At 38.3% G+C, this 53210-nt stretch overlaps 3 protein-coding genes across 3 annotated transcripts; 1 reads left to right on the plus strand and 2 right to left on the minus strand.

The window, feature by feature from the left end:
• Nucleotides 1-2003: 2003 nt before the first annotated feature.
• Nucleotides 2004-34481, plus strand: LOC140223825 (uncharacterized; the record flags this gene model as incomplete). The annotated part of the gene is given in 10 exon segments (XM_072306000.1): nt 2004-2255; nt 3280-3471; nt 5491-5650; nt 9879-9928; nt 15525-15645; nt 16757-16908; nt 19097-19354; nt 20174-20359; nt 32490-32658; nt 33676-34481. Coding segments are annotated over 10 exon segments (1736 nt in total), but the record flags the coding sequence as incomplete, so codon positions are not given.
• Nucleotides 34482-35877: 1396 nt separating this feature from the next.
• LOC140225950 (maltase A3-like) lies at nt 35878-48208 on the minus strand. Its single transcript, XM_072305998.1, has 10 exons — nt 47837-48208; nt 47117-47296; nt 46451-46605; nt 45932-46057; nt 45586-45821; nt 44895-45093; nt 43087-43342; nt 41403-41601; nt 38372-38515; nt 35878-37402 (listed from the first exon to the last, which is right to left on the minus strand). The coding sequence occupies exons 1-10, from the start codon at nt 48021-48023 to the stop codon at nt 37225-37227; spliced, it is 1860 nt and encodes a 619-aa protein (XP_072162099.1). The 5' UTR covers nt 48024-48208; the 3' UTR covers nt 35878-37224.
• Nucleotides 48209-49000: 792 nt separating this feature from the next.
• On the minus strand, nt 49001-52951 carry LOC140225951 (gonadotropin-releasing hormone II receptor-like). Its single transcript, XM_072305999.1, has 4 exons — nt 52592-52951; nt 51757-51947; nt 51217-51344; nt 49001-49671 (listed from the first exon to the last, which is right to left on the minus strand). Exons 1-4 carry the CDS (start codon nt 52791-52793, stop codon nt 49578-49580), a joined length of 615 nt encoding a protein of 204 aa, XP_072162100.1. The 5' UTR covers nt 52794-52951; the 3' UTR covers nt 49001-49577.
• Nucleotides 52952-53210: the final 259 nt, after the last annotated feature.

Consider the following 53210-nt stretch of genomic DNA (forward strand, 5'->3'; position numbering starts at 1 on the left):
TAAAGACGTTAATAGCCTGAGTCGCTGAATGTCTCAAAATTATAATAACTAACTAACTAACTAAATGCTTCGTATGCTACTTTATGGTAAACACATAAATTTTAATCCCAGTGTTTTCTTTCAATTACCTAGTGCTTCTTTAATAAGAACACAAGGATCCTAGGAATATTTTTTTTTACTATGCTTAATAAGGTAATGAAATAGGAATAATTTGAAAGAAAGTGACATCATTTAGTTTTGTACATGTTGATTTAGCATCGGTTTTTAAGTAAGTTCAGGTTTCTAACAGGGCCGGATTTACCTACTTGCCACCCCCTTCTCGTTCGTTTTGAAAGATCAATAAAAACCATCAAGTGAACGTACCGGAGGGGGAGGGGTGCATAAGACGCGTTTACCTACTCGTGTTGGATACATTTTTTGCGAAAGTCCTGTCAACACTACTAGCAAAATTTCACGGAACTTTGCGCGAAAGTTAAGTTCCGTAAACCTATCTCTAAGTGGACAAGGTCCTCCATTTAAAAGAAATGAACCAAAAAATTATGAAAGAACAAACATAAATGTGGTTTAATAATTTTAACTTCCGCCGCTGCGCCGCGCTGGTCGCACTGTGATTGGCGCAATGCGTGAAGTATTCCTGCAGTCTTGTAGGCGCTATACGTTTCACGCCAACCGCTCCCGACCGCACTGTGTTTGGCACAATGGGTGAAGTATTCATGCAGTCTTGTAGGCGTAATATGTGCTACATGCTGATCGCCGCGCCGAGCGTTTGTCTTTTTCATCTCAAGTTCTCGTTATCATTCATCTCTGCGTTGAGCTCCAGGCCAAATTGTGTGTTTAGTTCCTCTCTTCACTCTACTAATTAAACATGCTATTTCTTGTATCAGCGGAAAACGACAAAATTAGAAATTACTATACTCTCAGGAAAGAGAGATTTCGTCCCCTTTTTCGAATCCGTTTTTTTTATACCTACATTTAAAAAAATTGCAAAATTTGCCGCCCACTAAATTTGCCGCCGTGGGCCGCGGCCCATGTGGCCATCCCCTTAACCCGGCCCTGGTTTCTAATAACCGCATGCTTATAGTTTTTGTTACGGAGAATATGAGTAATGAAAATGAGTGCTCCTTCAATTTATTTAGATATGCAATTTCAGTTGCTCTGGAGTTGAAATAATTGTATCACAAAACTAGATCACTCAGAGCAGATTTTACCATAGGATGAACGCAGTGTGCAGCGGCAGACTGTATTTACCATCATAAAGAGAATTAATGATAGTAAATTCGTCAACCCAACTTGCTGTTTAGCATCAATATAATGCTCTGAGTAGGAAAGTGCCATTTTCCCCTTTTTTTATTGGACCTTTTGCGGCTAAAAATCTTGTTTCAATCTTGTTTGAGAACCCTGTTTTTTTACACACATTTTCTTTTTCAAAATTGATTAGCTTCTACTTAATTAAGATAACAGATGATATTTTGTCTGTCGCGGTTTTGACGCAAAGGGTGAAAGGGTGAATTGACTTGGCAAATGGACTGGCCACACATTTCAGCTTGGGATCACAGCATTGGAAATCCTGTAAACGGAATAGCTTTTCTAGAACGCATGCAATAAATTTATGCAATAGAGGAACTTTAAGTATTTTCAGGGCGGAATTATCTCGAATCTATACAGATAAGTAGTTCAAACGTTCTATATTTGAAGTTCAAATATATCAAAATCCTAATATGACCAATAAAACTCAGAAAAAAAGCTAGGAAAAACAAACTGTAATTCGAGGAAAACTATACCAGAGAGATTCGCATTGCCTTTTAGTATACATGTAGTTTTAAACGAGTTCCAAATAATGGATGGTTTATTATTGAATATGCAAGTACTAACATTTGTTATACGTTATTTTTGGTATTTGCCAAACCAAGCATTCAATTCAAAGTGAGTGAATGTAGGGATCCAACATCTAAAAAATCTTCACACCATCATATAATATATTAATATTGTTTGTTTCCTGGTAGCTTTCTTGGCCAAGGGTGACTACAACGTGTTCCAAGTTGATTGGGGCGAGCTATCAGCCGTACCCTGGTACTTTTCGGCAAAACGAGCTACGGTTCCTGTCGGTCAGCACACAGCCTCTCTCATCGATTACCTTTCGATGACGAAAAGAGGCCGAGCGGGCGATTTTCATCTCGTCGGATTCAGTTTGGGTGCGCACGCTGCTGGAATAGCTGCGCAAAATGTCCAGACGGGCAATGTCTATAGAATTACCGGTAAAAATTTAACAACACTTGGAGTGGGGAATTAGATTCTTGCATTATGAATGCATCTCGGAATCGGGTTCAGCGTACAGTTTTATACATCGAGACAAGTAAATTGGAAATATTTTTATCAAACAGAACTATGTGCAGGTGAGAAATATGGGTGTGCTCTAGAAAGCTGCATAAGAAACAATGTAAAAGTGGGCGTGATTCCTTTTGAAGAATTGGGAAAGCGGGATTTTAAATTCAGGAAAGAGAACTATATGCCAACTGAATGCGGGATTCATGAGACGCGGGCATGGCACGAGAGCGTTGTGGACAGAGCTCATGAGTTGAAGAGCTCCGACCCAACATCTCCTCCTCGTGTCTCGGATCTATCATTGCCGCTGACGTCACTGGCGTTTTATTATCCTCATTCACTCTTACGGCCAGAGAGCTAACGAGCACACCCCATATATCTCACCTCCACATGAATCTATTTGATAGAAATACGTCTAATTGAGAGTCATAAACTCTCTCCAAAGTCTTACACGAAATTTTTGATTGATCGAATTATGTATACGCCCGAAAAATATTTTGTATGAAAGGGCTATATTCGATCCAATATAGTTTTTTACTTACTTAGCTCTTCAATGTTGATGTCTGATTGAAAAATAATCGCAAACGTAGTTTTTAAATAGAGCCGTTCTTAAAATCCTGAAAACATTCCCAGGGTCCAATTTTTGGCAGCTTTCGTAGACCAAAATAATGCAGAAAACTTCACGGAAATTCCCACCGTTCCCCAACTATATTGACAACTGATTCCTCCAAAATTATAGTTTTATTTAGTGCCTAGATCTTTACATTCTGATGGTTGTAAGTTGGAATTTCTCAGTCAACGTGCGTTAAAAATCAGCTTAAAGCTGAAAGTCTCAATGAGATTTATTGAATTGAGATTTTAAGCTTTATTCTGATTTTTGGCTAAAAATTCCAACTTACCGTCTATATGACTCGTGCGTCTACACAGCAATCAGTTACTAATGATCGTGTCCACCAGGTTTGGATCCTGCTCAAGTGATGTACGGGAGCACGGGAGTGGAGGAGAGGCTTGACCAACAAGATGCTCGAATAGTTGAGATCGTCCACACCTCGGGGGGCTACCTTGGGTACCAGGACCCTCTCGGCACTCGCGATTTTTACCCCAACGGAGGCAGCTGGCCCCAGCCTGGGTGCACTTACGACTTTGCATGTACGTGAAACTCTAATTGTAAAACTGTCTCGATCAGAAACTCACAATTCATACGCTTTCCTAAGTAGGGGCAGAGAGATTAACCCTCTATGGCATGAATTAATTTTGGATCTCAGATTCTCGGGGATTTTAATCTACTTTGTATCTTGCATGAAAAAGTAGAGTACCGAATTTGTTTTCAAAATTTTAAAGTTAAGGGAATCAAAGTTTCAAATAAAGAAAAAACTAATGAAGTTCTGCGAAATCAGGGGAAAAATTCAATTTTTAAAAACCCTGAAAATACGTCGTTACGAATTCGTAACGCTATGCCATGAAGGGTTAAATTAGCTTCGCATCAATAGTCCAAGTACCAGAGAAATGCAAATACGTGCGGAGGGAACGTCTTGAGAACAGTCGCCGACTGTTCACTGCCTACAACACAATGGTGCACTGAGAGGCAAAATCGTCATCCGGCTGACTCTGCGTACAGATTTTATACAGCACGTCATTTTTTTCCCCTTTTCGTTAAATGTGCCGCTATGCAGGATAGGAAGTATGTACCTAGAATACATATTGCAAAAAGGAGCTTATATCTATAATATCTATATCTACAGTGTCATCCTTAAAAAATCTAGCTGCATAGAGAAACAATTGGCACATAAATTACGTCTAAAATGAGCCAGAAATAGTGACTCCTCATTGCAACTGTTGTTCAGGTCCGAGACAAGCACAAGCCCCTTGTTAGAGAATGGGCTGCATTTTGCAGTAGGGAGCTATTTTTTTGACTCATAGAGAGAATCTGGAAAGGGGAACTGAAGTCACACATGTTGTCTCTAAAATGAGCCAGAAATATATGTTCTTCATTGCCAAATATTGGCCATATGTTAAGAGTGACTCCCTTCAATACACATAGTGATTGGTCGAAAGAGCCCCTGCATCCGTCGAGGACGCAATAATCTATACACAGGTAGAATCGAGTGTTCTACCGCGTGTAAGGCGTCAACAATAATGTGAGGTTTTATCTAAGCTCTGCAAACATTTTGCTTTTTTCATTTTTTTTTTTTTTTTAGTTTTAATTTCCTTAGTATAGGTTTAAAAGTCTCCGATGCTCATTATACTCGTGTAGCAAAAACAAAACAAAATAAATTGAATGAGCACATAGAGAAGTAAAAAAAATCTGCACTAAAAACCGTGTAATTTTCCGCATACTGTATCGTGGATTAATGCAGCCGGCCTATTTACATTTAACGCAATTTAAACTGTCGCATTCTTACCAAGATTTGATTCCTTAGTTCACGAATACAGTTGAATTTTTCAAGTGTTGCGGCCAATATGGAAAACTGCATTTACGGTTCACGAGACTTAGTTTTTTTTTGTGGTAACCAAAGCTAAAATCTGATTCTGAATTATAGCAAAGTTTCTAGGTGGCTTAATGACAGCAAAATTATCATAAATATCACAAGAATCAAATTCGAAATTCAAGAAATCTCTACGTTCATTACTTCAAAATCATTACCCAATGACCTAAATCAAATCCTCGCACTTTAGCAAAGGATTCCTCATTCCATCCAATGTTGACAGAACAGAATACATATTACTAAATTAATGGAACTCTAGACGACATATGAATTAGAGCACACCACTGCGAGTATTCTTTTAAAAATATCACGTGGAAAACGAATCCTACGACGGGAAGTCTGAAAAACAACTCCTTAACAAGATATAGGTGTTTTCAAATAACATCGGATACCTAAATGTCAAACATACAAATGACGCCATTTGTATAATCTAACTTCCATTTGATCTGTGTTTAAAAAGACCTGTTAATATTTCATTCAGGAGTTCATTTCCGAACTTCCCGTTATGTGAATCGTTTTCTATGTAAAATTTTGAAGAGATTTCTTTTACCCGAACCTTGTCTAGTGGCCCTTTGCAGGCAAATCACTTAAAATCAATATTTTTGCTGCTACGTAATTTATAAATTCACCAACCTCCGTCATAAGGAACTGACGTTTTGCGGAATCCCCTCTTATTTTACAGCCGTATGTAGTCACCGAAGAGCTTATTATTACTTTGGAGAGGCAGTCAAGGACGAGCGAGGCTTCACAGCTGTCCCATGCCCCAACTACGATGAGTTCGAAGCAGGACATTGTCCCAACTCTTCTGCAGTCGTCATTCTCGGGGAAAATCCCTCTCCAGAGTAAGTTCACACACGCACTTTTTCATGTCGTGAATTTATTTTGATAAGTCTGCTGCCCGAAGGAATAGGCAACTAATTAGTAATTTGATAGGTAAAATTGCACAAAAATCACATCAGAAGTGTTTAAAATAGTTCGACGCACGCTCTTCGCATTCCGTATCGCGCATTTTTAAATTGACTGCATTGCGTGGGATTTTTTTCTTGGTTGTTGGCGATCGAGCTCATTCAGAGAGAAATGGACCACATTCAGCAGAAAGGAACCAAGCCAGATCAGTTATTGCCTTTAACTGGGCAGTTTTAATTTTTTACAAGAGAACATTTGCGCGGATTCCTTTGAAAATTTTAAAGCATTTAGCTTCGTACTGTACAGTAGACTTTGGACTATCCGGATTAATTGGTGCCGGGCCCGATCCGGATGAAAAAGAAATCCGGATAATAATTGTAAACAAAAACACCACCAACCAACACCACAGTATTCTTATTATGTATACATAACACGAATTTAAAAGATTAACGCCAAACTGAACGACTCAATGGTGATTGTGAATGGTAGCCAACAACGATAAATTACAATACAACGATTAAAGCGCGAAATGCGTGAAGTATTCATGCAGTCTTGTAGCCGCTAATGTGCGTTTTAGGCTAACTAACAAACTGCACTGCGTTTGGCGTAATGCGAGAAGTATTTATGCAATCTAGTAGGCGCTAATGCGTTCCACGCCAACCTCACTGTTTGGCGCTAATGCGTTCCACGACGACCTCACTGTTTGGCGCAATGCGTGCAGTATTCCTTCAGCCTTGCGGGCGCCAATATGCCTTGCGATCGCTTCTCCGCGGATCCGCTCACTTATCGGAATGCGTACGTAGTTACATGGTTGCAAAATCGATCCGGATAATCCAGAGTCCGGATAATACGAAGCCGGATAATCCAGAGTCTACTGTATGTAGAAAATCCTCTGTTTGCAAAAAAATCATTACAACCCTTTTCATGTAAAAAATTAAGTTATCCAATTGCATTTTGCAATAGCTGATGTGGTTTGGTTCCTTTCTGCTTAACGTGGTCCAGATTTGCTCGTGAAGCAACTACAAACCAAGAGAGACCTTTTCATTGGTATCATGGCAATAATGGAAATTTTTACTTTCCAAATACTAACTTTCAAGTGCTGATCTGCCTTATTGTTTTAAGTAATTCGCACAGAAAACAAGCCGGTCCGATGAACTTATTTGGTGCACTGCATCATCCGTAGCTCATCTGTCATGGATGAGGGTATCAACTGTCGACAAGAGAGGCTGCTGCTCTGCTGCTGTCTTATACTTGTCCATAAGGACTTTTTGATTTCCTGAATGCAAAAGTCTCAACTCTCGTGGAGAAATTGCTAAAAAACCGCTCTCAGTCTCTGAGAAAAAAAAAAAAAAAAAAAAAAAAAAAAAAAAAAAAAAAAAAAAAAAAAAACTTATCTAGATTAACAAGTTACATTTCTCTCATACTGGTTTTAAACCTGCCTTGCGTATGACATCTAAAACTTTTGATTTTGCCTTTTTATCTGAAAATTGAGAAAAAAATGCCATTAAACGACAAAAATCTTACATTGGTAAGATCGTATCATGATAAAATTTGGAGAGGTTTGAGAGTTTGTCTGTTTATTTATATTAGGTTTTCTGCTAGCAGGGCCTTCCGGTGGTAAAAAGAGATCAGATAAAATTTTAAGCTAAAGGTTAGACTTGTTTCCTATCTGAAAGAATATATATGCAGAAATATTGATACATGACAACTGATATACGCGGTTTTGAAGTTGGATAAGTACATAAACAGTCTGTCTTGGATACCTTTCCCGAACATCGACGTTTCTTAACATCATGCCATTGTGAGACTAGGGATAACAGTAATCGATTCAAATCATTTCAACTCAAGGCGTTCCAAAATTTCCTCATTTACCTATCAATTTATTTGTTAAGAAGCTATTATTAGATATTTTGAAAAAAGCTCTCGTGCAATTTTTTAATAACTAACGATCAAAGTAGTGATGTAATTGAAAAAAACTCTATTTGTTTTTGAGTTTTTAAAATTTTGACCAGGTCCTGCAAGTTTTAAAGGAAGAGTGAAGGCATTTGATTTTTTTAAAATTATATTTTTTCACTCTCAAGAGGTCAAACTCGGTCAAAATTCTCACCTGAAAGGTAATCCAGTTTGAACGGATTTTTCAATTATTCACTGCTCGATATGAGCCTTACAAGGAACATTTTAGACACTTGCACTGAGAAGTTCTATAGGGGTTCTTTTTTTTCAACATTCTGACTGAACAGAAAATGAATTACCTACATTTCCTTTCTTACTAACTCGGCGAGTGTGAAAGCGGAAACAATACCGAAGGAAGATAGGCAGGTAAATACCATTATCAGAAAGCAGTGTCGATCACATTGTCACTGACTAATGCGAATTTTATGCTAATTTTATTCAAAGATACGCTACATACCTAAAGCGTTTATATCTAAGTAATTCCCGATTATTTTTCTTTTTTAGCTACTTCGGCACTTTCTTCTTAGATACGAACCCCGAGCCACCGTTTGGGAGAGTGCAAAGCCTACCTCGAAAAAAGAAGAAGAATGAAACGGAGGAAATTTGAAACCCGGCGTGAAGAGAGCTTACCTAACTCAGGAAGAAGACATATTTATTCGAGTTTAATTTTAATCAGTTATTTGGGTCACCATGAAAAAATGCCGGAAATTAACTAACAATACAATTTTTTCAGACAAAACAAGAGCGTGTTTTAATTCTGAAACCTTAATTTTCTCTCGACGTTCAACACTCCCATGACAATTTACAAATATGTTGATGTTTTTGGTCACAGCATGAGTGTGATTGTAAAAACTAGTAGAATATATTTAATTATTATTAAGTAGCAAAAGTATGTGCCATGATATTTTTTGTTTATTTATAACCACAAAAGTATAATGCGAAGCACAATCACAATTTTTTTCATTTTTTTAAAAACAAGTTCGCTCTTCTCTCTTAAATGCTGAAATAGCCAAATCAATTAAGAAGGAGAAACCAACTTCATGATGAGGTCATAGAGTTTTCCCCAGCAATCTCATGAGCACACACCAAACAACTAAACTCAGTTGCCAAAAAACTTAGTACTTTTCTGTTAGGCTCGATCCTAAAGTATTGCAGTTAATTAAAATAAAAACATGTCGGCAAAATATTTTCTTTATGAGAAAAAAAGAAACTATACTACAAGCAGATCCCTTTCCCTAAGAAACGTGGTTCCTTGTTGCTTATTGCGCGATTCTAGCACGAATCTCTAAAATTACAGTAATTGCCTCTTACAAATTAATTAGGTATACATGTTGCAATCGGAAACTACTTTTTTTGGCTCATATTAGAAACAACATAAGTGCCTTCAGTTTTCCAATGCAGATAGGTGCCTTTATGGATTTACTACAATTATTACCTCTTTATTGCAAAATACAGTCCTTTAATATATGAATTGCTGCATCTGGGATTACCTATGTTTGGTGTATCAATAACGGAGGCAGAATGCAATGGAGGCTTTCATTTTCACGCTAGCAGACGAGTTTCAAACAGCTTTTCCCTCATTATTACCTGTTGTGTCATAAAACGTTACTGGAGGATTCGACCGGAACCAAAAGTCAGCACGGAAAAAACCATTACAATTGCAAAAAGCCACCATGAGTGAGCATATAAATCAATTATAGACGATAATGACGTAAAAAAGATGAAAAAGTATACCGAAACACGCATATTGTTGAATAAGGTTTAATCGCTTGGATGCATTTCTGGCTCAGCCCATCTTCAGCAAGCACTTAAAACGAAACACAGAAACAAGTTTATCACAGTAAAGAATTGTCACAATGCATGATGGAGAAAAATATCGAGAGGCAAAGCGAACTAAGAACTTGGGAACTGGTCAAAAATGAAAAAATGTTAAAAAATGTTAAAAATGTTTAAAAAGCAGTGGAAATAACTGATAGAATTAGCAGAAAAATATAGTAAACAAAATTAAGTAAAGAGTGAAAGACGCTAATTATAAATAGGGCATGGCTACCTACCGCAGCTAGGCAACCAGTAATACAGAGAAGACCAGACAAGCTTTAGTGACAAGCTGAAGATGGGCTGAGCCCGAAATGCATCCAAGCCATTAAACCTTATTCAACAATATGCGTGTTTCGCTATACTTTTTCATCTTCTTCATGTTTATCATAACAGCACGCGAGATGCGCTTTTCCAGATAATGACGTACTGTATGAGCATCCGACGTAAGTAATGACGAAAATTTAAAGTTTGTTTTCCAATCGCGTGTTTCAAAACTGTTATTAGCCATGTGCTTGCCCGAAAAATAATTCAATTACGGAAGACTTTGCAGAGTTGCCATATCCTCCGAGCGAGAAAACTTCTTCAATGTCAGGAGAAATGGGGAAAAGTGAAGTTTTTCACAAATTTATAGCACTAGTGCGTCACCAGTGGTAATTTGAATGCTCACACAGATGGCCGATGATCGGCAATTAACTCAACGCTCAGGCTGTACGGATTTATGTTTACGGGACAACAAAATAAGAGTAAAAACAATTTATAAGATCGAACCATTGTATCGCAATTTTTCAGATGTCTTAATAATATTTTATATAATAAAAATGCCACTAAAAAAAGGAAAGTTAAGTCTAATATTCTCAGCACGACTGAGGCTCGCAAAAATATGTCAGATTGAAATTTAAAAATATATCACGATCGACCGCATGATTGTATTTTTCAAAATAACAGGACTATTTAAAAAACTTTTTTCAAACACATAAAAAGTAAAACAAAGGGACGCCCTTTGACCGTTACGTGGCCTAATTCTTGAAGATCGCCTCGCATTTTAAGGGCTTTCTTGGGTCATATTAAACAAATTTCTGAAAATATTTTCTGAAAATAAATGCAAAAGTCCTTAAAATCAACCCTGCATATATTTGAAACAAACTGTAAATAAAAATTATAGATATAATACAATTCGGAAAGTCGGGAAGATTATAAATGTAAGTATATAAGTATATAAGTATGAATCGTTATGCTATCTTCGTCGTAGAATCTACATATATTTCAGGTGAACCTCAGCATATTAACGGGGAAGCGGTGAGATAAAGGATTAATTGGACTGCATTTTACAATTTGGAGCTACAAATTCTGGCTCATCTCAAAAAAACACTTATGTGCATAGGGAATGGCACATACGTTGTTTTTATACCGGGATAGAATTTATAGTTCCTAATTGCAAAATGTAGTCCAATTTTAGTATATGTCTCACGCCTTTGAAGCAAACACCAGGTAAGACTGGGTTCATGAGGTAGATTTAGGGGATTCGTTTCCCAATGATTTACTTTTTCATGTTTTAAATTGTACTTAAAGAAATCGAAGACAATTTTGGAGTGATCCAAACTGATACTTTCAATAAAAGAACTAAATGATATAAAAATCGGTAAGAATTTTGTTAACAACTCAGATGCAACAATATACAAATAAGATCTCCTCGGTAACTTATAAAATACTGATGGGAAGAGGAATGATTAGACGGAGAAGTAAGTGAAAAGCCCTGAAAAATTGTCCTGAATGCTTCAAAGTATTCAATGTTGACCAATCAATGGGATCCCAAGTCATGTGAACGCCAGATAAAGTTGTGAAGAAAGTGCCTGGCTCTGCTGCTATAAGTGTATAAATGCGTAAATTATTTGAAAAGAACATGACCAAGACAGGTCTTTGTCCTCTCATTTCCTTGGTTTAGAAGCATTTAGATACAACCACCGTTATTGTATTTACAGGAAAATAATTTAGAAAATGAATGGCATAGCATTTGGTTTTATTATAATATAAAAATAAAAAAATACTGACATATATTTACGAGGGTGAATATCCTTTCAAAATGTGTCTACATCCTTCCTATCATACATTACCCTTTCTTTTATCATTGTAACTCTTCGTCATTCCTTTTTATGTATTCCTTTTAATTGGAGCTTTAAAAGCTAGGAATTTCGTCTATTCACCACCGTGCCATCAATATTTATATGGAAATTCTTCATTTATGTATATCTGAATCGGTTGTTTTCAAAAGGGAACAAAGCCGTCTTTGCATGAGCCTTGGCTTTGCATGAAAGGACTGCTGTCTGCGACTCATCGAGATTTGGACCTGTTCTCTTTGGAAAACAACTGATTCATATTGGTTCGTGTGGCATAGCCAGTTTTTCATGGGAGCGATCGCGGTCTTGGTTACAAATTTCCCGGGGGAGGGGGGTCATAGGTTAACATGTTTTAAAAATTACGGAAATTGATGTTCCCTAGAGGAATTTTGTGGTCATGGGGGGGGGGGGGGGTTCAAACACCCTAAGTCACTCTCTCCTCCCCCGGCCACGCAACTGCTGGTTTCAACTTCCGTCTGCTCACCGATGGTCGATATAACTCGAATGCTCGTTCACTGTGCGACGTCAGATTTGCGTGAACGATAGCTTGGAAGGTGGCAAACCGGGCGTTAAGTGGACACATATTTCTCGCGCGGCCAGCTGCGCAGCCAGAGCTTTGAAAATGTCGCGCGCTGATCACGGTACATAACCTCCGGTTTTTCACATTTCGCTTTCCGTTCTCTTTGATTCTCATTCCCGGCTCGTCCCTCATTCTTCGGCGGTGAGCTAATCTTTGATCCTCGCGGATGTGATAGTGCGGATTTAGTTTTCCCCCCGTTACTTTTGGTTCTTTTACTTTTCAAAGCTCGCCGCTTGCCACTCAACCTGAACCGCCGGACTACTTAAAGCTATTAATGGCCCTACCGTTGTTTAAAATAATCATTGGTAAGTTATTAAAGAAAAAGGCAGTGTGAATTTTCATTGCAAGAGCATGCTAAAGTTTCTTTACGGTGTTCGTAAATTAGTGTTCCAAAATCGGAGGGATGACCTGAAAAAGAAAGAAAGAAAGAAAAAAAACCCCTTAAAACTTAGGGGACTATTTCTTGTAGAAATATGTCGTCAAATTTGGAGTAAAATTGAATTTTTGACGAAAAAAATTCTACACATAGTGATTGAAAGAGTACTAATTGCTATCGCTTTAGTTCATTACTGGACATGTATGTAAAGCTGCTTCAAAATGCAACAATATTCAGCTTCAAGTCAAACATAGAGTAGTTTTATTACTTAAAATTCCGTTTCTTCAACTGCAATTCCTAACCCTGTAAGAACAGGCTTAGAGGGGCATTTCATCAAGGGAGTCATGGGTGCTCCCCCTGCACCCAAAGGAAAAGCAGAGGAGCCTCGCCGGAAAAATTTTGAAAATTGAAATATCAATGAGACGCACTTCTGAAAAGTTTTTACCAAAATATTTTGATGGTAATTTGTCTCGGACTGTGCTCCATGAACACTTATCAAATACTCCAATCCCCTTTCTTATTAGCAATTTCTAGAGGAGAGTGCGTTGCTTTGTATCGATATATATAATTTTAAGCTTTTAAAATACAACAATTTTACGTGTTTTATTCAAATCATAAAAATATGCGTAAGAACCATCTCACCTGTTATTTTCCTCTAAAGGCCGAGATATTTTTCCTCTTCGCCTTTAACTGGTTGAATTTTTACGAAGCTGGCATACTTTTTAGCCGTGCAAAAATGAAGTAAATTAAGAATTACTTGAACGAAATAGGTACTGCTAAGAATATTTTAGACCGCCAAAACGTCTGTTGTCTACACTATTCATGAGTGTTTGGGGAGATATTATGTAAAAAAGTATGCCGACGCACTATATCGCAAATGGTAGAAAGTTGTTAATCCCTTATTGTTGATATTTGAGAGGTGTAGTATTTACATTAGCCTCGCTTCTTGCCGCGCTCTGTTATGACTCCAATCTCGTTTTGTATTTCTGTTCTTGTCTCTTTTCCATTCTACCTCCTTCCTGCAGTGCATCTCATACCACTAATTTTCCATTTCAAGTCGCCTTTCAGAACTTAATGTCCGATAAATGAAAAGAAAAATAAGAAAAAGTCTCAAAATTGGCTTAAGGCAAATCAGTATCCCAAACCACACCGAGAAAAAAGATAGGTAGCATTTACCATTCCTTCCCGCTGTATTTTACACAGCGTGAATTCAAAGTCGATTCTGCCAGAGGAATGGTTACCTGTACCAGTATGTAGTATGTTTACCTTTCCTCTGGCAGCATTGACTCTGAATTGACGCTGTGTAAAATACAGCGTGACGGAATGGTAAATTCTACAAATCTTTTTTCTCGGTGCATGGTTGACGAAAAAAGTATTTGCCCACTGAAATTGAGAATTCAATAACCTCTGCTTGCACTGAGAAAAAATACTTGAATTTGTCATCAAGAAAATTAATTACTTTTTGAATCGCCAATTTAGAATCACTCAAATCCGGCAGATGGTTGCTTGGTATAAACGCCTTTTGTATTGATATTGCCGTTTCCCTCACGAAAGAACGTGACACTTTAAACTATCGACCAACTTCTGCCTCGAAAACGACAGGGCTTTTGCCAGCATCAACAACTCCAATGTTGCCGAATTTCTCCTCGCAAATTACATATTATCTAGGAGAATCTTGAGCATTCCTCACTGAAAATTTCACTGACTTTGCCTCAGATTTCATGCCGAAATCAGAAAAATGTTTGATTAAAATTGTTTAGGTACAACTTTGTAAAATAAATTAATTATTTGAGCTAATTTGGCAACTTTGGGATAGAGTTACGTTCCCTCGTGGGGAGACGACGATATGAGCATCTTTCCTGCTTGAATCAAAATTAATTTCCTCTCAACGACAAAGTCTCGAATATTTTTATAAGACCCAAAGTCACTTTTTTTCTAGTGAGGATCAAGGCAATGAAAAAGTTTATTTGCGCCTTTTTTGCATCGGTTTAACACATTTTGCAGCGATACTATTCGACATTTCTTCAGTTTTTGCAGTGCCTTGACCTTCCCAAACGGTGAATATATAAAAACTTCAGGTTGTATTCGCATAAGGATATTTAAACATTCTTAACTTCCCCAGTGAGAAAAAGAGGCTAGCCTCGGGAAACGACGCGAAGACAAATTGAATCGTCGACAGACCTGGACGATATCGTTCCATGTCAAGCACCGCAACGTTGAAGGAGTAATTATTATTAATTAACTACACGCGTGTTTATCTTGTTCGGAGACATTGTTTGATGGAGCGGTGAAGTGAGCCCAACTTGCGGCAAAAAAAGAAAATCTTTCGAAAAAAACGGTATCCACCGCCTCTGTGGGAAAGTCAACGATAGTCAAAATACCAGTTTTTGCACGATAAAGGATGAGAGGGCTTCCAAGCTGTTACATTAATATGTGTGTTATTCTTGAAAAATAGTGGAGAAAGATGAAAGTCTTTTGGCAGCGATAAGATTTAATTTATTTTAGGTTGGAGAGGAGGGGGGACTGATCTCAAAAAATCTCGAAAATGTTCCTATAACTTACAAAAATTGCCCGCCCAAAAAGGTCAAATTGTAATTGTGGATACGGGCAACATCCCCTTAATTGCCCTCTTCAAAGAAAGTAGGTATATACAAATCAAAACAAACGATGCTATGCATTTTTTAAGGTGTTGAGATATTCAAAGTCCAATTAAAACATTTCAAATTGTCCATTAAAATACTTAGCGCATGAATATAACATTGGATAGACAAAATTTTTGAATCAATGTTATTGCATGCTTAAGTAATCCTCCAGCTGAATATTAAAAGACCAGCTGATTGCAACTTTTTTTCAGTCCGTGTATTTTGAACTAGGAACAAAATGCTGGTACTGCAGCACTATGAAAGCATCAGCTCAACAAGATACAGTGAATTGTGTCTGATTTTGAAATATTTTTCTCACTGTTTCAGGATGCACAATTATTCTGAGTGATTATGTGTTCAGTATAGGTGTATTAGAGAGGTCATCAAACTGTCCCAAACCACCAGAAGAATGTCCGAATGTAAATATTACCTTCCATCTTTACAACAGGTTTGTGCTGAGCCAGAGGCTTCTTTATATGTGTTCTTAATAAACTCAGTCGTACATTCATTGATTTTAGAGAGCGTTTAGGTACATATTATTAATGACCATTTGGGAGTATAAAATAATAATTTCGGCAACATTTTATTACATTGAAGGGACGTACAAAAATGATTTTTTTTAAAACGAGACAGTAAAACAAAAAGAAGAAGTTCGTTGTAATTTAGTGGACCCTAATTTCACTGCCAAGAATTTCAAAATGAAATCCGGAAATAATTTTCATACCAGTGCCTCCCTACCAAGCAGAGTGGTATGAATGTGAAGTAGAATCTATACTCTTTTTTTGTGTTAATACCTTTATTACAGATCATAATCATCATTCAGGTGTTTAGAAGTAATGCAACTTTAAGGAAAGTCGTTTAAAAAATGTGTTTTATCTCCATACCGTAGTGGCGAGGCATACACTGGTATCGCGTGGATTTAAAAACCCCTTCAATTACAGGCGCATACAACTTATCATACATGAAATTCGTTGAAGCGGTCTACGCTGCGAAATGAAGGCGATCTGAATGAAACGAAACTTTTAAACTGCAATAATCTTATTGCATGATATAGGAGGACGTCGTTCTCTTAACAAGGCGAAATGAAGTGACAAAAGAGCCGTCGGACTTGAAAGATATTAGATCCAATCTCAATAATATCACTCCTAATATTTACAGAATATGATGAGAGCTACATTATATTAAACAACCTTCAAAACACAGCGAGTCAGTGAAAAATAGCATTGTAATAGGAATAGAATCACATTCAACGCGTGGCACGAGGTGCACAAGAATAGCCGAATTTCAGCTCTGATTTGAAACGTATTGGTCCTATAGTGATACACAATTTCATGTGATTAATTGCCTGTAAGGGAACTCAATTCTCTCACTAGAGAGGAGAAAGTCAGTGGATACGTATTCACTTCATTAAGTGCCAATTTAGGCAACTCTGAAGAGGTTGGATTACTATTGGACTCTTGTATTCACTTTTTGACTGGATAAATATAGTTATTTAAGAAAAGCGAAGACTGTAGCACAATATACTAATAATTTGGAATAATGACTGTATCGTTTTTCAGGCGGATAAAAAATTACAATGGCTACCAGTTGAAAGAAAATGATACAACAACGTTACAGAATGCACCTTTCATCAAAAATAAACAAGTCATTGTTTCCAGTCACGGGTACACTGGGCATCTGCATTATGCTCCCAACCCAGAGCTTATTGACGGTAAGTTATACTTTCAAAAGTTTAAATTAATACTTTAATACTTTAAACGAGTGGCTAAATGAGTCACAAAGAGAGGATTGAAATTAGACTCCAATAAGATGTGATTCCTTATGAAAATTTTACCCAAACTTGTTAAACGCACAAAAAACTCCTGAAGTAACTCAACAGTAAAAAATGAATGTTTTCAATTTATAATACATTTACATCAAAGTATCAATCAAGAACTCAGCAGGGGCGCAACTTTACTTTAACTTTTCGCAAATTTTTCGATGATATAAGCTACCTAAAAGTACCATGGAGGTGCGGTGATAATACGTGGAATTGAGAATCGAACAATGAGTATCTATGCTCCTTATGCCTTCTTCACACGCTGAAATTGATAAGAGTCAACAGGAGAGTAGAAGTTATCTTGGTAACATGTTTGTCTAACTTTTTGATAAGTTTGGAACATATTTTCATGAAAAGGTCAAATTCACGAAATAAAGACTGATCGGCGACCAATGACTTCCGTCTTCAGCAGGTGAACTTGACATCGACCCAGTCTGACCGCAAAACTACGACCAGATTAACCCACCAGACCAGTCTTGCATAGAATCAATGGTTTTAACAAAGAAACAGAATCAAACCTATATACGTGAAAAGTTTTGAGCTAGATAAGCGCATGCAATCAAGGGCCTTGGTGGACAAGGCGCATAAGTGTAGTTTTTGCTGCTTCGAGACATGCATGTTTGAAGTTTCGAAATTACATGGATCCTCGTGGCGCGGATAGAGAGTTCAAACTGACGTTTTGAGACTTGAAAATTGGAATTTCGGAGCGAATTAAGACAAGTTTTACTTAAAACCATAGGTATACATAACCTCTAATTATGCATATGAGTGTATTTCTTGTGATAACCATAGAAAAAATGGTGAGAAGTGAGGCAACATCTGCATACTTGAAGCCTCTTCTCATTGGTCACACCCGTAACGTGTCACACCCGTTACGCTTTTTGGCCCATCAATTGTTGAAATAAAAATTTGGAAAAAATACTCCAAAGCTGTACTTGACTTGAAGACGTACGGAAAAAATTGGCATCTCAAAATGACATGAATTAAAATAGTTACATTAAAAAACCTATGTTTAGCGTAACGGGTGTGACAGTCAGTACACTAAGTTTTAAAAGTTACATATAATATACAGTAATTACTTTTAAAAATTGAAACTTTGCAGGAGCACATTGAATCAGTTTCTTGACAACTGCAAGCATAACCTGAAACTTGGTTTTGGCGGGAACACCAGAAAACATTGCTACTAAACTGTCACTCTTTTTACAGTAGGATAAAGCTAAGCAACGGGGTTACAAAACACGTAAAAATTGCGAGAAAAAAAAACAAAACGGAGGTAAACCACATATATTTCCAAAAACTAGGAGTATTAAGGAGTCCAAAAATAAATATCGTTGGGTCATTTGGAGGGGGAAAAAAAATTACCCCTCGGACTACCTAGGCGTGGAATGACCCTAATACCTTTCCAAAACTACACATATAATGCGTCCTGTCCTCCGAGCCCCTCAAATCGTCGCCCCTCTGACGTAAGAGCTTATCTCGATTTAAGAATGAGCCCCAGAAAGCATGAAATCATGCGTGAAACAGGGCTCCTGTGGAAATTGAGACACGCCCTTACGTTAGAGGGGTGACAAAATGTTCTGTCAAATAAGGAAAAAACGATGTTACATCAAGCTACAAGCAAGCAAAAAAAAAAGAAAAGAAAAGAAAAGGCATTTCAATGTGTTGTTTCATTCTGACTCGTCGTCAAAGAAATGAGGGAGGGATGCGGATCTTTACGACCCATACGTCGTGCGGAACCCCACCGTACGTGTGCGGAAGGGTGCAAACACGGAGAAGAAAACCTCGTGTGTGGGACCCAAAGTTTAGGTCACATGGATCTCTGAAGTTTTCAGATTGAGCATCTGAACACTTTAGGTCTAGCTGTCGAGGTTCGGATCACACATCTGAGACTTCGGTTCTCACATCTGAAGTAATTCCAGAGATCCATATGACCTAACCTTTGGGTCCCACGCACGAAGTGTTTTTCTCCGTGCAGAGCATGCCATCGCTGGAACTGCCATTTCCGACGGATGACAAGGGAATAGTTTTTTGAAAGACTGCCGTGGTTCTAGGGACTAATATTGGGTGTCTGTGGGCGCAGCTTACAACAGGATGCCGGACCCGGTGAACATCATCGTCATCAACTGGGGGCGCCTGTGTCCGCAGCCGTGTTACACCCAGTCGGCCCGCAACGTCGCCCTCGTCGGAAACTGCTCGGCCCTCTTCATCGAGGCCCTTCTCCAGCACCAGACCTGGTTCACACTCAAGGACATCCATTTCATCGGCTTCAGCCTCGGGGCCCAGGTCATGAGTCAGATCTCCCATAAACTTACCATCGGCAAACCATATTGGATCACGGGTTAGTATATCGAAATCACATATCGACGGTGAAACTCCCAAACCACGTATCTCGTTTGCGGTGTTTAAAAATCTCCGCTCCTATTATTAATTTTTTTCTGGAAGTGAATCAACATCTTTCCGTGTGGTTTTCACAGAATTTTCTTTGCACAGAGCAGAAAAATCACAGATATTTTAGGGAATGTACGTTGAGTAGTTTTTCTTTCAAAAAATAAAGTATGACAGTAAGTCTGCAACGTTGCAAACCGAGATACGTGGTTTGGGAGTTTCACCGTCGATATCCGTCGCAGACTCATAGTCGAATTAGGTGTATTTTTGCCGAACGGGACCAGGTGGTAAAGAAGAGGTGTGCTAGTTAGTCGAAGGCCGTAAGAATGAATGGGAATTGTAAAGCACCAGTGACGTCAGTGCGACGACGGAGACAAGAAAATTCAGGTTGACGTCATTTAACTCATGAGTCCTGTCCACAACGCTCATGTCACGGCTCATGAGTCCCGCATACAGCTCGCACATGGTTTCGTTCGGTGAATTTAAAATCCCACTTTCCCATCTCACCAAAAAGAATCACGCATACTTTTACATTAATGCGCTAGCTTGAAACATGCGCCAGATTAAGAAAATCGACAGAAATTGGCCGATGCTGTGAAACATTTACATTTTAAACCACAATAAACAGCATCGAAGATTTTCAAATTTTAAAACCCGAACTCGAACTCTCAAAATCAGTTTTCCCGTCTGGAAATCAAGAGTCTAAATTACAATGACCTACATCTTGATCGAAAATTCCTTTATGTACTCAATTTCCTTCTTTATTTTTCAGCGTTGGATCCAGCGTGGCCTTTGTTCGACACAATGACGACATACGCAGAGGAACGACTGGACATCACCGACGCGGACTTTTTGGACGTTTATCACACAAATGCCGGCTACAAAGGACAACTCACGAGTATCGGCCACGTTGACTTCTACGCCAATCATGCTCTACTACAGCCTGGATGTGGCACGAGTAAGAACATCGTTAGCTGTTCAAACACGCACACGGAAAAAAATTAAATGTTGATTTAGCATTTATACTGTTAAAAAGATGTCCGACAAGTTTCAAATGCTGATTTTACATTATAAAAATGCTAACATAACATTTTAATTAGTTCGTTTTGCAGCGGGCGTAGTTACGTTAGCATTTGTTAAAATGTAAAATCAGCATTTGAAACTTGTCGGACATCTTTTTAACAGTATGAATGCTAAATCAACATTTAATTTTTTTCCTTGCAAAGGATTCGTCATGGCGGCCGAGTTTATTAGAAAGGAACCAACCCACATCTTCGCAATAACTAATTTAAGATTGTTTTTGAGTTCCACTAGCCGTATATTTTCTCCTGCCAAAAAATGAAAGTAAAAAAAAACAGAAATTAGTTTGCAAAAGAGAGGTTAAAGTTTATTTCCCACAATGAGCCCAATGCAGGAATAAAACTTCAAACCTCTTTTTCTCAAATTCAACTTAACGCGGGTTGGTTCTTTACTGCACAGTTAAAAAAAAATACACAAGCTTAAGTTTATACGGGAACTGGGTCAAATGATTTCACAAGCCTTGTGTCAGCGTAAAAACTCGCACACATCCCCGAGTATATACTTGAACAGATTTGTGTTAAAATAGTCCATACTTTGATATTCATACACATCATTGTAAATGTTTTTTAAACAATTTTTTCCACAATTTTTACTCGTGTTCCAGAAAAAAAAACCCAACCCTGTGAATAAACACACAAAAACACCGAAGTTTATTCCTAGTATTGTGTTTTTAGAAATAGTCATTGAGTTTGAATAAACTCGGAAGTTGTCGATTTATTCCTAAACTCAAGAGAAAAAAAATACAAAATTTGAGTATAAACGCTGATCATTTGTGTAAATTCAAGCGAGTTTTTTTTTCAGAAATATGCAAGGCTTGTGTAAATATTTGACCCAGTTCCCATATAAACTTAAACTTTAGTTTTTTTTTTCACATCGTTGTGCAAATTCCACTGAGCACAATGGAAGAAGTTAGTGTCCCTCCAACAGTTATCAAAGAATTTCAAACATCACAAATTCGTATCATACTCATAAAAAAATCAAACAAGTTAGACTATAGAAACAAATCTTTGGATAGAAGATAGCACTACAATAGTAAAGGCGTTCTATATCTATCGAATGTTCAAGTGTTCAGGAAGCAATTAAATAAATATTCACCATAATCTTGAGATTTATTTATTCAACAGTGCATACATAGATGCCGCCAAATGACGGCTATGATGCATGTCAAAAAGCAGGCTGTGTTAAAAGATTAAGAAGAACAATCACCTATAAGAACTCTTTTGAATCTTATGCATTTCCTACTAAACAGAACGTTTTCAATTGATAGAAAATTGCTACTAAGTTACCTTCACGAGGTAGATCCTTAAAATCATTAGGAAGAGAATTATACATCTGTACACAGATAAAACGTGTCCGAAAAATTTCTAGGTTCCGTCCGGATGTACGCTTCTCCAAACTCGACAGTGTTGCCATGTGGCTACACTGTTAGAAATTTTAGAAGATTCCGGGGTGAGAATCACTCTTACTTCGCCTCTATTTTGCCCATGGAAAAATCGAGTGAAAATACGAACGAGTGACCGACGGCGCGGAGGGAACAACACTCCTGAACTCGGCGTGTAATGCACCCCGACCACAGGGTGCTAATCACCACACAAAGGAGTGATTTCAGGAGAGGTGAGGGGAGGCTCGAGGAAGGGGCAATATGCTGCTACAAGAATTCACGCGACGCTACCGCGCAGGGTTTCAAAATTTCACGAAATCACGCCGATAGCGCTATCTGTCAATTAATGACTGAACTACTTTCTACGACATACTCAGCGCACGCTGTCAAATAGACATGGAAGTTCTTGCCATGAACATTAGTTACGGGTTTCTACAAGTTTATCACAATTGAAATTCGGATTACCTTACTAATGACAACATTAACCATTTACCTTAGATCCTGCGACGATTTGTAGCGTAAAATTCCGAGCGCTCCCGTGTGGATTTGGACCCGAGCCGCGTTGGTGATAGTCCAGTGCTCTGCCACTGAGCCTCGAGGGTCGGATGGTTGATAAGGCTGAAATCACGCCTCTTATTCTCATGGGTCGCGTTTGTGCAGTAGTGCGCGCAATGGCGCACTCTCTGCTCGGGGTGAAAATCACTCCAGGTAAAAGTGGGGAGTTAACAACTGATTCGCTGCAGCGACATTGTCTCGCTATCGCGGCAATTCACTTTCATGGAGAGTTCCGAACTCCTCGACGGAGTGATTTTCACTGCGATCTCAGGTCACTCCGCATTTCACTCCGGGTTTCCCGAAAGATTTTTAACAGTGTATGCTAGTTGTTCATTCGTCTTTCCATTCGTAATCACTATAAATCACTAAGTATAAGGCAGCGGAGCCTTTTCGTAACGATGCTATCGTTCAAACACAATAAGTATATCACGCAATGGAATGCTTAATACGTTAAAAATATACAACGGAAGAACACTCGACCTGGGTTGCACAATTCACTTGGACATGGGTCTCGCGGATCGCGCACGCTCTAACTGAGGATCATGGGTATCTGCGTTGCGAGACGGGGACTTACTGCGCATGCGTGAACCAAAATATATACACAACCACTGTGTTTTTACACACGAACAATGAGCATTAACACACAGAGCTGTTAATTTGTGCACAAACTCGTGCACTTTCATATATTTGTAGTGTGTTTCTTTACATCATTTCAGAACTTAATCATACTAGTAGAGTATTTTTTCTCCCAATTGGTTAATTTATTTTAACACACAGAGTTTCTGGTGCCCAACCGTTTTGAGTTTTTTTCTCGAGATTGCCTGTGTTTTATTTCTCTTTGCACCATGATGTTTTAGTCTACGAGTGTGCAAAACAACACCGACGTAAGAATATTTTCTTAGGACCGTAAAAAACATTCTCTCTCGTTAATGAAAAGAAACACCGAGTCGTGATATTATTGTGCATCTTTTCTTAAGAGCTCAGAATATGTTGCAAGTGTTGTGTTTTTATTTTGAAAACACAAAGTTCTACGATTTCACTCAGTCAGAAGAGCCCTTGAGTAATTTTTGTAAGCATTTTTTTGTTATTTGTGTTTATTCATCGAGATTGTGCACTTTTTCTCCACCTCGAGTATTTTTACTCCAAGATTTTCAGAAGAAGTACACTGAAATTTCTAAAAACAACTACACAATAATACACAAGTCCATTTTTTTTTAACTGTGTGATGGACTCGGTTTCTTTCCCGTGTCCGCGTAGAGAAAAAAAATTGATTTTGCTTGCTTTAATCATTTATAGATTATGAAATTACTATTGAAGAAAAAAGACTAGAGAAACGTCTATCAATGAACAGTTACTATCTCTCGCATACACTTTCATGTCGATGAGGATCGCCCGTTTCCCTATAATTTTCGAAATTATAATTTTCAATGAATGTTCACGGATTCGATTTAATGGGACTTTAATAAAAAAATAAATGTTTGACTTTAATTACTTTAATAATTTAATGACTATGAAAATACTAATGAGCGACAACAGATTAGAGAAAGTTTAAATGAGAGAAACAATCTCTATCTGTTACACTCAAAAAAAGCTCCGGCCGTGGAGGCCATAAGCAGCGGACCTGGAGCACGGACTGGATGGGCTATATGGCACTACCGTTCGCCTACGCGCCTGACGGCCGGATTGCTACGTGCGGGGACGATGCGGAGTCCTACGGACATGAAAACCGTAAGTCGCGGCCTCGAGCGGCATAGGCAGCTTGCGCTCTAGGCGCTACTTACGGGCTGGACGGCCGGAGCTCTGCGCGCCGCCGCTGTCCGCGACGTGGTGGATTTTTTCGGAACTACAGCTGAAAATTCACCATTAAAGTACATACTTAGAAAAGAAAAACTTTCCAGCAAAGTTTTAAACATTGAGTGAATTATCTTGTGTCAATTTCTGAACAAGATTTTTTTTCTTTCCTTCTTTTTAAAATAGGTATATATTTCTTTGTTGATAGTTCATAACAATTTAGTTTCAGGAAAGTGATGGATAATTCAATGTCTAAGAAAGAAAAAGAGCATATGAACGTTAGCTTGTTGATCATGTTTCAGATATCAAGAGAGATTTGAACTCCTAGGCTGATAGTTCAGCAAGTCAATTTGAGAAAAGAGATGAATCTTAGAGAAGAGATGATGCTTATTGAGAAAGAAAATCAGCATATGAATGTTAGCTTATTCATCGTGTAGAGATATCAAGAGAAATTTTCAAAAACCTAACTTTAATGTTGCAAGCCTTCGTAGAAATAAATAAAGCACTGGGGAAGCACTGGAAGGAACAAATGTAGATAGATCAAAAATTCATGCTACCTATTTTAAATGTAGAACAGACTGTCCAAGGTATGATAAATTGCTAAAACTCATTGCAGCGAAAAATGTAAATTGAAAAATCATTTTTATCACTTGGCAGCCCGTTCTCAATAAATGTAATTACTTTCACTCAATGAGAATTCAGCATTTGTCAAAAACAAAACCTGGTTCATCCCTCAATAAAAAATACGAATGCAAAGTAGGAAATCACCCAAATGATTAACAAAGGAAAAGCACAGGCGTAGGTCTAGGTACTTACAGATTTTTACTCCTTACGACTAGAAAAGCTTCAGAATCTTGAAAATGAGGTTGAGAATATTTCAAAGTGTAAATTCAGAAGTAAAAGTTGACAAAACTTCAAGATATAACTCTCCGCAATAACTACCGGATACAATTTCCACAAAATATTAGCGAAGAAATATACCACCGAAAATTGTCACACTTGTTAAAATTGTAGATCTTCCCTTCAGCAAACTGAAGCGCGATTCACACAAAATTTTACCACTATTACAGTACACTGAGCTCCCTAGAATTGGGATATGGAATCAGAGAGATATTCACAGCAACAATGTTTGCACTGGCTCTTATCGGATAATCAACGCAGGCAAGATTGGCTTATAGCTTCCGCTGGCGGACAGCTATTTTGGCAACAGAGAAGGGAGGTGTTGGATGTCGGAGAGTGAAATACTACCTACTCTCAATTGAAAACATTTAAGTATAAGCCAGAGATTAGATTGAAATGGAATAAAAAATCAACCCAATCTTATGAGCAAGCAAAGGTGGCACAATGAAGTTGCAATCGGTAAATAGACATTCTTGTGACTACATTATCAGTATTTTAGTGTGGCGGTAATTTACTCTGTGGGAAGATGCGTGGCAGGTAATTGATTGCTTTTCTTGGATTTAAGTTCTTTCCCTTAGTAGGGGGAAAATAAGTGAATTGCAAACGAACTTACAGGAGGAGAGGATATGAGCTCAGTGTGTAGGTAAAACTGACAATTTTCACTTAACTCTCGTCGCATTTCCGAAAGTATTTGACAAGCGTTATCACACAGAACTTAAGAATCAATCGTGCACCGCACAGAATCAAGAAAATATATCGAAAACCTCCAAAATTAAACGAAAAACGAACACACGTAATGAGCAATGACCAACAATGACAAGCAATTTACTAGATTCTAACCTCAATAAACAACGCTGAGTGGTGGCTGCGATCGCTCCCGAAAATGTTCAAGGCTGGCGGCAACTTTAAATTCACGCACTGAATAACATTGACGTAAAATATTGTAATTTTCTGCGAATATACACGTAGCCGTCTCAATTTTAATCTGATGGTGACGCCATTTTCCGAAAACTGAATCTCACCTCACTGCCAACGGCCGTGGAAGCGGTTGGCTCCGATCCTGAAACCCGTAACTTACGCTCGGCTCCTAACCGGTCTTACGGCCATGAAGGCCGCGCGGGGTCCACGGGACACCGGCCGCTGGGTCCAGTACTAGCTGGCGCACAGCGCGTTAACGCCGGGATCACCAGTGTCCAGAGCAACCGGGTCACAGGGCCGTAGTTTTTTTTTTGAGTGTATGAACTCATTCATGTCAATGAGGAACACCTGTTTCTCTAATTTTCGACATTAATTTTCAATAAATGCTCACGGATTCGACTTAATGTGACTCAAGATTTATTTCATTCCTTTGGTCTCTGGAATTATTTTTCTAAATATTGTGCGGTATAGCTGAGACACAGCGAAACGGTTTACTGTACCAGATCAATTAAATTAACTTGGAAAATTCCTATCGCTCCATAATATAAAATCATACGGTTAACGCGTAACCCATAACTTCTGAGATATGAAACGCCTAAGGAGGGGGTTGGGTAGGGTGTGCCTTATTTTTGAGTTTTGCGAAAATCAAGTTGGTCAACCCCTAAAAAGTTTCTATGTAGTCTCTAAATGAACCCCCTAAAAGGAAAAAATTTTAAAAAAATTTTAACCCGTGCCTCAAAGGGCCTAAAGGGCCTAAACCCAAAATTCAAAAATTTTGGCAAGCGACACATCAATTCTGAAGGAAAATGGCAAGTTACGGCCCTTTTAGAGCAGAAATTTCGTCCGTTTTGCCGTATCTTGAAGCGTAAGGTCACAAACGGCCCAATGACGACGTGAGGCTATGGGCTGGCGGGGCGCGCCGCGGCCGGCCCGCCGCTGAGCGTGCGCGCGCGGCAGGGTTGCGCATCGCCGCTTTACACCGGCGTAGAGGAACGAACGGTGGGGTAGGAGGGGGGTATCCGGTGGAAGAGCATCCACATTTTCTATCCATAATGAAAATGCATTATACTTTTTCAATATAGATGAGGAAATATGAGCCATACAAGGAAGTGATGAAAAGAGTGACAAATACATATCGACGGTGAAACTACCAAACCACGTATCTCGGTTTGCGACGTCGCAGACTTCCTGTCATACTTTATTTTTTAAATGAAAAGCTACTTAACGTCCAGTCTTGAAAATTTCCGTGATTTTTCCTCTTCGTGCGGAGAAAATTCTGTGAAAATTTCAAGGAATGATATTGATTTGGTCTACTTCAAAAAAATAAAATGTGAGCGGAGATTTTTAAACACCGCAAACGAGATACGTGGTTTGGTAGTTTCACCGTCGATATATAGTTTGTACGGTTAGGAGTGTAAGTGGGGAAAATTTGCCGTAACTACAGAACAGCCCTGAAAATCTCCGGGAAATAAAAGCTGCTATTGATGAGAGGTTTGCATGAGAGGTTTAATTAAGGACTAATTAAAAAGATAGGTGCGATGTTGTCGAATCGTAAGCCCTTTACGCGATCAAACGCGATTAGTGTAAATTTAATTGGAAAAGTTTAAGAAAAATTTGATGAAAGAAAATTGCCCCAAATTCGGGAAGTGCTTAAAGTGTTTTTCTATTATGTGAAGTTAGAGTATTGCATAAAGCAATGTCGAATAACACGTCGATTTTTGCCGTAAAATCAGTCTCCAAATTCTCTTGAACCAGCGATCGACGGCTAGCATTTTTTGATACGCGCCTCCACTCCTCATAAAAATGTAAACATTTTTAAAAACATGGATGTATCACAGGGATTCTACATTTTTCATTCCATATTCCCGAGAAAAAATGGATCATTCAAGCTCATTGAAAAATGAACGATCCGGATCATTCAATTTGAATGAGTTTTTCGTCAGCTCATTCAAATTTGAATGATCCAGATCGTTCACTTGATCATTGAATTTTAATGCGCCCGAATGAGCTTGAATGATCCTGATCATTGAATTTCAATGAGCTTGAATGATCCGGATCATTGGATTTGAACGAGCTTGAATGATCCGGATCATTGGATTTGAACGAGCTTGAATGATCCGGATCATTGGATTTCAACGAGCTTGAATGATCCGGATCATTGGATTTCAACGAGCTTGAATGATCCGGATCATTGGATTTCAACGAGCTTGAATGATCCGGATCATTGGATTTCAACGAGCTTGAATGATCCGGATCATTGGATTTCAACGAGCTTGAATGATCCGGATCATTGGATTTCAACGAGCTTGAATGATCCGGATCATTGGATTTCAACGAGCTTGAATGATCCGGATCATTGGATTCCAATGAGCTTGAATGATCGTGATCATTGAATTCCAACGAGTTTGAATGATCCTGATCGTTGAATTTCAACGAGCTTGAATGATCCTGATCGTTGAATTTCAACGAGCTTGAATGATCCTGATCGTTGAATCCCAACTAGCTTGAATGATCCTGATCGTTGAATCCCAGCCAGCTTGAATTCTCCTGATCGTTGATTTCCAGTGAGTCAAGGTCTCGGTCTGATGAGAATCTATTATAAAAAGATTGTAAATAGTATAGAAGCAAAAGTACATGGGTATCCATTCTCACTTTGCAGTTTTTTTTTCAACAGAAAAATGAAGGGGAAAAAACCAAAAAAACATATGATGATAGGAAAAGTTAAGAAAACACAGACTCACCAGAAGTTTATCCAATTCCTCCAGAAGTAAGCTCATCCTCCGCCCTATTACAGCAACAGTGTGAATGTAGGTACTATAATAAAAGTAGTTTGAAGGTGAACATTTTTGCTACAAACCATCTCCCACACGCTGTCAAGAATTCAAACCACACAACAGTCATTGTGGGAGAGGCTCGTAGCTTTGCCGCCGAGTTGCAGAGCTGCTGCGGGGATTCTTTCCATCGACAACTGAAAAATTTAACTAAAATGGAACATATTAAATTAACAGCATAACCAGAAAAATGTTGAATTGAAGAATTAACCGCGCGTTTAGAATTGCATAAGCGATGTCGCTGTTTTACTCTGATTTAAAAGAAAGAAACAAGCAAAAATTACATTGGGATACAGGGGTATAAAATTGGCTTTGTCTCTGAAATAATTAATTTACCTTAGATTGTGCTTTGAAGTGAAATAAGGCAATAGTACTTACAATTTTGTGCTTGCGTGTTTGTTCAAATGAAGCGTTATCGATGGAGAAAATATTGAAGTAAAATTGTGTCCTCGGAACAAAAAGCAGTGCATTTGATGGCTGGAGCATACAACTCACAAGTACAAGGTAAGTTTATACTGATAACTTGTTAAACAGTCCAGCGAAAAAACAATAAATACATAGAATTTAAAGCAACACAGACGAAAAATCTGAGCGGCGACACGCTAATGATACGCAGGCAGCAAGACTGATCAGACCAAGTGGCGAATACCGCGACCCCTCGGCCTTTACAGGTTCGGGGGTGGAATTTCCATCTTCCTTGGCTCAACGGTCATCTTCTTTTGTTTTCTTCACGCAGCAAACGAGTGGTGGGAGGCGGGGAAGTAACGGCGTTGCCACATTGCTGAAATATTTTCCCATCCTCCTGTCTTAAGGATTGCTATGATTATGTCAATTTCTCGTCTCTTTTTTTTTATATTATCATGTAAGGCTCATTTTTTTTACTGTCATAAGGCTAATCTTAAGAATTTTCAGAAAAGCTAGTGAGAGAGGCCCTACTTTCCTCGAAAATTGAAATCCTCTGTTCTGTAATTTCTCTTCTATGTCGCTTTAAATTCTATTTATTGTTTTTTCCCTTGACCGTTTAACAAGTTATCAGTATGATGTTACCTTATACCTGTGAGTTGTGCTCCAGTCATCAAATGCACTACTTTATGGTCCGAGGACACAATTTTACTTCAATAAAATTCTCTCCATCGATGACACTTCATTTGAACAAACACTCAAGCACAAATTTGTAATTACCTACTGCCTTGTATCACTTCAAAGCACAATCTAAGGTAAATTAATTATTTCAGAGACAAAGCCAATTTTATACCCCTGTATCCCAATATAATTTTTGCTGGTATCTTTCTTTTAAATCAGAGTAACAGCGACATCGCTCATGCAATTCTAAACGCGCGGTTTATTCTTCAATTCAACATTTTTTTTGGTTATGCTGTTATTTTTATATGTTTCTTTCTAGTTAAATTCTTCAGTTGTCGATGGAAAGTATCCCTGCAGCATTGCCGTGCTAAGGAAGAACGCCGGATGAACATCCGAGAGTTGCCAAATTTCCCTTGATAAAGCATGTATTTTTGAAAATATTCATGTATTTTTTTTTCTAGAAAAGTTCAGATATTTTAGATTAAATTGCGTACAAAATTGTCTAAAAATTTTGGAAAGTAATATTCGCAATTTTCCCAGTAAATTTGGTTTTTATCGGAGGAAACTTAGCAACGTCTGAAGGCTAATATGGCGTTCTTTCTTAGCACGGCAGAGCAGCTTTGCAACTCGGTGGCAAAGCTACGAGCCTCTCCCATCATGACTGTTTTGTGGTTTGAATTCTTGACAGCATGTGGGAGATAGTTTGTAGCAAAAATATCTACTTTTATTGAAGGTACATTCACACTGTTACTCTAATAGAGCGGATGATGAGCTTACTTCAAAAGGAATTGGATGAAATTTCTGGCGAGTCAGTGTTTTTGAACTTTTCCCTTATTCCTTCATTTTTCTGTCGAAGAAAAACTGCGAAGTGAAAATGGCTACCCATGTGCATTTGCGTCTATACTTCTTACAATTTCTTTATAATAGATTCTCATCAGACCGATACTTGAATATCCGAATCTGCTGAAGTGATCATATCATTGTGGTAGGTCCCAGAGTTTGACCCGATTGAGTATTTATTAAAGTTACATAGCAAAATTATATTAATGTAGAATAGTGGGAGGTAAAAATTATCCAAGTGACCCAATCAGACGCTGGCATAGTAGTGGCTTATTCAACTTTAATAATCTGGATCGTTGACCTAATAAGCTTGAATGAGCTAGCATGTTGGGCCGTTCAATTTTAATGCTCTTAATGATTCAGCTACGATAAGCCTGATCATTGGCCCAATGAGTTTGAATAAGCCGATTAATTGAATCATTCAAATTGAATGATCCTGATCATACAAGTTGAACGATCCAACAAGTCGGCACATTCAAATTGAACGATCCAACCAGTTGGCAGATTCAAGTTGAATGATCCAATGGGCCAGCGTATTCAAGCGCATTGGGTCAAAGATCCGGATCGTTCGACTTGAACGATCCGGATCATTCAAGTTGAATGATCCAACGAGTCAGCGCATTCAAGCTCATTCGGGATCATTGATGCTCATTGAAGAATCATTCAAACTCATTCAGGATCATTGAAAATCGAACGATCCTGAATGAGCTTGAACGATCCATTTTTTCTCGGGTTGGAATTACAAGATCAGAGGTTTTCGACGCACCGCCATTGACATTAATGTGCGATAACTTCACATAATAGAAAAACACTTTAAGCACTTCCCGAATTTGGGGCAAGTTTCTTTCATCAAATTTTTCTTAAACTTTTCCAATTAAATTTACACTAATCGCGTTTGATCGCGTAAAGGGCTTACGATTCGACAACATCGCACCTATCTTTTTAATTAGTCCTTAATTAAACCTCTCATGCAAACCTCTCATCAATAGCAGCTTTTATTTCCCGGAGATTTTCAGGGCTGTTCTGTAGTTACGGCAAATTTTCCCCACTTACACTCCTAACCGTACAAACTATATATGTATTTGTCACTCTTTTCATCACTTCCTTGTATGGCTCATATTTCCTCATCTATATTGAAAAAGTATAATGCATTTTCATTATGGATAGAAAATGTGGATGCTCTTCCACCGGATACCCCCCTCCTACCCCACCGTTCGTTCCTCTACGCCGGTGTAAAGCGGCGATGCGCAACCCTGCCGCGCGCGCACGCTCAGCGGCGGGCCGGCCGCGGCGCGCCCCGCCAGCCCATAGCCTCACGTCGTCATTGGGCCGTTTGTGACCTTACGCTTCAAGATACGGCAAAACGGACGAAATTTCTGCTCTAAAAGGGCCGTAACTTGCCATTTTCCTTCAGAATTGATGTGTCGCTTGCCAAAATTTTTGAATTTTGGGTTTAGGCCCTTTAGGCCCTTTGAGGCACGGGTTAAAATTTTTTTAAAATTTTTTCCTTTTAGGGGGTTCATTTAGAGACTACATAGAAACTTTTTAGGGGTTGACCAACTTGATTTTCGCAAAACTCAAAAATAAGGCACACCCTAGGGTTGGGGCTGAAGTGAACCCTCAGTTTATATATGACTTTATAGGACCAGATCTACTCATTGCACAGACATGAGCAAGCTTCAAAAGTTCCTTTTACTTGCCCCTTCCAGACTCTTCCTGTAATCACGTGCGGGCAGTATACTACTACGCTGAATCCATTTACACGAAAGTAGGGTTTTACGCCTACTCGTGCCTCAGTATTTTGACCCACCTCACAGGATTCTGTAAACCTGGCCCAGGAGACGAGCTAGTCCTTCTGGGAGCGCATGTGAACCATAGGTAAGCACAACACTGATATCACGTATGCAATGGAGTACTCACATTACAGTAGCGATTCTTGAAAGTTGGCAGCTCTGTTTTTCCTCCATTTAAATGTATGTCAAACAATCGATCCCTGCCTCACCTAAAATTGATATTTTTAATGGATTTAAATAAAGGAAAAACAGTGTTGCCAACTTGCAAAATCGCACTGTCACATGAATAGAATGACCCTTCCTTCCATGGGTAGGGATCTCAGTCAATGTGAGAAAAGTTTTAAAGTTCGCAATATTTTTAATTTTTTAAAGTTGTTTCTTAAATTGCCCACCACCGCCGGAGATACACACTAAACTTTGGGAGAAAATCATTATGTTAATTTTCCTGAATTTTGGTGGCGGTTCTGGATACACATGAAATATGGGCATACCCTCTCCCTCCTATTGCTTATCGCTAAATCCATTCATTACCTCAAAAATTCGAAATCTAGAGTTAAAGAGCAGGGATTTCAGGGGTTTTCGGATCTTTCAGGGTGAAAACCTAGTTCTTTTCCCTGGAATCCCCTGACATTTTCTTTAAACGAGAGATTTTTTTGAATTTCAGTCCATCGGCACCAAAAACAATTCGAAGGAAATTTACTATCCCAAAAATCTGGGGAGGGACGTAGCTTCAACTCAGAGCACTTTTGGGGGAAAAAAACTTATTTGAAATAAAAGGTCTAAATTTCACCCACCAAACAAGCCCGTTCAAAATAGTCGTTTAGCCTCAGGACACGACCCCATATACACTGTGCTTCACTTGATTCACTGAAGGGGCAGATACACCTGCGAATTACAAGCGCCTGTTGAAAGTGAAACACCGATAGGAATACAGGATTTCGATCGCTCGACGTCGAGCTATCGAAATTCTCCTTGCCTATTGGTGTTTCACTCTCATCAAGAGCTTGTAACTCGCAGGTGTGCCTAGGCGTTTATACAGCAGCAAATCCATAGTATAAATTCGCCTCTAGACACTCTTTGTCAAATTGTCATGATTTTCCAGTACCCGGGGGACGTATTACTTCACAACGAATGACCAGTACCCATTTGCAAGGGGGAAGGTCTTTGACACGCAAGAAGAGCCCATCCAAGCGGAACACCACATGCAATCGGTAGAGCCAGTTCAACCTATGCAACGTCCACTTCCAATTGATCTCAGGCTCTCGGAAATCAAAGCATCGCCTAAGCCCTCCTCGTGATATTGACATCAATCATAATTTACTCTTGGATCAAACTCAAAGAATATATCGCTGGTGTGCGGAATGCCCTGCAGCCTGATTCCTTGACTCGCGCCGAATGGACGTGTACTCGTAACAATTCTTGAAAGCTGGCCACACTGGGCTCCGTCCATTTAAATGTACATAGAAATCGGTAATATCGATAAAAATTGTTGTTATCGATTTCTATCGAAGCTGCTCTCGACATTTATAATGAAGTTAAATCGAGGAGGAAGAGCAGTGTCAACTTTCAAGAATATGTATTAATTGCGAATGGAGCGAATCAATGGGAGGATTTTAAGTTTTTCAGTGAAAATATATTATTGACATCATAATATTGTCAACCATTTTATGATAAGCTGCAAAATATATCCGATTTTTGAGATTAAGCGCATAAGCAAATGTGCAACTCACGAATGGAATCATATTTTGCGATGTGGAATAGAATTAGACTGCAATGGATTGCATGATGCTTATCCACGCAAATTGCGTTCTAGATTGAAAATGTGTAGAATATGTTACTATTGTATAAATTGTTTTGGAATTATTTAATTTTAATTTATAAATCTCTGCAAAGTCAAAATCATCTTAAGATTCTCTAGTTTTGGTTTATTTTTAAAATTGTAGCACCGTTGGTGCTGTTATGCTGGATTGCACCCTACATTCTCCAAAACATTCCTAATTGTTCGGTTTCCTCTATGATGGTAATCTTACATCTAGAAAATGGTATTATTGTGGAAATTGATTCCGTTTAGCACGCGAATTTCATCTAGATTTTATCAAGGAAGAAGGGAGAAACCCATGCAAAATGAGAATGCATTGTGTATTCGCACACGCTTCAAAACTTGCAGCGTTGTTTTATTTCATATGTAAATCCTCCCTCTCCTTTCGCAATTATCCTGGAAATAGCGCCTAAGAAAACATATAAAGTTGGAGATGATGAATCAGATTATAACTAAAAACAAGCTGCTGGTTCCAACACTACTGTGTTGGAGAGCTCGCCTTTGGGAAACTATTAACAACTATTAATGCTTTTTTCTAAAATTGTATACGTATTAAATGAATCTTTACCCAATTATCAGAGGTTACATGCCGATGCAAAATGTTATGACGTAATTTCATAAGTCAAATTTTTCACATTTCAATAAATAAAGAGAAATAAAGAGAGAGAAATGGAATTATCTTTTATGAATGTGATTTTGCGGCAAATGTTGCAATGGCTATTTTTGCCATCGCATTTTTGTTTCTGGCTTTCATCGTTGATAAGCTTTTTCTTAACTTGTCAACAATGTAATGAAACCATATGATTTAATTTTAATTTTTTTTTTTTTAAATCAAGTCGCCAACTTGAATTAAGGTTATACTTTGTTAAGCTGGCAGTCTGAAATTCTGAATTTTTATCGGCACAGAGTTCAAAGAAACTATAATTGAGCACGGTTCGGAGGAACGTTTCTGCCATAATTCTTACACAATACTTATGGTATACACTAAGAGCGGAAAAGGAACTCACTTGAATTTTAGCGTGGAGCTCGAAAGACCACTTCAAGTCTTTGTATGCGAGTGGCTCAATGGAGCACATCACGCCTTTGTATGTATGCGGTGGCTCAATGGAGCACCTCGCGCACTATAAATAGCACGGAGCTCGAAAGAGCACTTCATGCATCTGTATTTTAAGGTTAAAACGAACTCTAAAGAAACTCAATGCGAGGCTCAAACGAACTCTCAAGCATTCTTAATGCGAGGCTCAAACGAACTCCCAAGCATTCTTAATGCGAGGGGCTCAAACGAATCCTAAAGCATTCTTAATATGAGGTTTAAACAAACTCTGAAAGGATCCCAATGCGAGTCTCAACCGAGCTCTCAAGCATGCAATTATTTTGAGGTTAATTAACCTTCTATGGTACCAATAACGGCAATCTTAAGGATTATCCATTAATTATGCGCAAATCTCAATCTTAGTCTTAGTAACTTAAAATTAATTGAACAAATTATTAAATCACGTCGAGGTCACCATGTTTTTTATTTTAAGAAATAATAACAATTGCAAGTACAACTGCACACAAAAACTGCATTGAAAAGATAAGAGGATGATAACATACAATTAGGTAATTTGCTATAAAACCATAGCAACATGCTATGATATACTCGGCCACTGGAAAGTGCTGCTCTCTAGTGTAGCAAACGAGGAACAATTAATCCTCAGTTGAATGAGGGAACGGAAATGTTCGACGGAGGAAAACTGTAACCCGCGAAAATTCAACTTTTAGACCTTGAAATCAATGGGATTTTGGCCGTTCCTCCGACGGCAACGAGAACCATCCATTTGTCGCCACGGACACTACCAATGCTAAAAGAAATCGATCGCAAAGAGCTCTCCCGAGTGGGCGAGCTCAAAAGACAAAACGTTGTGTATACGTTAGGAGTTTTCTTTAAAAAAAAAAAAAAAAAAATAATAAAATATTACTGATTTTATTGTATACAATTGCACTGTGCAGAAGACAGTCACTACTTCGATAGTTTACAGACCACAAAAAGGTGCAGAGAATCACACGATTAGACCTTCCAAGTTTCTAAAAAGTTAGAGATAAGAAACCTATACATTTTTGTGTGCGAATCTTTCATGTTCAACTAGACATAGGTCTGTAAAGCATGCTGATTATTTTTTGCTGATCGATATTTAAAAATATGCTCGTAGATTTAACCTTCCGGAACCTCTCTTCAATCACATGTAAAAGGAAACATTCGACAACTTTACAGCCCTTTTTAGTCATGTTGTTTTCAGTTTTAATGCAGTTTTGAAGGATGGAATTTTCTGGTCACTTTTCTATCAACACTCTCATTACCCACAATGTATTTATATCCTGACTACCCAAAAAATGAATAAAAATGTGTACTTAATTCAATTTAACTGACTACGAAATGGTCGCGACTGACATCCTCTCAAGCATTACTGACCTTCACGTCATCATTACGCCAACAGCTGAAGTAAAAAATAACAAAATCAAAGTCTAACCCTAAAACGGGATAATTGTCAGGTACTTCGTTTGATAACAGCCATCTGGGAAATCGTGTGAATTAATTCAAATTGTTCAGCGCCCTTATTATCATTCAACAGCCATAGTGTAATTTCCAGTGGCGTCGTGGCGTGATTTGCGATAGGTCGATTAATCTGCCATTTAAACCAATGGAAAAGTATCGATTAACAGGATCACGACCATTCACGCCTCGCCATTGGTAATTTCCGTCGGGTAGTTCCTTCTTCTTTTGTTTCATCTTTTTAATTTTAATTATTATAAATCACAATAAAAATACATATAAAAGGAATGGATATTAGCCTATAGGAGTAACCTATGAGTGAAAAGGAACACAATTATTCCGATTGAAGTGGATGTCATTGTTGCGACTCCACTAGTTTTGGAATCCGAATATGCAGCAGGCGGCACTTCTTGGGCAGTGGTTAAAAGGATGGAGGCTTTTGGTCGCATGTAAAATACACCAGTTGGCACTTTGTCACTGTAAAAAAAAGAAGAATAAATTTGTTTTAGCAGATTGACACTTAGGTACATTGATGTTCATGGAAGGACCAAGCAAGCACGCGCCTATAGATTGTAAAAATAATTAATGTTAACACTATTTTCCCGCATAAAAAGTAACAAGATGTCAGCCTTAAGGGCCTTCAGGGGCCTTTTTGACCCTAGAATTGAAAGTGGTCCTTTGAAGGAAACTTTTAAGAACACCGTAGAAAATCGCATCGCAGAGATTTCCGTCCGATAAACCAGAATGGACCACTAGACAAGGTACAAATTTAAACATTCTGATACATGTTTCTTAACCAGAATTTCACGTAGAACATGATTCGCGCAACGAAAATTACTGAAACTAACTCCCAACGGAGATATTAACATTTTTATTTCACATTGGTTACGAGGAATTTGAACTGCCCGCTCACAAGAAACGCAAAGCTCTACGTGAGTCAAATCGCCCACTACAACGGTTTCAGCAAGCTTCTCAATCAAGCAATGTTCATTTCCCACCATGTGTTGTTCAAACTGTAAGTTATTTGCTATAGCTGAGCCAAAGCGTCAAGATTGAGATTGCCAGATTTTTAAATCGTAGAGACGTTCATGATAACGTTTAGCGCGCGATGTGAATCAAGTAGAGCATTGAGTTTTCATGAGCGAGTGGTTTCAATTCACGCACTATGAATCATTGAATATCTTCGGAAGGAGTTGATTTTGGTAATTTTTTTTTGTGCACATCGTGTTTTACGTGAAATTTTGGTGAAGAAACATGTACCAGAATGCTGAAATTCGTACCTTGTCCAGTGGCCCATTATCTCATTTTAAGAGCATATACATACAGCATATTCCTCGGAATAATCCTATCACCATTTTTTATAAATTTTCAAAAGTCTACGTGGCACATGATTAGCACAGATATCTGCAAGAAAAAATCGTTCAATGATAACAAAGGCACCCTTACTTCGGATCATACTGGGTATTGACACTGCCCGTGTGGACTGTTAAAGTCTCCGGTAGATCACTCATGAAAGCGGAGAGATCGACTGATGTAGTGTCACTCCCAAGATTAACGACCACCACATAGGTGTCACTTCCAGTCAAACGCCTACAAAATAAAAAAGAAGAAATCAAAAATTGAAATTTGTAAACAGTGGACTATCATATTCAACCGTGAAAATATTTGACTCATATGTCAGGCTTTCTTTAATGTGGGACCGTATCAAAAGTCGGCTTTCAATGGAATCATTTCTTTTCTCAACGTGACGAAGATCTGGAGTTAATGGGTATGTTGTACGAGGGTCATCCAAAAAGTAAGTTCACCCCTTTCATATCTCCGAAACTAAAAGAGATAAATCAAATCGGTAAAAAAGAACTTCTTACTTATATCTTCAGCTCTCCATAGGTACCAAGATTTTTAAATTTGGACCACTGGTTGCCGAGATATTCGATTTTTACGTGAACAACTCCCGACCAGTTCCGTCCACCAAACGACGCGCTGCAATTCCCGTCACGCTACCTGAATTGACTGTGTTCCCTGTTCCCCACACATCTACGTAGGAATAACCAACTCAAATATTCTAAGATTAGCTTTAAAACAATCTTATATACCTTATTTTTCGACGTAATTTCCGTTCCTATTGATGCATTTTTCATAGCGTTTCTAAAGCTTCTTAATGCCGTTCTCAAAGAACACTTTTGGTTGACTCTTGAACCAGCCATTGACTGCTTCCATCACCTACTGATCGTTCTCGAAGTGCTGGCCACTTAGTGCTTCTTGAGTTGCGGAAAAAGATGATAGTCGTTCGGGGCATGGTCTGGAGAGTATGGAGGATGAGGTGACACCTCCCACGCAAATTTGTCCAACAAATTTTGGGTCTCTTTCGCCGTGTGAGGTCTGGCATTATCGTGAAGGAATAGGGGACCACGAGACAAGAGACCCGGTCGCTTGTTTTTTATTGCCAATCGCAACGAATTCAATATTCCACAATACCGTGGTGCATTGATTGTACACCCTTTCTCCAAATAATAGACGAGAAGTACTCCTTGAGAGTCCCAGAAGACAAAAGCGACGCGACAGCGCGCGGTGCATCTCATATCAGCGCGTCGTTTGGTGGACGGAACTGGCCGGGAGTTGTTCACGTAAAACTCGAATATCTCGGCAACCAGTGGTCCAAATTTAAAAATCTTAGTACCTATGGAGAGCTGAGGATATAAGTAAGAAGTTCTTTTTTACCGATTTGATTTATCTCTTTTAGTTTCGGAGATATGAAAGGGGTGAACTTACTTTTTGGATGACCCTCGTACCTCGTCTATGCAAGCACAAAAGTAAAATTGGACGTATTTCTATCAAACAGAACTATGTGCATTATGACGTGAGCCCTGTAATGCACTTATTCTTATGGGTCTCAGGGCTCATATCTCAATGCACATAGTTCCGTTTGATAGAACTACGTCCAATTGAGACTCCTTCTCCGTAGCACGGAGACCATGCGAGTTCAAAGTTCCCTCCAAATGTAAGGAAATCAGCTTCAACTGAACCATAGCCATGGCAAAAGTTTCCGTCCAGAACTTTGGTGGGCCCGATTTATTTCCATAAAAATTGAACGGCTATTTTATGAAAAATTTATATTCGAGGAGAGCAAAGACAAGAGTTGTTCCCTCAAAATAATTATTTAAAAAAACAACGAAGAACGTGGTGGAGCAGTGCCTCAAAACGCGTTGAAATTCCATTGAAATATGCACCCGGAACCTGATAGGTTTCTTTCCGGGTAAAGGACTACGTGCAAAACGGGCCATTTGGGGCTCGGGGCGGATACCTTTGAGACTTGCCCTATTCATTCACCTAACAATGCCCCATCTTTTCCCAAAGTTTCAAGCCCCCCAAAAATTTTGGGGAGACGCGGCGGGGGGTCAAAGTTAAAAACCGGCAAAATTTTCGCGAATTTATTACTCGAAAACCAAGAAGTTTTGGAAAACGCGGTTTAAACGAGCGTATTCAGCGTGACGAGAGCTTTCAGAAAATGTATAACATCATAGGGTTTTGTCAACTTCAGCTCGAGTTATCGCCTCCGAAGCGCCGGAACGCTCAAAAAAGACCCCTTATTTTTTCACGTTTGGGCCGATTTAAAAAAAAGCCATTTTTTTATTTTGATGAAAAACTGATATGTTGTTCCTGACTCTCTGTAGCCCCTCTGGCTCTTTACCGCATGCTGGGGAAATGTTTTGGTCGCGAGTTATAAGAGCGGAAAGGAGCGAAGGTCGGGAAAATCGGCTATTTTAAACTGCGCGCGGCGACGGATCAGGAGACATGTGGCAACAATGCGAGGTCGGCAGAGGAGTGTGATTCGCCGAACTGAGTGGGAGGGGACGTTTTCCCTCCGATCAACGCCGCGCGCGCAGTTTAAAATAGCCGATTTTCCCGACCTTCGCTCCTTTCCGCTCTTATAACTCGCGACCAAAACATTTCCCCAGCATGCGGTAAAGAGCCAGAGGGGCTACAGAGAGTCAGGAACAACATATCAGTTTTTCATCAAAATAAAAAAATGGCTTTTTTTTAAATCGGCCCAAACGTGAAAAAATAAGGGGTCTTTTTTGAGCGTTCCGGCGCTTCGGAGGCGATAACTCGAGCTGAAGTTGACAAAACCCTATGATGTTATACATTTTCTGAAAGCTCTCGTCACGCTGAATACGCTCGTTTAAACCGCGTTTTCCAAAACTTCTTGGTTTTCGAGTAATAAATTCGCGAAAATTTTGCCGGTTTTTAACTTTGACCCCCCGCCGCGTCTCCCCAAAATTTTTGGGGGGCTTGAAACTTTGGGAAAAGATGGGGCATTGTTAGGTGAATGAATAGGGCAAGTCTCAAAGGTATCCGCCCCGAGCCCCAAATGGCCCGTTTTGCACGTAGTCCTTTTGCTGGTGCTGCCATCATTACACAGATGCATTATTCGATTGGCACCGATCTCACGAAAAATGTTTGATTGTCTACCACTCACCTAGTAAAGGCGAAGACCCATTTGGCAAGCACGTAGGTCTCCACATCCCCGTACAGCATCGTGTCTGTCTTTCGAACATCCATAAGTCTCTTATATACCTTGTAATGACTTTTTTCGTTACTTTGCATCTGTTCCTTCAGATTTAAACGCCAGAAGTTGGAATTCACCGGTAGCCAAGTTTTCATGCTCGTCGAAAAACCTAAAAAATCATAAAACTGAGCTCAAAGTGGAGCTTACCAATCGGTTGAACAGCTTATGGATGACCAAAATGGGCAAATTTGACCCAAGTTGCATTATTTCTCTGGGCTGAAAATTTACCAGTGGAGGAGGTAAACAAAAATTAAACATGACGAAACATGTTTTCTCATAAATATTTTCTGTACAACAAAGTGGAAACATCAGAAATTTCAATATTCAACTCAAAAGTAAAAAATTAGCGTCCTAACTGCGGAAGAACTGTCCTAACTTTTCTCGGAAAAAATATTTAATCGGGAGAAACGAAGCAACTTTGGGATGCTCATAACGGAGTCGCAACACAACATGGGCCTTTTGAGATCTATTGATCGATGCCGCGATTATTCTAACGCGAGTTCGAACAATCGCGTCGAACACAATACGGCCGGCGTTAAACGTATATTAGCACCTGCAAGACTTTAGAAATACTTCGCGCATTGCGCCAAACAGTGCGGTTGGCGTCAAGCCCATATAAGCGCCTACAAGACTGCATGAATACTTCTCGCATTGCACCCAACGCAGTGCAGAGAGTGCAGACGGTCAATTGGCATGAAACGCATATTAGCGTCTACAAGACTGTGGGCATGCTGTAGGACTGCATTTTTGACTTTATGCTCCAGTTTTTACCATAATTATGGGAAAAATATATATCCACATTGTAACGATTCACGAACTCTGATGATATTTAATTTTTGGGGGGTTACATTATAAGAAAGTAAAACAAACAAAAATATTGCCTCGGAATTTTCGATAGTATTATTTGAGGTCATTTAGGTAAATTTGCGGAAAATTTACAGAAAAACGGAGTGCAGCCCTTTAAAAACATTTATTAAAAATAAAGCATGAATGCGGTGACTAACGTTGCAATCAGAGATAAATATACGCTTTCTTTCGGGTGCACCCGCCGGGTTTTGCATTCATCCATCTCTTAAAAAACTTGAACATTTTTCAGTGTTTTTCTGTAGTTTTAGTCAGTGGTTGGCGGCCGCGTGGCTTCAGCAGGCCCCCAGTTCACTTTTTAAATGTTTACAATACCTCTTTGGGCCATTCGTGCTGCGAGGGCTAGGTATCCATCGAAGAGAGACATGCCCGTAAGTGAGGAGGGAATGAACAGTCTTCCGCGATGTAGTTATCTACCACAAACTATCAAGGTCGCCGTATTAATGCCTCCTCGTTGAATATTGATTATTCGCGCAAATATGTGAGTTTTTGGTACCAGAAAAATTCGCGCAATCCTACACTGGGAAAAAAACACATTGGATCTAGAGTCCGGACTCTTAAAAACATCGACAAGGAAAAGTACCCTTGAGTTGAGTACCTTTGAGTTGAGTACCCCAATGAGTTTTTTTTTCCAGTGTATGCATCTCCAAAAAGGGAAAAAGGGAGCATATGCGTAATCCTATCGCAGGCATTCGTCACTGCTCATGACCGAGGTTTTCTAACGTCTAACCTGCGTTCAAGGAGGTGTCCCACTGGAAGGGTGTTCTCTCGGGGTCCCTGGTGACGCGATTGAACCAATCCTTGTCGAACTGGCAGGCCTGTGGGTCGACACCCTCGTCGAATCTGATAGCTGCGTCGTCCATTCCGATTTCATCCCCGTAGTACGTGTTCCCGGTCCCGGGGAGTAAGAGCGCTATCATGTTCATGCCGTCTACGAGATCCGTACCGTATCTTGCCGCTATCCGATGGTTGTCGTGGTTCCCTATCTGATCACAAGAATTTTAGATGAATCAACAAGCAAAAAAAAATAAGAAAAAGAAAAAGGGAAAGAAGGAGAGGGTGAGAGGGGAAAGGGAGGATGGGAGGGAGATGGAGAAGGGAAGAGGGGGGAGATAGGGAGATAGGAAGAGGGAGAGAGAGAGAGAGAGGGGGGAGAGAGAGAGAGGGAGAAAGGATTGAAGAGTGAGGTCAGAGGGAAAGTCTGACTAAAGGGAAAAAACGCCTTCAAAAAAGGAAAAACGCTTCAATTGAGAATGCTACTGCGCAACACACGAAAGCTTGAATAATTGTATCATTCCATTATCTATTATTTACGATTATCTAATGGATCTAGTTAGAATCCAGAGAGAGAGGGGGGAGGAAGAGAAAAAGAGAGGAATAAAATCATATGACTAGGTTACTTTTAGAGCGTCCTTAGGATACTTACGACCTAAATTAAGTTCTTTCTGAGAGAAAACACAGGGTCTATTCAACCTTTGATAGAATTATCGGCTTTTGCGATGCTCATGGGTTTGTAATTCGATTTACGTGGTTTTTTCTATTTTTCGAGCCTCTATCAGCTCAGTGGCGATTTTTTAAGTTGGCAACAAAATTTTTGCTTCATTTAAATTCATTAGAAACCTCGATTTCAGGTGAGGCAAGCTGCCTCAATAAGATTTGTTGGGGGGGGGGGGGGCGGAGGTTGAAATGATGAAGGAATTCTTTAAGGTCGAATCCTCATTCAACTACCAAGTTCCTGGCCACACGTTCAACCTAGAATAGCGGAGATCAAAGCCTAGCCCAATGGAGGATTAGAATATAACATCATTATAAAACCACCACTTCTTATTTTTTGGGCAAAAATTCTCGAGTGGATTCGCCTTCTGTGACTTTAACCAATACAGGAAATCATCAAACATTGGCAATCACAACTTCAAGAGGTTTGTGTCGTGGGGCTTGTTTATCTCATCTGTGAAGAGCATGGATTAAAATATTCATACTGAAGGTTCCTTAAATCCCACGCAACTTAGTTATATTGTCTCTGCCCTTTAAATCTTAAAACGTGATTTGTAATACTTGATTTATGGTTGCGGAAATAAATCTGCTTTCAAATTGCATTACCACTTTCCGATAACATGAAGACATTTAAGTGCTCATTGTATCTGATATTGAAACTGTACATTAGATCTTAAAAATTCGACCTTCTAGGTGATGCTCCTTCATGATGCATTTTGCCTTAATGATCAAACGTGTTTTTTACACACAGGAACAATTATTTTTAATCACTTCCATTGAGCGCTAGAAGAGGTATAGAAGAAAAGATGTGACATGTCTATGAAATAGAGGGTGACTAAACTTTCTTCAGAGAGAGAAAATTCTACATGTGAGAAAAATTATACATCGTAAAAGTTAATGTCTACGCATATCAGAGAGCAAGAAAAATCAAAATTGGACTCCTTTCATGCCCATATTGCGGTTAAGCGCCGATATAAAAATGTACTAATAAACATTTATAAAACTATTTGGAAACTAAGATTTGATACTCATTGATTATCTTACCACCCAGTTAGCCGAGTGTCCTGCTGGCATGCCCTGCATCCAGCCTTGGATAGCTCTCTGATAATCTTTTGCGGGCGACCGTCCATTGACATGCGTGATGAAAAAGAAATTAAAAGGCATGTGAGCGCCAGGCTTTCCGTTGTACTGGTAAAAACCCAGTGTCTTATCCAGCGTTGTATAAGCCTCAGTCATCATTACTCTGCAATTAAAACATTTGGATTTGTTCCGATAGTTGGTATCCAAAACTAGTGGTCTCGCGCAAGAATCTTGGTATCGAAATTCACACAATTTTTTTTTTCGGAAGCTTTAACAACAGTCTTATAACTAGGGGTGAAAGTCTCTGTACCTCTAAAAATATTTGTTTACTTTGTGTGAAAAATTTTAAACAACATGTAAATTTCTAAAAATCAACCTTAAAAAAATGTGTTTTTATGAATGTTTAAGGGGCTTCAAAAGTTAACAATAAATTACATTTAAGTGAAAAGGGTGTCAAAATGCTCTTTAGAGATTTTTTGACGCTTACAAACATTTTAAAAATTAAACATGTTTTCTTGCATATTTTTTTAAATGAATTTCACTTTAAAAAAATCCTAGAGGTCCCCTGAAACATAATATCCATACTTGCAATAGTCATTAATGTTTCTGTAGAAATATTTAAAATTTTCTAACGGCACGATTCGTTTGACCTTACCTGGTTCGGCCGTCTTTTTTACTGTAAGAGTCGAAAATCTCTCTGAATCTCGTGACCATCTCGTATGTGGCTGGTTGATCCATCGTCCTTGATCGATTGTAGTTCAAGAAAAAGTTGGGGTCCAGATCAGGCGCTAGAAGCTCTTGATCTCTCCATAGCGGATCCTCAAACATGAAGTTGATGGCGTCTAAACGCAGCCCATCTACACCGCGGTCCAGCCAAAACCTGACAACATCCTGCGAGGATGAAGAGCAGTATTCATTTAAGTGGTTTGAAAATGGTTATTTTAGGATTTTTGCCACGACTTTCAATTAAGATACTATAAATAGAAAGCTAGGTCACTTACCATCATCTCTTGAACAAGTTCTTTACATTCATAATTTAAGTCTGGTTGTTTCTGGTGGAACTGGTGTAAGAAGTATTGTTGTCTTTCGTCGTTCCATTTCCACATGGAGCCTCCGAACTCGCTTATCTGTATGAACAGAGCAAAAAAGTCTTGTACTCGCTATTATTTTTTTATTTTTATTTTTTCAATGGAGTTTTTCATGATAATATTAAAACGATATTGATTCTAAAAATGTTCTCTTTAAAATATGAGGTTATTGTTTTACCTGATGCAAAGCACAGATTAGCATAGATTTTTATAATGGACGATCAAAAGTTTAAAGTTAGAATATTTAACCTTCAGATCGCCGATACGCATTCTATGAGTCCATCTTAGTAGGGCAATATTCAAACTCCAGCATTGCATACTTCCTCATAAGCTGGCGAACATAAACTGGTGAATATTTAACACCGCTAACCTCAACTAATGGTCAGGGTGATGAGGAATTTATAATATTCAGTAAATTATTTGAATAATCACCCAATTAGTTGGTGGTTTTCTCTGACCATTGACCATTTTGGCGTCCTTCCAAACGTAGTAGTTTGTGTACGGATCGACTTTTTTGATAGACCACTGAAACCATGGATGTTCATCACTTGTATGATTCGGGACAAAATCCAGCAGAAGCCGTATTCCTGGAAATTCCAAATTTTGTCAGTAAGGTCCTGGCACATTCCTACTACCGGCAAACAAATAGAATTGTCTTTTTAAGGTATAACACAAATTCTTCTGGAAATCAGAGACGTTTAAACAATAGTTATCCATGAATACTATAGAAGAGAAGTGTGTTGTAAAATTTCTTAAAAAAAAAGAAAATAATTCAACGTGGTGACTTTTTCCCCTAAAAAACGGCAGATATATCTCAGGACGAAGTTTACACTGATATAACTTTATTTCGATAATCGCATAAAATATAAAAATAAGGTATGAACAACAAAATTCCATCCATCCATCTAAACGCTTAAAAGAAAAACGGAATAAGGAACGCATGGAGGAATGACGTCTTCCCAAAAATATTTAAAAATTAGAGGTTTATAATTTTTCCGTATTTTTTCTCGTCAGCAGAAATTAATCAGTTTTTGGTGAGAGGATATCTGAATAATTTTCAGTATAGATATGAGAAATAAAACTTTCAAAAAAGTTAACCTGCTTTATGAAGAGCGTCTCTCAAGTACTCCAGATCTTCTAAAGTCCCAAAAAGGGGGTCGATACGTGTGTAGTTGGAAATGTCATATCCCAGATCCAAGCCAGGAGAATCGAATATAGGGTTGAACCATATCGCTGACACGCCTAGATCTTTTAAATACCATACTTTTTCCGCTATACCTAAAAAAATTGATTCTCATTGAAAAAAAAATCTATTGGATGAACTGATGAGAATTTACCGCATATTACAAATAAAATTATTTTTATCATGCTAAAAAGAAATAAACAGACTCTCGCTGTATTGGTTACAATGGAAAATAGTATAAAATGTTTAATTTTAGTTATCGGACCACCAGTTTTAGGTTCTACCTCATTGTTCCCGATTAGTGTTCAAATTGTCTTTCTTCAAAAAAAGAATGAGTACGTATGAAAAATAATGTTAGTGGCTACTATAATCTGATTATATATAGAACTCCCAGAAAATTAAGTAGCCAATAATATATATTTGTCCCTTTTTACATGTGCATTGGTAGGTTTTTTTCCCCATTTAAATCTTGCACCTGGTTTTATGAACCAGCCGCATGATAATCTCTCTCTGCCATCTTGTATAGTGTGTTTGATTTTCTGAGGATCATACCAAAACGGGAATCTAGCTGCTAACATATTCTTTTAGCTGCGAAATTTGAAGTTCTAATCGTGAAAGAATATTTGATTCCTTACCTCGCAGATCTCCAACACCATCGCCGTTACTGTCTTTGAAGGACCTAGGGTAAATTTGGTAAAAAACCCCTCGTTGCCACCAATCAAGAGGTTTTTGCTCCAAAACAGCCGATTCTGCGTGAAATTCGGTCACTAGACCGATAATCATTAAAGCTGCCGTAAATTTGCACATTATCTCTAACAGCATCACGACAAAGCTCTTGCAACTCACCCTACTCTTATTTTTGACGAAATTTACCTGAATATTATGTACGGTACAAGTACATTAAAACGAATGATAACGACGCCCAAACCGTACCAGCATGCCTGCCGGTCTTTTAAACCATAGGGATTGCCCGCAACAATTATGGAGCGGACTTGACTGTAGAATGCAAAAGTTTCTATAGACACTTGAGTTTATCTCAGAAATATAAAAATATGCTTGTTTATGAGTAAAATATTTTTTTGTTATGGAGTAATCTGTTGCTCTTGTATGATCCCTAGTTTGCTTGTTTCTCAGTTTTTAAAATGAAACATCTGTTTTATTGAGTGGATACTCAGGAATTATGAGATCATAACTTGCAATTCGCCTTGCTTTCATTGTTCGTTCAGGAAGGCTTACAACGCTTGCAAGCTTTGCTATAAAGGGACAAATCGAGAGAAGAAGTACGTATACGCTTAGAAAGCGCTATATATTCTATCAACTAACTTTTATATATAAAACCCACGTTTCTCTTTCGAAGTGACAGTGTAGTTCTTGCATGCATTTTAAAATATTAATCACAAGTTCATAGTCATGCAGCTATTCTCTTTTCAACTTGGTCGGGACAAGGAAGTTTTCGTGGAAGATACACAGAAACACATCGTGTGAAAGTCTGGGACATTCGAGGGGTCAGCTTATTGGGGAGAGGGGAGAGCAATCCTTTCAATTAGATTATCTAATAAATTTCACGTAACTTTTACCAAAAATGAAATGGAAGACAATTTCTAGAATGAAAGAAATATTCTGTACCAAATGATTTGAATAAGAAGCAGTGGATTTAAAATTGAGCTCACTATTTTTATAAAATTAACTAATTACTTTAATTTATTTATTTTTTTTCAATTGATTGTATACAAAATTAACTCATATTTTATACTCTCGAACCTTTGATTAAAAACAAATTACAAGAGAAAAACCCCAGAAGGAGGCAGGTCTCGCGTAATCTTATAAGAGGATACATTGTATAGGTCTAAAAATGTTACAGAAAAAAGATCAATACTCCTAAAACATAAGCTTGATGGTTTAGCCTGTATTGAAATTGCTTTTGATGTAAGTTCTGGGACAAATGAGGGAACGAATTAATGAAAATCAAATCATCGTGTAATAAATAATCGCAACATTTTATTTACATATTCACATATACTTTATAACTTTTTTTTGTCACTTCCATAAGAGTTTTTCTCAAATCGTCACCAATTTCTGCTTTGAAACATTTTCTTCGAGGTCTTGATGATTCTAAACATATTCTATCTGTATTTCTAAAAGGAGCTTTTTTTACAAATCTCTGCCTCAATTTTTCATAAAGAAAGAGAGAGAAATTGTACCGCGCATATTCCCAAAATCCAAGGTAAAGAACAACCCTGCTAGAGTTGTGAGAAAACGTTTTGCCCAGAGAAAGAACAGTTGTCCAGGGTGGATTTCTATTAGTAGTGATAAATCTTCGCTCAGATGAAGCGAGTAAAACTTTTCCAATAAAAAGACCCTCTTTGTGCGGGGGAGCTAACTGACCTCGTCAGACATCAGTGCTTTGTGTTGATCCGGCGGCATTGAACTGCTTTCGGGCAATTTTGTTTGATTGCAGCTGGTCCACGATCTGATATCATTGAACAAAGAAAAAAAAGCTAATATTATGACTCATTTCAAGGTAGAAAAAATGACGGATCGAAAGCAGACATTTTGCAAATAGACATGATCAGATATTTCGAATATGTACAACATAAATGAAGACATAAAGATTCAAGCTTTCATACGGGAGGAGTAAATTATTCGCTATTTTATTTGGCGACTCATAACCAAGAATATTTGAAATATCCATATGAGCATTTAAGGTTTGCGTAAATTTACCAATTTTTGTCGGGGAATCTATAACTCGCGTCGCCAAACTCTGCCCTGCAGAGAGAAACGCACAGTACATTGGGAGAAAATAATTGTTCATCATAAGTCGTTTTTTTTTTAAAGAAAATTATATTTTTTCTCATCCGAAGAATAACAGAATGCCATAAAGGACTAATATCGGAATATCAATGGATGAAAAACGGTATGGAAATTAAAAAAATTCTTAAGATACCATATAAATTGGTAAATCTTTTGGTAGATTTTCTCTACTTAGACTGAATTCTTCATGGGTACTGTACTTTTTGTTTTCTTTTGAATAGAAAATCATGTTATAAGGAGTTCGAGCGACTACGGAACGTCTGTGAGTGTTGAGCAAGAGCAACTAGAAAGACCTTTCCAGCCAAACATTTATAAATGCGAAAAATGAACATCTCAGTTGTTACATTTCAAAACCTCCCATCCTGTTTTTTTTTTTTTTTTCAAGGGCAAGCTGATTAAAATTTTATCTTAATATTCTATGTGATTTCTTTAAAGAGAATTTTACGGATGTGAAGTTTGGCAGCTGAAGAAACGGACACAGAATATGCTAAGAGCAACGGAGATGGATTTCTGGAGAAGGTCGGCAGGAATTTCTAGGAGAGATCGGGTCCGTAATGATAGAGTGCGTCAGATAATGGAAGTCGAAAATGACATCGTGTTCGACGTCATGACCAAACAACTTGTTTGGTATGGTCATGTCAATAGGATGACGGAAGAGAGGCTGCCAAAAAAGATGCTTGATTGGGTTTCTCCTGGGAGGAGGCGTAGGGGACGCCCAGTGAGAGGTTGGCGACAGGGGGTGTTAAGTGAGATGAGGGAGTGTCAACTCCCTGATAACCTGTGGGAAGACCGAGCTTTGTGGCGATTAGGTGTCGCAAAGCGCCAAAGAGCGCTATAACAGCGACTCGTATGTATGTATTTCTTTAAAGAGTAAGTGAAAAAGTCCTAGAAAAAAATCACTAAGAACTGCTGGTTAGTTTGTCTACAAAACGATAAAACACTAGTGGAAACTTGCAACGTCGCAATCTGAGGTCCGCAATTAGGAGCCCATTTTTTCAGTTTTTTTCGTTCATATGACTAACAGAAAAACCAAATGCTTTCCTTTTCCTCAACCAGTAATGAATGTAAATGCCTTGAAAATCTGTATGGAATACAAAGCGAAAAAGTAATTATGTTTATGATGTTGGAGAGTTGGGCTTATGTAGAGTGGACAAGTGAACATCGTTTTCCTTTTCCTTTTGAAACACGATTTACTGATAGTTACCTGCCACTGCTGTTGAACTGGTTTTTAAATTCTGGTTTTCGAAGTCGAGTGAGGCCGTAAATGAAAGGGTTCACCAGGCTGATTGGCATGCCAAAAAAGAATATCCATGATTTTAGTCTTTCGCCTATCTGTAATGAATTTTTGAAACGTAAGTATTTTTTTATACAAGTATCACAATTCATGAGAATGAGAAGAACATATGCCCAAAAATATAGTTTTCCGACGCGGCTGTAAAGAAAGCTTCAACATATTGAAATGACAGCCTTAAAATTGTATCACTAAATTCCTTTTTCTTCCTGTCTCTCATTTTTCGCCCTCTTAAGCGGACAAAATTTTTGAAAAAGAGGGTAAAAAGTGGAAAAAGTTCCACTTGTTTTATCACATTTTCTTATATTCTGCTAAATTTGATGCGGTTTAAACCTACATGATATTGATGTCAATAATAATCAATTTAGAAAATGTTTAGAATGAGTTGAATTTAATATCTATACAACTTTTCTACTCCATTTATATTCGAATAATATAAAAATGACCAATCACCTGGCTGTCGGGTCTGAGGAAAAGCAGTATAATCATCATGGTGTAGTAAGGCGTCCAGAAAATTATGAAGACTAGAATAATAACCGTGGCCATCCAAAATGATTTCATCTTCGCTCGCTCCAAGAACTGCCTCCTATTCTCGTTTCCTACGACTAGGTCCCCATTAGGCACGGTGATATTTCTGCTACTCCCTAGAATTTAAAACTTTCATGAAAACTGAAGAACACAACATTTTTGAGATAGGTAATAATATGTATATACAACTAAGATACGTATATAAGTATGGTCTGGAAAGAGTCCTACAATTTTTTGTAAAGGCAACTGTACGTAAAAACGTTTGTATACGTTAAAAATTTAACATGTCAGTGATTGTAGGCGTTTTTTGTGCGTCATTTTGTCGCCAAATTTAGTAAAAAAAAACAAGTATTTTTGCGTTCTATTTAGGAGATAATCTTTTATATTTCTTTTCAGGATTACCTCTAAATACTTTTGGCGACATTTAAATGCACAAACATACGTTTCGCTTGTTTTTTGTTGGTTGGATTGTTCTTCTCAGATTGATTTGAATTCAGACACAAGTTACTTCATGAGAAAATAAAATGATTTTTTTTTACAATTGTTCAAAAATGAGAAACTTCACACAATAATTACTTAAGTTCCTCCAGAAAAATGGATTTTCTGTCATTCATTGAGAATCACGAACAAAAGCTTTAAGAGGGTTACAGCTAGTTTTTAAAGTGTATTAGGAAACATGATGTTAAACATATCTACGTCTGGCTGAAGCAGACATATTATAAATCAGATTTTATAACGATCAAATATATTTGCGGCTTACTTGCAATAATCATGATTGTATTGGTGTATGAGTTGACAAGAAGAGCCAATGGGAGGACGAACATAGTGAATATATTAAACACAGGATACACAAGTTCTTGCCATGGCTCTTGGTAAAATCCATGAGTAACGCACTGGTAAAATTCTTCATTAAACGGCCCTTTTGTTACCCGGAAAATGAAAATCTGGAACGAGATATTCATAGTTGTTATAGAATACTTGGCATACTAGGAATGAAACTAACCATAAATTTCAACACCAATCTATTGGCAGCGGCGATTCTTGAAAGTTGACAACACTGTTACCTCCATTTAAATATTTGCAAAACAATCGATTCTTGGTGAGGCACCTTGCCTCACCTAATATCGATATTTTTAATGAATTTAAATGGAGAAAAAAGAGTGTTAACAACTTACAAAATTCCTACTGTTTATTAGAATGATCGCCTTTAAAAAAAATTCTTCGGTAAAGATTATTATTAGACTTTAAATCTAAGATGTACTGCATCTATAAGAATATATACTATGATCAAAATATAATAATTTTTTTAGCATAGCTAAAACATGAAGCTTTCATGAGAATACAATGTGGAATAAAAAAAATGCCAAAACACGCATTCT

This window comes from Bemisia tabaci, unplaced genomic scaffold (genome assembly GCF_918797505.1).
Source record: "Bemisia tabaci unplaced genomic scaffold, PGI_BMITA_v3".
In the NCBI taxonomy this organism is placed as follows: domain Eukaryota; kingdom Metazoa; phylum Arthropoda; class Insecta; order Hemiptera; family Aleyrodidae; genus Bemisia; species Bemisia tabaci.

Coding starts and splice junctions, on each gene's coding strand:
- LOC140225951 (XM_072305999.1), bottom strand. CDS start 52,793: ATGAATATCTCGTTCCAGATTTTCATTTTCCGGGTAACAAAAGGGCCG. Junction 51,948..52,591: donor TACAATCATGATTATTGCAA/GTAAGCCGCAAA, acceptor TTTAAATTCTAG/GGAGTAGCAGAAATATCACC. Junction 49,672..51,216: donor CAGTTCAACAGCAGTGGCAG/GTAACTATCAGT, acceptor CAATGATATCAG/ATCGTGGACCAGCTGCAATC.
- LOC140225950 (XM_072305998.1), bottom strand. CDS start 48,023: ATGCTGTTAGAGATAATGTGCAAATTTACGGCAGCTTTAATGATTATC. Junction 45,822..45,931: donor AACTTGTTCAAGAGATGATG/GTAAGTGACCTA, acceptor TCATCCTCGCAG/GATGTTGTCAGGTTTTGGCT. Junction 43,343..44,894: donor GACACTCGGCTAACTGGGTG/GTAAGATAATCA, acceptor TCTTGTGATCAG/ATAGGGAACCACGACAACCA.